This window comes from Arachis hypogaea, chromosome 1, assembly GCF_003086295.3.
Source record: "Arachis hypogaea cultivar Tifrunner chromosome 1, arahy.Tifrunner.gnm2.J5K5, whole genome shotgun sequence".
NCBI classification, from domain to species: domain Eukaryota; kingdom Viridiplantae; phylum Streptophyta; class Magnoliopsida; order Fabales; family Fabaceae; genus Arachis; species Arachis hypogaea.
Window position 1 is genome coordinate 46,907,733 of NC_092036.1, and position 72,089 is coordinate 46,979,821.

The 72,089-nt window shown below is 38.4% G+C and overlaps 1 protein-coding gene and 1 non-coding gene across 2 annotated transcripts; both read left to right on the forward strand.

Moving 5' to 3' along the window:
• Positions 1–14,060: 14,060 nt before the first annotated feature.
• Positions 14,061–14,168, forward strand: LOC112712372 (small nucleolar RNA R71). Its single transcript, XR_003157771.1, has one exon. It is a non-coding gene; the product is annotated as a small nucleolar RNA R71 (small nucleolar RNA).
• Positions 14,169–21,984: 7,816 nt separating this feature from the next.
• Positions 21,985–54,681, forward strand: LOC112721627 (DEAD-box ATP-dependent RNA helicase 8-like). Its single transcript, XM_025772700.1, has 10 exons — positions 21,985–22,002; positions 22,088–22,312; positions 22,783–22,872; positions 22,959–23,032; positions 23,121–23,175; positions 24,116–24,244; positions 52,455–52,689; positions 53,317–53,398; positions 53,487–53,541; positions 54,484–54,681. Exons 1-10 carry the CDS (start codon positions 21,985–21,987, stop codon positions 54,679–54,681), a joined length of 1,161 nt encoding a protein of 386 aa, XP_025628485.1.
• Positions 54,682–72,089: the final 17,408 nt, after the last annotated feature.

The window sequence follows — 72,089 nt, forward strand, 5'->3', positions numbered from 1 at the left end:
AGAAAAGAAAAGATATGATAAGTGGTGGCACAGGGATCTGGTGGTGTTGCGCGAGTGATACGCACGCGTGCTCCACGCGTACGTGTGGGTTGTGCAGAGAGGGAGGTGACGCGTACGCGTGACGGTGTTTGTGCTACTCGCACGAGGGTAACGTGGCACTCGCACAACCCTCTGATCATTTTGGGATATGTGCCAAAAATGTCACATGACGCCTGCACGTCAAGGACGCGCACACGTGGTAGTGCTTATTGTGAAAGTGATGCACACACGTCTACGACGCGTACGCGTGATGCGATTTGTGCCACGGGCATAGTGCCAGCACCAAGCCAGCCCAACGTTCGGCCAATACACCATTTATGTCGAATTTGCAGGGTCACGCGTGTGCATCATTGACACGTACGCGTGAGGCGACACAATCTCAAATGACGCGTACGCGTGAGGGACGCGTACGCATGGGGATGCTTATGCGATTGGCATACTTTCTGCATAGTTCCCACGCAACTTTCTGTTCAGTTTTTTTATGCAGTATGTACAATGCAAAATGCAGATGATTATGCAGATATTATGAATGAACACTAAGAAAAATAGAATAAAATAAAACTAAAAATAAAACAAAACAAAATAAAACTAAACTGAGACAGAACGATCATACCATGGTGGGTTGTCTCCCACCTAGCACTTTTGGTTAAGGTCCTTAAGTTGGATATTTGGTGAGCTCCTTGTCATGGTGGCTTGTGCTTGAACTCATCCTGAAACTGCCACCAATGCTTGGATTTCCAATAATCTTCATCATTCTCAAGCGAATATGCCAAGCCTGGAGGGGGTTCTCCACAAAGCTTGAGCTCCCAAAGTTGATCCGCATGTATGCCCAGAACCCAAATCTTGTATCTACACATGTCTTGAAGTGGATCATCATGATTCCATCTGGGTGGTAAGCAATCCGAATTCTCACTAAGGTATCCAAATAGCTTCCTAGACCCACACAATTTAGTATTATTCCAACCATGATAATTCAGCTATGAGCTCCCCACGACAATGAACCTAGGACTGTGTTTCCAATCACTAACCATCTTCCTCTTATTCTTAATGCCACAAAGAGCTCTAAGTTGACCATCCGTCTCTAGTAGCCCATATTCAAGTGGGAAAGTAAGGGTTAAGGATACGAATTTTACCCACTTGAATGTTGTATTGGACGGTAATAGCTTTGGGAGAGGTGCATCCAATGATCTTGCAAGCTCCACTCCCTTGTGCTTCTCTTTGACAACTTCCACCTCTTTGCAAGCTTCTTCAATATCAAACTCTTCCTCTTGGTAGCTTTCTTCCAATTCAATCTCTTCTTTATTGCTCACCAAGGGCGTGGGAGGTTGTGCTTCTTCTCTTTGAATCTCCATCTCTTGATTAACCTCTTCCAAGTCTTCAACCATGACATGCCTTGGAGGTTGTACACCCTCCTCAACATCAATTTCAAGCATCTTGGATGGAGGCTCTATGACTTGACCTTCCCATGGAGGTTCCACATCTCCTAAGTCTTCAACTACTTCCTCTTTAACTATTACGGCTTTGTCCAGTTGTTTTAGCATAAAATCGTATTCCTCCTTGATGATTACCTTTCTATGACAACTCCCTTCAACTACTCCTTCATCTTCAAGGGTCTCTTCTATCTTCACATTTTGGGACTCCTCTTGCTCCTCTAGAAATAAGGCTGCGTGCAACCGATCCATTGCGTCCCTAAGACAATCCCTTTTCTCTTGTTCTATATCAATAGCATCATTGGGATCATGTTGCTCTTGCATTGATGGATGTGGGTGCTCTTCCATGGAAGGTGGTGATGGGATGGGTGGATCATTATGTGGTTGAGATGGAAGTGTACTGGAGCTTGAGGGTTGAATATTGGAGGTAGGGGCTTGGTCCATGCAGGATATAAGATTTTGGAGTGTAGAGGTTAGACTTATGATAGAGGCAAGTGTAGTATGAAGCTCTGTTTGCCCTTGGTGAATAACACCAAGGGTGTTGTCATCTAGTGGAGGTTGGGGTGGATAGGAGGGTTCATAATTTTGGAGAAAGGGTGCATGGTAGGAAGGTGGTTCTTCTTGATAAGGATATGGAGATGGTGTGTATTGAGTTGGTGGTTCTATGTATGATTCATATGGTTCGTATTGTGGTTGGTGTGGTAGATAAGGGTTAGGGTCAAATGAAGGTGAATGGTGAAAAGGGGCTTGTGAGTATGGTGGTCCAAAGCTATGTTGAGGAGGGGGTTCATAGGAGTATGGTGGTGGTTGTTGATAATCAAAAGAGCGCTCACCATAGCCATTATCTTGATATGCTTCTTGGAATGGCTCTTGGTCATAGTATATTGGCGGGGGCTGTTTCCAAGAGGTTTGATCAAATCCCTGTGGCTCCTTCCATCTTTGATTTTTCCAACCTTGATGCCTGTTCCTATTAGAGCTTCCATTCCCTACAACAATATTGGAACCAAACTTGAAACCAGAGGGGTGAGAATTCATAGTAGCTAATAAAAATTAAAAACAAAAACAAAAACAAATAAACAAGCAAAAGCAAATATTTACAATAATCAATAATAAGGCACACGTTTGCAATTCCCCGGCAACGGCGCCATTTTGACGAGCGGATTTCTATCGATAAAGAAATTCACAAGAATATAATCGCGTTGTAAGTATAGTTTCTAAACCAACAGAGAATCCTTTCGTACAAAAGTTTAGTTGTCACAAGTAACAAATCCCAATAAAATTTATAACCGAAGTATTCAAACCTTGGGTCGTCTTCTCAAGGAATTACAGGGAAGTATGATTTATTATTGGTTATGGAAAACAGTATTTTTGGGTTTTTTAAAGGTTGAACAGGGAAAATAAATTGCAGGAAAAATAAATTAATAACTAGAAAAACTCTTGACAAGATATGAAAACTGGACGTCCTATCCTAGTTATCCTTATCAATTATGATGAGAATTGGATTTTTACTCCCACCTTATTAACCTCTAACCATGAAGGTAAGTTAAGTGGATGAATCGATTTGATTCCTTAGATCCTAGTCAATTCCTAAGAAAAGACTAGAGTTGTTGGAATTCAAATTAATTAGCAAAGATAACAATTATCAATCAAAATGAGTTTGATAACACAAGTGTCTCCAATTAATCAATTCATCAATTAAAGCCAAGAATATAAAAAGCTAAGTAAAAATCATAAATCTGGAATACCTCAAATTATATTTAAACAAATTCAAATCTAACATGAAAGGGTTCATAAGCCAATTTGGCAACATGAGTCAAATACAAGTAAAAGCATTAGAGTATCTAAACGTAGAAGAGAAACATAAATTAAAGTAACATTGAACCTGGAATGAAGAAGAATAATCCTAAAACTAATAGAAATCCTAAATCATAAATCCTAAGAGAGAGGAGAGAGCCTCTCTCTCTAAAAACTACATCTAATCCTAAATTGTGAATTATGAATGTTGTGTTCATGAATAGATATATTCCTCCACTTTATAGCCTATAATCTGTGTTTTCTGGGTCAAAAACAGGGTCAAAAACAACCCAGAAATCGATGGTGGCGAATTCAAATACGTGCAGGTCGCTGAAATTTCTGTAGAACGATGCGTCCGCGTGATCCACGCGTGCGCATCATTTTACTGTATGGCCACTATAGTGAATTATATATCATTTCAAAACCCCAGCTGTTAGCTTTCCAACTCAACTAGAACCGCATCATTTAGACCTCTGTAGCTCAAGTTATGGTCGTTTGAGTGCAAAGAGGTCAGGCTGGACAGCTTAGCAATTTCTTCAACTTCTTGTATTCCTTCCACTTTTGCATGCTTCCTTTCCATCCTCTAGGTCATTCCTGCCCTTTAATCCCTAAAATCACTTAACACACATATCAAGACATCAAATGGTAATAATAGATGATTAAACATAGAAAATTTAAAGCCCAAAGAAGCATGTTTTCAATCATAGCACAAAATCCGGAAGGAAAAACTAAAACCATGCAAATAGTATGAATAAGTGGGTAAAGAGTTGATAAAAATCACTCAATTGAGTACAAGATAAACCATGAAATATTGGTTTATCACAAGGCTCCTTCCAGACCAAAGTTAGAAGATTTGCTCTTCCTCGAGCAAAAGGTAAGAAAGGAAGAATAAGAAAAGTGAAATAGAAGAGAAGAGGATAATAGAATTCGAATGAAAGGTGGTGAGTGAGGGAGAAGGGCACAGACACATATATATAGGGAGGGGGGAGGGGATTTTTTGAAAATAATCTTTGAAGAATGATAAAGAAGTTTTGAAAAAGATAGAAAAGATAAGTAGTTAAATTTGACAGATAAGAAAAAGATATGAACAAGATATAAAAGATGTAAAAGATAAGATAAAAAAGATTTTAAAGTTTAATAAAAGATATGAACAAAAATTACTAAAGATAAGAAAAGATTTTAAAAGAATTTTGAAAACAAGTCGAGAAAGATATGAAATTTTGAAACATATTTGAAAAGATTTAAAAATTGAAATTAAATTGAAATTGAAATATTTGAACAAGATTTGATTTAAAAATCAAAGAATATTTGAAATTGAATTTGAAAAAGATAGATTGAATAAAGAAAAGATAAGAATTTTGAAGTTACCTCTATTCTGCCTTGCTGGCATTTAAATGCCCAGAATGGCTGCATTCTGGCATTTAACGATGCTCCCTATGCTTGCTGGGCGTTGAACGCCCAAAATGGCATCTATTCTGGTGTTCAATGCCATGTTGTCCCTCCTTCTTGGGTGTTAAACGCTCAGCCAAGGCTCCCTGGCTGGCGTTTAATGCCAGGCTTATACTCCTCATTCAGCGTTAAATGCCCAGCCAGAGCTCCATGGCTGGCGTTTAACGCCAGGCTTCCTGCCTCCATGGGCGTTTGAACGCCCATTTGCCACCCTTTTCTGGCATGTAACGCCAGGGAGATCCCTTCTCCAGGGTATTCTGTTTGCTGTTCTCTATCATTCTGTCTCTGTTTAAGCACTGTTCATGATCACTAACATTAAAATTAACCTAATTAAAACATAACCAAAAACTAATTAGAAAGAAACTAATTAAAACAGAGACAATATATGAGTAATCCTTGGGTTGCCTCCCAACAAATGCTTCTTTAATGTGTTTAACTGGACTTCACTGTTCTTAACTTAGTAACAGTGTTGAGCTTCCTGGCTCTGTATCTCCTTCAAGGTAATGCTTAACCCTCTGTCCATTGAGGGTAAACCTGTTTTCTTTTCCTTGAAGTTCTATGTGCTCGTAAGATGATACACTGGTAATCACACACGGTCCTGTCCAATGGGATTTGAGTTTGCCAGGAATAGTTTGAGTCTTGAGTTGAAGAGCAGGACTTTCTGTCCTGGTTCAAAGACTCTGGAATTTATTTTCTTGTCATGCCACCTTTTTGCTTTTTCCTTATAAATCTTTGCATTTTCAAATGCAGCTAAGCGGAATTCATCCAACTCATTTAGTTGGAGCAACCATTTCTCTCTTGCTACTTTAGCATCATGGTTGAGGAATCTAGTAGCCCAATAGGCCTTGTGTTCTAGTTCCACTGGCAGATGACATGATTTCCCATATACCAGTTGATATGGTGAAGTTCCAACGGGGGTTTTGAAAGCTGTTCTGTATGCCCACAGAGCATCATTAAGATTTTTAGCCCAATCCTCTCTAGAGGTGCTTACTGTCCTCTCTAGGATTCACTTTAGTTCTCTATTTGAGACTTCAGCTTGCCCATTTGTTTGGGGATGATATGGTGTTGCTACTTTATGGTGAACTCCATAACACCTTAAGACAGAATCCAGCTGTATGTTGTAGAAATGAGTACCTCCATCAGTAACTAGTGTCCTAGGGACACCAAATCTACTGAAGATGTTCTTTTGGAGGAACTTCATCACTACTCTAGTGTTATTAGCGGGTGATGCTATTGCTTCAACCCATTTAGACACATAATTTACTGCTACAAGGATGTAAATGTCTCAGTATGAAGGCGGGAAGGGTCCCATGAAGTATATACCCCATACATCAAATAACTCAATCTCTAGGATTCCTTGCTGAGGCATGCCGTGACCATGAGGGAGATTACCAGCTCTCTGGAAACTATCACAGTTACGGACAAACTCTCTAGAATCCTTGAAGAGTGTGGACCAGTAGAAGCCACTTTGGAGAATCTTGGTGGCTGTCCGCTCACTTCCAAAATGTCTTCCATAGTCTGAGCCATGGCAATGCCATAGAATTCTCTGCGCCTCTTCTTTAGACACACATCATCAGATTATTCCATCCGAGCATCTCTTAAAGAGATATGGTTCATCCTACAAGTAATACTTTGCATTATGCATGAGTTTTCGGGCTTGCTGCCTGGTAAACTCCTTGAGAATGAACCTTATGGCCTTGTAGTTTGCAATGTATGCAAACCAAGGTGCTGTTCGGATGGCATAGAGTTGCTCATCCGGAAAGGATTCTGATATGTTAGTGGAGGGAGGAGAGGTCCCTGCTACTGGTTCAATCCTTGACAAGTGGTCAGCCAGTTGATTTTGTGTGCCTTTTTTGTCTCTAATTTCTATATCAGACTCTTACAGGAGTAATGCCCATCTTATGAGTCTGGGCTTAGAGTCCTGCTTAGTGAGAAGATACTTTAGAGCGGCATGGTCAGTATAGATAATGACCTTGGATCCTACTAGGTAGGATCTGAACTTATCAATGGCATAAACCACTACAAGTAGCTCCTTTTCTGTAGTAGTGTAGTTTTTCTGCGCATTATTTAGCACACAACTAGCATAGTAAATGACATGCAGAAGCTTGTCATGTCTCTGCCCCAGTACTGCGCCAATGGCATGGTCACTGGCATCACACATTAGTTCAAATGGTAAATCCTAGTTGGGTGTAGAGATGATAGGAGCAGTGACAAGCTTGGCTTTCAGGGTTTCAAAGGCATGCAGACATTCTTGGTCAAAGAAGAATGGGACGTCAGTGGCCAAGAGATTACACAGGGATTTTGCAATTTTCGAAAAATCTTTTATGAACCTCCTGTAGAATCCTGCATGTCCTAGGAAACTTCTGATCGCCTTGACATTAGCAGGTGGTGGCAATTTTTCAATCACTTCCACCTTGGCTTGATCTACTTCTATTCCCTTGCTTGAAATCCGATGCCCAAGAACAATGCCTTCAGTCACCATGAAATGGCATTTTTCCCAGTTTAGAACTAGGTTTGTCACTTGGCATCTTTTCAGAACAAGGGCCAAATGATCAAGGCAGAAGTCAAATGAGTCTCCAAAAATAGAGAAGTCATCAATGAACACTTCAAGGAACTTTTCTACCATATCAGAGAAGATGGATAGCATACATCTCTGAAAGGTGGCAGGTACATTGCACAGGCCAAATGGCATTTGTCTGTAGGAAAACACGCTAGATGGGCATGTGAATGTTGTCTTCTCTTGATCTTGTGGATCCACTGCTATTTGATTGTACTCGGAATATCCATCCAGGAAACAATAAAAAGTATGCCCTGCTAGTCTTTCTAGCATTTGGTCAATAAATGGTAAAGGAAAATGATCCTTCCTGGTGGCATCATTGAGTCTTCTATAGTCAATGCACACATGCCACCCTGTAACTATCCTTTTGGGGATCAGTTCATTCTTTTCATTATGAACTACTGTCATGCCTCCCTTCTTGGGGACAACTTGGACAGGGCTCACTCATGGGCTATCAAAAATAGGATAAATAATCCCAGCCTCCCAGAGCTTAGTGACTTCCTTTTGCACTACTTCCATCATAGCCGGATTCAGTCGCCATTGTGGTTGTACCACTGGTTTGGCGTTATCCCTGGTGCACGAAATTGTGATCATCAATGGCGCCATCAACATAGTACGCACAATTGTAATCTCAACTCTTTATCACAACTTCGCACAACTAACCAGCAAGTGTACTGGGTCGTCCAAGTAATAAACCTTACGCGAGTAAGGGTCGATCCCACAGAGATTGTTGGTATGAAGCAAGCTATGGTCACCTTGTAATTCTTAGTCAGGCAAACTCAAATGGTTATGGATGATGAATAAAATATAAAGATAAAGATAGAGATACTTATGTAATTCATTGGTAGGAATTTCAGATAAGCGTATGAAGATGCTTGGTCCCTTCCGTCTCTCTGCTTTCCTACTGTCTTCATCCAATCTTTCTTACTCCTTTCCATGGCAAGCTGTATGCAAGGGTTTCACCGTTGTCAGTGGCTACCTCCCATCCTCGCAGTGGAAATGTTCAACGCACCCTGTCACGGCACGGCTATCCAGCTGTCGGTTCTCGATCATGTCGGAATAGAATCCAGTGATTCTTTTGCGTCTGTCACTAACGCCCCACAATCGCGAGTTTGAAGCTCGTCACAGTCATTCAATCATTGAATCCTACTCAGAATACCACAGACAAGGTTTAGACCTTCCGGATTCTCTTGAATGCCGCCATCAATTCTAGCTTATACCACGAAGATTCCGGTTAAAGAATCCAAGAGATATCCACCCAATCTGAGGTAGAATGGAGGTGTTTGTCAGGCACACGTTCATAGGTGAGAATGATGATGAGTGTCACGGATCATCACATTCATCAAGTTGAAGAACAAGTGATATCTTGGAACAAGAACAAGCGGAATTGAATAGAAGAACACTAGTAATTGCATTAATACTCAAGGTACAGCAGAGCTCCACACCTTAATCTATAGTGTGTAGAAACTCCACCGTTGAAAATACATAAGAACAAGGTCTAGGCATGGCCATGAGGCCAGCCCCCAAACGTGATCTAAGAACTAGATGTCCAAAGATGAAAATACAATAGTAAAAGGTCCTATATATAGAGAACTAGTAGCCTAGGATTTACAGAGATGAGTAAATGACATAAAAATCCACTTCCGGGCCCACTTGGTGTGTGCTTGGGCTGAGCATTGAAGCATTTTCGTGTAGAGACTCTTCTTGGAGTTAAACGCCAGCTTTGGTGCCAGTTTGGGCGTTTAACTCCCATCCTTGTGCCAGTTCCGGCGTTTAACGCTGGGAATTCTGAGGGTGACTTTGAACGCCGGTTTGGGCCATCAAATCTTGGGCAAAGTATGGACTATCATATATTGCTGGAAATCCCAGGATATCTACTTTCCAACGCCGTTGAGAGCGCCCTAATTGGGCTTTTGTAGCTCTAGAAAATCCACTTCGAGTGTAGGGAGGTCAGAATACAACAGCATCTGCAGTCCTTTTTAGTCTCTGAATCAGATTTTTGCTCAGGTCCGTCAATTTCAGCCAGAAAATACCTGAAATCACAGAAAAACACACAAACTCATAGTAAAGTCCAGAAAAGTGAATTTTAACTAAAAACTAATAAAAATATACTAAAAACTAACTAGAACATACTAAAAACATACTAAAAACAATGCCAAAAAGCATACAAATTATCCGCTCATCACAACACCAAACTTAAATTGTTGCTTGTCCTCAAGCAACTGAAAATCAAATAAGATAAAAAGAAGAGAATATGCAATGAATTCCAAAAACATCTATGAAGATCAGTATTAATTAGATGAGCGGGGCTTTTAGCTTTTTGCCTCTGAACAGTTTTGGCATCTCACTCTATCCTTTGAAATTCAGAATGATTGGCTTCTTTAGGAACTCAGAATCCAGATAGTGTTATTGATTCTCCTAGTTAAGTATGATGATTCTTGAACACAGCTACTTATTGAGTCTTGGCTGTGGCCCAAAGCACTCTGTCTTCCAGTATTACCACCGGATACATACATGCCACAGACACATAATTGGGTGAACCTTTTCAGATTGTGACTCAGCTTTGCTAGAGTCCCCAACTAGAGGTGTTCAGGGTTCTTAAGCACACTCTTTTTGCATTGGATCACAACTTTATTTCTTTCTTTTTCTTTCTATTTTTTTTCTTTTTCTTTCTTTTTTTTTCGAAATTTTCTCTCTTTTTTTTTGTTGTATTCACTGCTTTTTCTTGCTTCAAGAATCATTTTTATGATTTTTCAGATCCTCAGTAACATGTCTCCTTTTTCATCATTCTTTCAAGAGCCAACATTCATGAACCACAAATTCAAAAGACATATGCACTGTTTAAGCATACATTCAGAAAACAAACGTATTGCCACCACATCAAAATAATTAATCTGTTATAAAATTTAGAATTCATGCAATTCTTCTCTTTTTCAATTAAGAACATTTTTTCATTCGAGAAAGGTGATGGATTCATAGGACATTCATAACTTTAAGGCATAGACACTAAGACTTTAATGATCACAAGACACAAACATAGCTAAACATAAGCATAAAATTCAAAAAACAGAAAATAAAGAACAAGGAAATTAAAGAACGGGTCCACCTTAGTGATGGCGGCTTGTTCTTCCTCTTGAAGATCCTATGGAGTGCTTGAGCTCCTCAATGTCTCTTCCTTGTCTTTGTTTCTCCTCTCTCATGATTCTTTGATCTTCTTTAATTTCATGGAGGAGGATGGAATGTTCTTGGTGCTCCACCCTTAGTTGTCCCATGTTGGAACTCAATTCTCCTAGGGAGGTGTTTAGTTGTTCCCAATAGTTTTGTGGAGGAAAGTGCATCCCTTGAGGCATCTCAGGGATTTGATGATGAGAGGGGTCTCTTGTTTGCTCCATCCTCTTCTTAGTGATGGGCTTGTCCTCATCAATGGGGATGTCTCCCTCTATGTCAACTCCAACTGAATAACAGAGGTGACAAATGAGATGAGGAAAGGCTAACCTTGCCAAGGTAGAGGACTTGTCCGCCACCTTTTAAAATTCTTGGGATATCACCTCATGAACTTCTATTTCTTCTCCAATCATGATGCTATGGATCATGATGGCCCGGTCTATAGTAACTTTGGACCGGTTGCTAGTGGGAATGATTGAGCGTTGGATGAACTCCAACCATCCTCTAGCCACGGGCTTGAGGTCATGCCTTCTCAATTGAACCGACTTTCCTCTTGAATCTCTCTTCCATTGGGCGCCCTCTTCACAAATGACTGTGAGGACTTGGTCCAACCTTTGATCAAAGTTGACCCTTTTAGTGTAAGGATGTTCATCTCCTTGCATCATGGGCAAGTTGAATGCCAACCTTACATTTTCCGAACTAAAATCCAAGTATTTCCCCCGAACCATAGTAAGCCAATTCTTTGGGTCCGGGTTCACACTTTGATCATGGTTCTTGGTGATCCATGCATTGGCATAGAACTCTTGAACCATTAAGATTCCGACTTGTTGAATGGGGTTGGTAAGAACTTCCCAACCTCTCCTTCGGATCTCATGTCGGATCTCCGGATATTCACTCTTTTTGAGTTTGAAAGGGACCTCGGGGATCACCTTCTTCAAGGCCACAACTTCATAGAAGTGGTCTTGATGCACCCTTGAGATGAATCTCTCCATCTCCCATGACTCGGAGGTGGAAGCTTTTGCCTTCCTTTTCCTCTTTCTAGAGGTTTCTCCGGCCTTAGATGCCATAAATGGTTATGGAAAAACAAAAAGCAATGCTTTTACCACACCAAACTTAAAAGGTTTGCTCGTCCTCGAGCAAAAGAAGAAAGAAGAGAGTAGAAGAAGAAGAAATAGAGGAGATGGAGATGGCTTTGTGGTTCGGCCAAAAAGGGAGAGAAAGAGTGTTTAGGTTGTGTGAAAATGAAGGAGTGAAGATGGGTTTATATAGGGTTGGGGGGAGGGTTATGGTTCGGTTATGGGAGGGTGGGTTTGGGAGGGAAAGTGTTTTGAATTTGAATGGTGAGGTAGGTGGGGTTTTATGAAGGATGGATGTGAGTGGTGAAGAGAAAGATGGGATTTGATAAGTGAAGGGTTTTTGGGGAAGAGGTGTTGAGGTGATTGGTGAATGGATGAAGAAGAAGAGAGAGAGTGGTGGGGTAGGTGGGGTTCCTGTGGGGTCGACAGATCCTGAGGTGTCAAGGAAAAGTCATCCCTACACCAAGTGGCGAGCAAAATTGCTCTTTGTGCCAATTCTGGCGTTAAACGCCGGGCTGGTGCCCACTTCTGGCATTTAACGCCAAGTTCTTGCCCTTTTCTGGCGTTTAACGCCAGTCTGGTGCCCCTTTCTGGCGTTAAACGCCCAGAATAGTGCCAGACTGGGCGTTAAAGGCCCATCTGCTAGCCTTACTGGCGTTTAAACACCAGCAAGATCTTCCTCCAGGGTGTGCTGTTTTTCTTTCTGTTTTTGCTTTTTCAATTGATTTTGTGACTTCTCATGATCATCATCCTACAGAAAACATAAAATAACAAAGAAAATAGATAAAATATAACATTGGGTTGCCTCCCAACAAGCGCTTCTTTAATGTCAGTAGCTTGACACAGGGCTCTCATGGAGCCTCACAAATGCTCAGAGCAATGTTGGAACCTCCCAACACCAAACTTAGAGTTTGAATGTGGGGGTTCAACACCAAACTTAGAAGTTGGTTGTGGCCTCCCAACACCAAACTTAGAGTTTGACTGTGGGGGCTCTGTTCGGCTCTGTTTTGAGAGAAGCTCTTCATGCTTCCTCTCCATGATGACAGAGGGATATCCTTGAGCCTTAAACACCAAGGATTCTTCATTCACTTGAATGATCAATTCTCCTCTATCAACATTAATCATAGCCTTTGCTGTGGCTAGGAAGGGTCTGCCAAGGATGATGGATTCATCCATGCACTTCCCAGTCTCTAGGACTATGAAATCAGCAGGGATGTAATGGTCTTCAACTTTTACCAGAACATCCTCTACAAGTCCATAGGCTTGTTTTCTTGAGTTGTCTGCCATCTCTAGTGAGATTTTTGCAGCTTTCACCTCAAAGATTCCTAGCTTCTCCATTACAGAGAGAGGCATGAGGTTTACACTTGACCCTAGGTCACATAGAGCCTTCTTGAAGGTCATGGTGCCTATGGTACAAGGTATTGAAGACTTCCCAGGATCCTATCTCTTTTGAGGTAATCTCTGCCTAGACAAGTTATCCAGTTCTTTGGTGAGCAAATGGGGTTCATCCTCCCAAGTCTCATTACCAAATAACTTGTCATTTAGCTTCATGATTGCTCCAAGGTATTTAGCAACTTGCTCTTCAGTGACATACTCATCCTCTTCAGAGGAAGAATACTCATTAGAGCTCATGAATGGCAGAAGTAAATCCAATGGAATCCCTGTGATCTCAGTGGGAGCCTCAGATTCCCATGGTTCCTCATTGGGGAACTCTTTGGAGGCCAGTGGACGTCCATTGAGGTCTTCCTCAGTGGCGTTCACTGCCTCTTCCTCCTCTCCTAATTCGACCATGTTGATGGCTTTGCACTCTCCTTTTGGATTTTCTTCTGTATTGCTTGGAAGAGTACTCGGAGGGAGTTCAGTAATTTTCATGCTCAGCTGACCCACTTGTGCCTCCAAATTTCTAATGGAGGACCTTGTTTCAGTCATGAAACTTTGAGTGGTTTTGATTAGATCAAAGACCATGGTTGCTAAGTCAGAGGTGTTCTGCTTAAAGTTCTCTGTCTGTTGCTGAGAAGATGATGGAAAAGGCTTGCCATTGCTAAACCTGTTTCTTCCACCATTACTATTGTTAAGACCTTGTTGAGGTCTCTGTTGATCCTTCCATGAGAGATTTGGATGATTTCTCCATGAAGGATTATAGGTGTTTCCATAGGATTCTCCCATGTAATTCACCTCTTCCATTGAAGGGTTCTCAGGATCATAAGCTTCTTCTTCAGATGAAGCTTCCTTAGTACTGCCTGGTGCATTTTGCATTCCAGACAGACTTTGAGAAATCATATTGACTTGCTGAGTCAATATTTTGTTCTGAGCCAATATGGCATTCAGAGTATCAATCTCAAGAACTCCTTTCTTCTGATTAGTCCCATTGTTCAAAGGATTCCTTTCAGAAGTGTACATGAATTGGTTATTTGCAACCATTTCAATTAGTTCTTGAGCTTCTGTAGGCGTCTTCTTCAGATGAAGAGATCCTCCAGCAGAGCTATCCAAAGACATCTTGGACAGTTTAGACAGACCATCATAGAAAATACCTATGATGCTCCATTCAGAAAGCATATCAGAGGGACACTTTCTGATTAATTGTTTGTATCTTTCCCAAGCTTCATAGAGGGATTCTCCTTCCTTCTGTCTGAAGGTTTGGACTTCCACTCTAAGCTTACTCAATTTTTGAGGTGGAAAGAACTTTGCCAAGAAGGCATTGACTAGCTTTTCCCAAGAGTTCAGGCTTTCTTTAGGTTGTGAGTCCAACCATATTCTAGCTCTGTCTCTTACAGCAAAAGGGAATAGCATAAGTCTGTAGACCTCAGGGTCAACCCCCATTAGTCTTGACAGTGTCACAGATTTGCAAGAATTTAGCTAAAAACTGATGAGGATCTTCCAATGGAAGCCCATGGAACTTGCAATTCTGTTGCATTAGAGAAACTAATTGAGGCTTAAGCTCAAAGTTGTTTGCTCCAATGGCAAGGATAGAGATGCTTCTCCCATAGAAGTCGGGAGTAGGTGCAATAAAGTCACCCAGCACCTTCCTTGCATTGTTGGCATTGTTGTTGTTTTCGGCTGCCATGTCTTCTTCTTCTTTGAAGATTTCTGTTAGGTCCTCTACAGAGAGTTGTGCCTTAGCTTCTCTTAGCTTTCGCTTTAAGGTCCTTTCAGGTTCAGGATCAGCCTCAACAAGAATGCTTTTGTCTTTGCTTCTGCTCATATGAAAGAGAAAAAAACAAGGAAATATGGAATCCTCTATGTCATAGTATAGAGATTCCTTGAGGTGTCAGAGGAAAAGAAAAATAGAAGGAAAAGGTAGAAAATTCGAACTTATCAAGAAAGATGGAGTTCGAATTGTGCATTAAGGAATAGCGTTAGTCCATAAATAGAAGGATGTGAGAAGAGGGGAAGAAATTTTCAAAAATTAAGTAAAAGATTTTGAAAACATTTTGAAAAACTTTAATTGATTTTCGAAAACCATGATTGAGAAAGAAGTAAAGTGTTTTGTTTGAAAAATATTTTGAAATTAGAAATAAAAAAGATATGATTGAAAACTATTTTGAAAAAGATGTGATTAGGAAAATATGATTTGAAAAACATTTTTAAAAAAGATTTGATTTTGAAAATTAATGACTTGGCTATCAAGAAAAGATATGATTCAAACATTAAACCTTTCTCAACAGAAAAGGCAACATACTTGAAATGTTGAATCAAATCATTAATTGATAGCAAGTATTTTTGAAAGTAGAAAGAAATTGATTTTGAAAAAGATTTGATTGAAAAGATTTGATTTGAAAAAGATTTGATTTTGAAGAATTTTGAAAACTTGAAAAAAATTTGCATTAAAAACAAAATCTTCCCTCTTGTGCCATCCTGGCGTTAAACGCCCAGAATGGTGCACATTCTGGCGTTTAACGCCCAAACTACTACCCTTTTGGGCGTTAAACGCCCAGCCAGGCACCCTGGCTGGCGTTTAAACGCCAGTTTGCCTTCCTCACTGGGCATTTTGAACGCCCAACTTTTTCTGTGTAATTCCTCTGCAGTATGTTCTGAATCTTCGATTCTCTGTATTATTGACTTGAAAAGACACAAATTAAAATTATTTTTGGATTTTTAATAATAAGGAAAAATGCAACTAAAATCAAATAACAATGCATGCAAGACACCAAACTTAGCAGTTTGTATACTACTGACACTAACAAAATGAGAATGCATATGAGACACATAAACACTCAAGTCAAGAGAATTTAAAAATCAGAGCAATGAAATCACCAAGAACAACTTGAAGATTAATGAAGACACATGCATGAATGCAAGAAGAACAGAAACATGCAATTGACACTAAACTTAAAATGAAACACTAGACTCAAACAAGAAATATTTTTAGATTTTATGATTTTATAATAATTTTTTTTGTGCTTTTTCAAAAATTAAGTGGAAAAGAAAATAAAGGTATCAAAATTCTTAATGAGAATTCCAGGAATCCTTGCAATGCTAGTCTAAGACTCTGGTCCAGGAATTAGACATGGCTTCATAGCCAGCCAAGCTTTCAAAGAAAGCTCCGGTCCAAAACACTAGACATGGCCAATGGCCAGCCAAGCCTTAGCAGATCATTGCTCCAACAGCAAGATTGATAGAAATCAACAAGCTCTTGTGATGATAAGTTGAAACCTCGGTCCAATAAAATTAGACATGACTTCACAGCAAGCCAGACTTCAACAGATCATCATGAAACTCTAGAATTCATTCTTAAGAATTCAAAAAAAAAATACCTAATCTAAGCAACAAGATGAACCGTCAGTTGTCCAAACTCAACAATCCCCGGCAACGGTGCACGAAATTGTGATCATCAATGGCGCCATCAACATGGTACGCACAATTGTAATCTCAACTCTTTATCACAACTTCGCACAACTAACCAGCAAGTGTACTGGGTCGTCCAAGTAATAAACCTTACGCGAGTAAAGGTCGATCCCACAGAGATTGTTAGTATGAAGCAAGCTATGGTCACCTTGTAATTCTTAGTCAGGCAAACTCAAATGGTTATGGATGATGAATAAAACATAAAGATAAAGATAGAGATACTTATGTAATTCATTGGTAGGAATTTCAGATAAGCGTATGAAGATGCTTGGTCCCTTCCGTCTCTCTGCTTTCCTACTGTCTTCATCCAATCTTTCTTACTCCTTTCCATGGCAAGCTGTATGCAAGAGTTTCACCGTTGTCAGTGGCTACCTCCCATCCTTTCAGTGGAAATGTTCAACGCACCCTGTCACGGCACAGCTATCCAGCTGTCGGTTCTCGATCATGTCGGAATAGAATCCAGTGATTCCTTTGCGTCTGTCACTAACGCCCCACAATCGCGAGTTTGAAGCTCGTCACAGTCATTCAATCATTGAATCCTACTCAGAATACCACAGACAAGGTTTAGACCTTCCGGATTCTCTTGAATGCCGCCATCAATTCTAGCTTATACCACGAAGATTCCGGTTAAAGAATCCAAGAGATATCCACCCAATCTGAGGTAGAACGGAGGTGGTTGTCAGGCACACGTTCATAGGTGAGAATGATGATGAGTGTCACGGATCATCACATTCATCAAGTTGAAGAACAAGTGATATCTTGGAACAAGAACAAGCGGAATTGAATAGAAGAACACTAGTAATTGCATTAATACTCAAGGTACAGCAGAGCTCCACACCTTAATCTATAGTGTGTAGAAACTCCACCGTTGAAAATACATAAGAACAAGGTCTAGGCATGGCCATGAGGCCAGCCCCCAAACGTGATCTAAGAACTAGATGTCCAAAGATGAAAATACAATAGTAAAAGGTCCTATATATAGAGAACTAGTAGCCTAGGGTTTACAGAGATGAGTAAATGACATAAAAATCCACTTCCGGGCCCACTTGGTGTGTGCTTGGGCTGAGAATTGAAGCATTTTCGTGTAGAGACTCTTCTTGGAGTTAAACGCCAGCTTTGGTGCCAGTTTGGGCGTTTAACTCCCATCCTTGTGCCAGTTCCGGCGTTTAACGCTGGGAATTCTGAGGGTGACTTTGAACGCCGGTTTGAGCCATCAAATCTTGGGCAAAGTATGGACTATCATATACTGCTGGAAAGCCCAGGATGTCTACTTTCCAACTCCGTTGAGAGCGCGCCAATTGGGCTTCTGTAGCTGCAGAAAATCCACTTCGAGTTCAGGGAGGTCAGAATCCAACAGCATCTGCAGTCCTTTTTAGTCTCTGAATCAGATTTTTGCTCAAGTCCCTCAATTTCAGCCAGAAAATACCTGAAATCACAGAAAAACACACAAACGCATAGTAAAGTCCAGAAAAGTGAATTTTAACTAAAAACTAATAAAAATATACTAAAAACTAACTAGAACATACTAAAAACATACTAAAAACAATGCCAAAAAGCGTACAAATTATCCGCTCATCAATCCCCCAGCAGAATTTTGTGCATGCATAGGGCTGGGATAATGCCCTTAAGGGCACTTATAGTCCACCCAAGGGCAGTCCTATATGTCTTAAGCACTTGAATTATTACTTCTTCTTCCTGTGGCTCTAAGCCAGAGCTTATGATCACAGGAAAAGTATCTTCATCTTTGAGAAATGCATATTTTAGGGAAGATGGTAATGGCTTGATCTTAAGCTTTGGAGGCTTCTCCTTTTCCTTAGGAGTTTCCAAAGGATCCTCCAAGTTAGGCTGTTCATCAGTAAGGATGTCATTCATCCCTTTCTTAAGATTCTCAGCTATGTTTACTTCTTCCACTAGGGAATTAATGAGGTCATCGTTCATGCATTCCTCTGGGGTGTCTGGATGCTGCATGGCTTTTACAGCATTCAGTACAAACTTTTCCTCATTAAATCTCAGGGTTACTTTCCCTTTTTCAACATCAATGAGGGTTCGTCCTGTAACTAGAAATGGTCTCCCTAGGATAAGGGATGAACTCTTGTGCCCTTCCATGTCCAACATCACAAAGTCAGTGGGAAAAACAAAGGGTCCAACTCTGACAATCATGTCTTCGATCACTCATGATGGTATCTTAATAGAACCATCAGCAAGTTGAAGGCATATGCGGGTTGGTTTGACTTTCTCAGTCAAGTAAAGCTTCTTTATTAATGAAGCAGGTATTAGGTTGATACTTGCTCCAAGGTCACATAGAGCTGTCCTTGTACAAGCATCACCTAGAGTGCATGGTATCATAAAGCTTCTAGGGTCCTTAAGCTTCTCTGGTAAGCTGTTTTGAATGATTGCACTGCACTCTTTAGTGAGGAGGACTGTTTCTATCTCTCTCTAATCCTTCTTATGACTCAGAATGTCCTTCATGAACTTAGCATAAGAAGGTATCTGTTCAAGAGCCTCTGCAAAAGGGATCTTGATCTCTAGTGTTCGAGATAATCCACAAAGTGGGCAAACTATTTATTGTTTTCCTCTTGACAGAGTTTCTGAGGAAATGGAATCTTTGTCTTATATTCATCAATCTTGGTTGATGAAGGCTGAGTGCCATGTGTGTTGGAAGGGGGGTTACTAGCTTGCCTAGGATGTTTGTTATCAGTAAGTGACTGGCCTCCCTTGCTTGGGCGTTCAACACCCATATTGCTGCCCCCTTCCTAGCATTCATCGCCAGGGACACTGCCCCCTGTTGGGCGTTCAACGCCCTTGTTGGCATCCCTAATTGGGTGTTCAACGCCAGGGATGGATACCCCTTCTAGGAGTTGAACACCAATGACATTCCTCTTTGGGAATTCAATGCCCTCAGAGATGTCTTGGACAACATTCTGACATTCTTCTGTAGGCTTTTCTTTCTTATTGTACTGAGGTTGGGTGTTTAAGGATTTCCCACTCCTCAGTTGAATGGCCTGGCATTCCTCTCTTATCATCTTAGATAACTGTTGCCTTGTCTGACTCAGCTAAACTTCTACATTTCTGTTTGAAGCTTGAGTTTCTCGTAAAGCCTTTGCAATTCCAGTAGTTGCTGGGCAAGGGAATGCAGCTGTTGAGTCAAGGGGCCAGCCTGTTCTGGAGGGTTAGGTCCAGTAGTTATTACCTTAACCTCTCCTTTCATAGAAGTCTCAGCAGATGAGTACAGATGTTGATTAGTGGCAATTGCCTCAATAAGCTCTTGAGCTTCTTCAATGGTCTTTCTCATGTGTATGGAACCACCAACAGAGTGGTCCAAAGACATTCTAGCCATGTTTTAAAGTTCATAGTAGAAGATGTCTAACTGTACCCATTCTGAAAATATTTCAGTGGGACATTTTCTTAGCATCCTCCTATACCTCTCCCAAGCATTATAAAGAGATTCATTATCTCCTTGCTTGAAGCCTTGGATGTCCAGTCTCTACTGGGTTAGCTTTCTTGGAGGGAAGTATTGGTTTAAAAACTTGTTCACTAACTGTTTTCAAGTTTTCAAGCTAGATGTGGGCTGGTTATCTAACCACCTCTTTGCTTGGTCCTTTACAGCAAAAGGAAAGAGCAATAGTTTGTAGACATCTTGGTCTATTCCCTCATTGTGTACTATGTCAGCAATATTTAAGAAATCTGCCAGGAATTCTATAGGTTCTTCCTGAGGAACCCCAGAATATTGGCAATTTTGCTGCATTAGAGTAATAAGTTGAGGGTTTAGTTCAAAGCTACTTGCTCTGATGTGAGGTATGCTAATACTTCTTCCATAGAAGTCCGCAGTGGGATTTGTATAAGATCCCAGAGTTCTTCTGAACTCTTCATTCCCATTTCGGTTCATGATGAAAAAAGGTAGAAGAAGAGAAAGAAGAATGAAGATAGAAGGAATAGAAGTAGAAAAGATAAACAAGAATTAAAATATTTTTTTAATTTATTTATTTATTAAGGTTAATGTATTAAAAAGAATTGAAAGTTTAGTCCTAGGAAAATTTTCATTTAAAAACTTAGCTTGTAAAAGATTAAATGTACTTACTTTAGTCCTTGTAATATTTATGTTTCAACATTTTAGTTTGTAAAAGATTATAGGCTTAAATAAGTTTTTGGTCCCTGTAAAATACTCGATTTTTTTGTTTTCGGTCTACTAAATTTCAAAAGTTGTCTATTTTAATCCTTCTTGTTAGTTTGCTTTAAATAGTAGTTTCTATATTATAGAAAATTTAAGAAATATAAGACTACTAATAAGGAGACAAAGGTGGGTAATAAGAGAGTCAAAACAATAGTGTATGAGAGTCTTTATCAGTATTTGGGTACGAAGAATGAGAGATTTGGATCAAATTAAGTAATTAAGGACAAGAATGGTGAGATTTTGCAATGAGAATTACTTCATGTCTTCATGAATATAAAAGTCTCTTGGTGCTTTTCAGTAAGAATTAATTCATGATGTGGTAGTTACTGCATTAGGCACTTAGCGCATGTGTATTTAGTATGTAATTGTTACGGTCCAGCCCAGCTAGGCATGGAGACCGACCCGGCCCGGTACCTACTGACCCGTTTGGGCGGGTCGTTGTGCCCGCCTGTCTGGCGACCCGGCCATGCACCCTCCTTGCCAGTGGCACAATAGCTGGGAGGAAGGAAACTTCCTGGAAGGAGGCCTCCCCCTGGGGGGCCCACTTTCCTGACACGATATATAAGGGGAGGGCCCTACCCCTCCCCCAAGGTACGTCACACATATCACTTTACCCCTATTTCTCGCCTGTGCCACAACTGACTAGAGCATTGGAGTATCTTTGCAAGTGACACCCCTTCCCCGCAAAGAGCTCGAGACGTCGGCTACTCCATACTCAGCCCTGCAACCCAGAACCAGGCCGTACCCCTCTTTATCAACCCAAAGATCCCACCGAACCGCCCGGTACCCGACCAACTGAACAGTAATAATACTGATTTCTGTATTTTACTAATTTTCTATTTGTTAATGAAGTTTATCTAAAAGTAATAATATTGATTTCAATTTCTCAATCATTCATTTCTTCTACAAGAATTGAATACACGAGTTCAAGCATTCAGGCTTCTATTTTGTTTAGATTCATTAATAAATAATTAAAGGCAATGACTTAGAATAATATGTCATGTTTTGTCGTGTTGGAGGGTTGTTGTTTTAATTTGTCCTTCTTTGTGTGTTGATTTTCATATAATGTGCTCCTTTTCCAGGATCAACAGCAGTCTTGATCTTCACTTAGGGGGGATTAAACTAAAAATAATATCAGTGCATTTATAATGAAATGCTTCTTGAAGTTTTGGTCATAGAATTTAACTAGCTTCTTTTTTTTATTTACTGATGTCATTTTTAATATCCTAATTCCTGCTCTCTATTAGGCATTTGGTTCACTATTTTCACTATACAAACTGCTTTAACTAATTTACTTAAATTGCTGAGAAATTGAGATAAACTGATCTTAATTAACCAGTACAATTATTGGACTTTACAAAATTTCAGAGCTAGATTTCCTGTTGTGGTGTGATTTAGATTTTTCATATTTACACGTTTCCAATATCCACTTGAAAGGCATAATTAATGATACCATTTATGGGTAAGCCACTTAAGGTTTTGTGGTTATAAGATTTGTAGGTAATTTCTATGTTATATGTTCCAGTGTTGGTATTGAATCTGCTTTAATTTTATTTCCCAGGATCTAACAGCAACTAATAGAAAGGAATTTGAGGATTATTTTTTGAAGCGAGAGTTGCTCATGGGAATATATAAGAAGGTTTTTAAAAGGCCTTCTCCTATCCAAGAAGAAAGCATTCCAATTGCTCTTACTGGTAGTGACATTCTTGAAAGGGCTAAAAGTGGGACAGGCAAAACAGCTGCATTTTGCATTCCTACATTGGAAAAAATTGACCAGGATAATAATGTTATTCAAGGTTTGACTTCGTCCTCTTACCTTTATCTTTCTATTAGATTCCCATGAGATCTATTGAGAGGACTATCATATTTATTGTAGTTCAAGGCCAGTTTGAATGAACTTCTCAGGGAACAAACTTGCTTCAATGGGCATAAATTTTTACTATAATATTTTTTTTCTCATGTTTTTAGGATTTTGTCCTTGTTTAAATTATATATGTGTTGATGTTGGCTTTGTTGCCATGATTCAAATTGATGGGAACTAATCATGTTATGGATGAGCTAAATACTTTTTTGCCTCAGCTTCGACTCATTTATAAAAGTGGTTGACATGCATAAACTATTTGAAAAATTGCAATCCTTTTAAATGAGAACAAACAAATTTTCAATTCTATTATCTTCGTATGTTCATTCTATTTCTTTAGTAGTAAGAGTTGGTTCCTAATCCCTTCTTTTACATTGCTTTTTGTTTGGTTTCAGGTTGATAAGCTTTTGTCCCCAGAAGTCCAACCTTCTATAGTTGTTATTAATTTTTATTTTCCCAAGAATTTAGAAACTTATCTCCACAGGGTATACTTATTTTTCCTCATTTCCTTCCTAATTTATTTGCCTTGACACTGACTTCCTGTTCTAATGGATCATATACGGATATACAGGTCGGTCGCTCAGGGTGGTTTGGGCATCTTGGTTTAGCAGTTAACTTGATCACTTATTGCGACCACTTTAATTTGTATGTAATTTACAATCTATTAAGTTAATGCATTTCAACCGTATATGCTATAGATTTATTATGCATTTTGTCTTTTATGCTGATATAGGATTGAACAAGAATTTGGAATTAAAATAAAGCAAATTCCACCATACATTGACCAGGTATGACAGGATGGAGTTTAATGTTAGCCTTTTAACTCACAGAAATTTTGCTGGGTTCAGTTTGTGTTTCCCTTAATTTCATTTTTAGATGTGTTGCTAACATTAGTAACATGCTGGGTCCTGTTTGGCAGATATTTTGCTAACATGTGTGTTTGTTGCTAACATTAGTAACATCAGTTTGGGGGGAATGAGAAGAGTTTTCTATTTCCCTTAAGGACAGAAAGAACAAGTAAATCACAAAAATGCTTTACTATGTTTAGTGTTGAAAAAATCCCAAAAAAAGTTATAAAATTTCATAGTGGATCTTGAGCTTAGATATTTAGTTAAAATTTGCAACTGCTTCACTTAAGTTTTTTTTCAATTTGAGCTAGATGGTTTGATTTCTTTTGTTGCCTTTTCTTGTTATTTGTTATTTTATTGTGCAATTTCTGATTTATAACTTGGTTATTATATTTTATTTGCTCTTTCTACAGTTGTTTGAGAAAAATTACAAGTGAGTTTTGTTGGTAGTGAAAGAATTTTTTTCTTATATCAAAGTGTTTGGAAAATAAAGGAATTATCATTAACTTCATCGTCCTCACTTGATAAGAATCCACTTGTTTTCTTATTTGTTAATTAAGTATTAATTTGGTGACTATTTGTGCTAGGCTACTATGGTTACTATCTATTTGCAACTTATTCCAAGATATTTTAGAGATTGTTATAAAATTATACAAAATAGTTGAACTCAAAATTTTATATGCATATCTTTAGAATTATCTCTCAGGAATAGTGGTGGTGAATTGCATGTGAGCAACTTGTGCATGTCACATATTTCAATACCCTTATTCCAAGCTTTATATTTTTTTTATGATTCCTTTCTTTAATATTTATCATGGCAAGATGTTTTGTAATTTGCTTACCTTCTATTTTTTCGTTATTCATATGATCATACTTGCAGATTATTCGTGAAGTGTATTGTGGAGCTTTCCATTTGGTTCCTTTATCCGATGAAGGCCTTGTACAAGCTTTGGGTGATTCAATGACATTTCTTAATTCGCTTCCTAGAAATTCATTTTTGTTTATGTTTGTAAATTTCATGTACACTGTCGTTGCATGTATAGAGATAACATGGCTAATTTGGTTTGAATTCTATTAATGTAATATTATCTTTTATTAATAAATTTTTTTAAATGACATTTACATATTTTTGTTAATATTTTTTATTATTTTTAGAGTGTATTAGAGTGCATGTAAAAGCATATACTAATTTTCCTAATTTGATAAGGATATAGCCACTCTTTTAAAACGTGGCAATAGTTTTTTTTTAATTTGATAATGATACAGCCACGCTTTTAAAGCGTGGCAATAGGTTCATTTCTAAGTATGTTTAAAAGCGTAGCCTTATTGTTTCTTATCGGCATGCTTTTAAAGTGTACCAAAACTAATTATCTGGGCACGCTTTGAAAGCGTGCCAACAAAAAAATGTGCCGATAGAGCAACCGGCACGCTGGCGGATGTGACCCTTTCAAAAGCGTACCGATAGCTCAAAAAGCGTGGCAAAAAGCTAGCGGCACGCTTTTTTGCACTTTTTGGCATGCTTTAAAAGCGTGGCAGAAAGCTTATTTTCTTGTTGTGTAGTAAAAACTAGCAAACAAACCAAAATCAAACTATTCACAATATTAACATATGAACAATAACCAATAACAAGCACACATTTCAACTCCCCGGCAACGGTGCCAAAAACTTGAAAGACGATTTTTGTGTCAGCTAGGAATTTCACACCAATAATCTCATCAAAATATAGTTCCCAACCAATAAACAATCCTCAATCAAAGTTTAATTTTTGGTTGTCATGAATGCAAACCTAATAAAAATAACCGAGAGTATTACTCCTGGGTCGTTCTCCCTAGGAATTGCAACGAGTGCTCAATTATTGGTCATGGGGGTTCAAGGGGTTTGCGGATAAAAAGGCAAGAAATTAAATGGCAAGAAAGTAAAGAAAACAATTAAAATAACAAATGCTAAAAAGAGGCATTCATGGTAAGGATTGAGAATCAAGGCTTTCTATCCTAGTCATTAATTATCATACAATAGTTAACAAGAGCTAATCCTATTTCGTCATCTCCAACATCGGAGGAAGGTATAATGTTATCTTCATATTGAGAGAAAGTCAAATAGGACTAGTTAATCCCAATCCATAAGTAGTGTTAATGGATACAAGACTAACTAATCACTCTAGATCACCAATCTAAATTGGGTATTAATGACTCAAGATTGGCCAATTTCTCTTTCCAAGCCAAGAATGCTAAAAAATGACTATAAAGTCCAACCAAGCATTTTGGCAAACACTTGGAAGGCACAAAAGGAAAGCATGGTAAAATTGCAAGGAATATAAATTCTACAACTACCCAAAGCAAGAAAATAACAATAGAAACTCAATTAGGCAACAATAAACAAAGAAACATAAAATTGCATTAAAGGAAATCAAAATCAACAAGAGTGCATCAACATAAAAGTGACATAAAAGGAAACTAACAATGTAAACTAAGAGAACAAAGATGTAGGAACAAGAAATTGCAAAGAAAACTAGATGAAAACAAGAATTAAAACGTAAATCTAAGAGAGTTTGACCTAAATCTACCCTAATTCTAGAGAGAATATGAAGATTCTCTCTCTAGAAAACTACCTAAAGCATGGTCCTAAGCTAATCTAATTGCTCCCTCATTTGTCCAATCTTGAAATCTGCATCAAATAGCCTCACAAATGAGTTTGATTTGGGCCTGGAAAGCTCAGAAATCGCCCCCTGGCGTATTCACTTTAATGAGGTCACGTGACCCGCGTCACGTGTGCACGTGGCTGACGCGTGCATGTCACTGGTAGATTCCCTCCTCACGCGTACGCGTGAATGACGCATGCGCGTGGCCTTGAATCCTCCAAATTCTCATTTCTCCATGAATTCTCCACTTTGCATGCTTTTCTTTTTATTTCTTCCATGCAATCCTTGCTTTATAAGCCTGAAATCACTCAACAAACATATCAAGGCATCAAATGGAATTAAAGTGAATTAAAACTTGAAATTTAAAGGCCTAAAAAGTATGTTTTCACTCTTAAGCACAAATTAGGAAGAATTCACAAAACCTTGCTATTTCATTGAATAAATGTGGGATAGGTTGATAAAATTCCCTAAATTCAACACAAGATAAACCACAAAATTGGGGTTTATCACATGGTCCTAAAACCTCCACTACCCCCTAACAAATGAGGTTCTTCCATGTAGAGTACGATACTAAAGCCTCCTCCCTTGGTGAAAACTCATATAGTTTCCCCAGACATCAAACTTAAGTTTGGTGCTGGGTAGTCACCACCCACCAAAGAGGAAGGTCCCAAGAGGAAGATGCACAGTAGATGGAGAAACAATACAACCCCTATCTTAACAAGCAAGGAGAATCAAGCTCATCACACTAAAAGAAAGCTTGTTAGGAGGAATTCAAATCTCAGGGCACTAATCTCTTCCTCTTCTCCCATGGAGTCATTTCTATTAACCAACTGGAAGAAGAGGAAGAAAGTCAACAATCAAGTGTCAAGCTAGTGACGGTAAAAAAGCACTTGTTGGGAGGCAACCCAACCATTAATAGAGTACTTCTGTTCTTATTTCTTCTGTTTACTTTCATTTGAGTTTATTTTAGTTTATTTTCAGAGTTTTCCCTTGTTTTTTTAATGTTTGTGATCATGTGCAGTACTTAGAATAGAGACAAAGGCATTGAAAGATGAAGAACAGAACACCATAGAGTAAGTCCCTTGCTGGCGTTGAACGCTAATTAAGGAGGCAAGAGGGGCATTCAATGCCCCAAATGGGTAAGAAAGCTGGCGCTGAACGCCACACAGGGAGTCCCTAACGGGCGTTCAATGCCCAAAGAGGAGTAGAGGCCTAGCGTTGAATGCCAGGATGGAGGCCCCCAATAGGCATCCAATGCCCTATATGGAGTATGAACCTGGCGTTGAACGCTAGCTAAGGAGTAGGAGATGGGCATTCAACGCCCATAAAGGGGCAGGGAATTCGATTTCCTAGCCTCTCAGAACCAGTGGGTCCCACAGAATCTCCACCTATCCCACCTACCTCACCTTCTATCTCTCCCTATTTCTTCTTCTTCCACTCTATTTTTCCCTTTTTGTTCCTATTTGCTCGAGGACGAGCAAAGTTCTTAAGTTTGGTGTTGCGAAAGGTTTGGTTTTTGACTTCTACCATCCCTAGTATGGCACCAAAGACTGGTGAAAATCTCAAGGAAAAGGAAGGGAAAGGCACTTGCCTCCACTTCCCTCATCTCATATGTCACTTATGTAATTCAGCTGGAATTGTCATAGAAGGAGACATCCCCATTGAGGAGGACAAACCCATCACTAAAAGAAGGATGGAGTATGTTGGAGATCCTAAACATGCACCTCAACAAGAGTATGTGGAGCTACCTCAACAAGAGATCCCTGAGATGCCTCAAGGGATGTACTTTCCTTTCCAAAACTATTGGGATCAACTTAACACCTCAATAGGGGAGCTAAGTTCAAATGTGGAACAACTGTGGGTGGAACATCAAGACCACGCCACTATCCTCCATGAAATAAGGGAAGAACAACAGAGGCAAGGAAGAGACATAGAGGAGCTTAAACGCTCCATTGGATTCACTAGAAGGAGTAGTAGCTGCCGTCACTAAGGTGGTCCCATTCCCCTAATCACGTTGCTTAAGTTATTATTTTTTTCTGTTTTCCATTAGGTGTTATATCTTATTGTTTGTTTCTAGTGCATGATCTTCTTTATTTATGTCTTAAAACTATGAATTATTCCATGCATCTCTCACCATACTTAAAAGAAAAATTTTATTTGGAAAAGAAAAGGGAGATACTTAAATTTTGAGTTATATCATAAGAATAGTTCAATTATCTTGATGTGGTGGCATTACTTTTACTTTCTGAATGTATGAATAAACAGTGCATATTGATGTTAGAGTTAAGAATGTTGGATCGTGAAAGAATGATGAAAAAGGAGAAGTATTATTGGTAATCTGAAAAATCCAAAAAGATTGATTCTTGAAGCAAGAAAAAGCAGTAAAAAGCAAAAAAAGAAAGGGTCAAGTGAAAAGCTTGAGACTAAAAGTTAGGAGGGCCTAAAAGAAACAAAATCTTGGCCTAAACAGTTCAAATGAGCCACTTCCCTAACTATATGCTTGTGGTGTGAAGGTGTCAAGTGAAAAGCTTGAGACTGAGCAGTTAAAGTTGTGATCCAAAGCAAGATGAGTGTGCTTAAGAACTCTGGATACCATTGGCTGGGGATTCTAGCAAAGCTGAATCAGAATCTGAAAGGGTTCTGATGGGTGAAAGTTAGATTTCACACAAACTCACCGGCAAGTGTACTGGGTCGCATCAAGTAGTAATAACTCACAAGAGTGAGGTCGATCCCCCGAGGATTGATGGATCAAGCAACTTTAGTTAGGTGATAAATCTTATTAAGCTAATAGTGGTGAATTGAGTAAAATTGATTAACAGAATTTAAAGTGCAAGAAATCTAAAGTGTAGAATGTAAATTGCATCAAATGTAGAGGGATTGGGTGCAGGGAAATTAAAGAAAGTAGTAAATCAATGCAAGAATAAGTGACAGAAAGAAAGACTCATCAGGGATTGGAGATATCATAATCCACAATGAATCAACTAGGTCTCAACTCCTTTCTCAATCATATGGGTAGATCTATGGCAGATTAAAATTGATTGGATCTCAATTCCTTGGCAATCCAACCTCTCTAATCATAATCAATCTTGCCAATTCCTTGATCTAATTGTCATGAGAAGAGGTTAAGTACATGTCTCTCATCCATAAGCCACACAATCTCTCAAGATCTCAATTCCTCCCGAATGGTGTTGATCAAGAGAGTTGTGAGAGATAGAGCTTCAGTTCTAATTTCCATGATTCCCCTTCCGAGGCTCACATGGAAGTTCAATGGATCCAAACCCCTTCTGGAGTGAATGGATCAAATCAAAACAGAAGTTGTCTCTTAGCTACCCAGGCGGATTGAGAAGAAGAAGAATTGCATTAATCCTTAGAATTACAATAGAGCTCCTCCCCCTAATGAATTGGGGTTTAGTGGATCATAGCGCAAGGAAAAATTGCAGAAAATCTAAATTGCATGAAAGTAAATTAATTGCAGTGAGAAAAGGAATGTAAAATGGCAACATAAAAGAAGTGTAGAAAATGGTAATTGCATCAAAGTAAATGAAGCTCAATACAAATTAAAACTGCAGAAAGGAAAAGTAAAAACTAAGAATTCCTACACTACATTCCTTGGAGTCTCTAATCCTCTAGGTACTATCCAAGACCTCTCTACAAATTAATTTCTCTTCTATTTATACGCTTTCCAATTCAGTCATCAAGTACTTGGAGTGGGCTTTTTGGCCTCTGATGAAGTGGGTCAGAAAAAGGCAGTTAGTTGGTACAGTGAGGGCATGCTTCAGAAGAACATAGTGTTCTCAAAGAGAGCGAAGCATTCATTCACCCACGCGTACACGTTCCGTGCGCTTGCGCGTCCCTTACATTCTGGCTCATCGATGCGTACGAGTCATACACGCGTACGCGTCCCTTGCAGTGTTAACTAAATGAACGTAGCGTTCATGCAACGAATGCTACCCATGCGTACACGTCACAGACGCGTATGCGTGGATTGTAAGAAGGCTACTTCCACGCTGATGCTCCATGCATGCATCTGCATAATCCATCACTATTGTCCTATCAACGCGTACGCGTGATGCACTCGTACGCGTCCCTTGCAAATTTTCTGATCCAAATTTGAAAGTATCGCAGGCGCTCATTCACAGTGAACGATGCATTCTTGGCTTGTGAACGCTGATCCCTCACCCACGCATGTGCGCCATTCATGCGTATGCGTGGATCTCCAAAAGTTTTTCCCCATGCGTAAGCGTCTTGTACGCATGTGCATCACTTGTGAACGTAGCGTTCATCTGTACCATGCACTCCTTTGTTTTTCTTTCTTCATCTTTTCACCTGTCATCAATCAAACATGCCATCAAAGTCTCAAAATCATAAGGATCATAATAATCAACTAAATCGTGCATAAATCTCATGATTTTGTATAAAATCAACAATGTTTGATTGAGTCAAGATAAACATGAAATTCTACTCCAATCACTTACTTATTGTGCAAGAAATGCATGAAAACTAATTAAAAATGAATGAAAAAGGCTTGTGAAACTAGCCTAAGATGACTTGTCATCAGGTTCACCAAATTAAGTGTTTGTGGCGTTTATGTATCCGATGGTAATACTGGAAAACAAAGTGCTTAGGATCACAGCCAAGAGTCAAAAGAAGCTGTGTTTAAGAATCAAGAAGAACTAAACTAGAGAATCAATAGTATCATCTGAATTCTGAGTTCCTAAAGATGCCAATTATTCTAAGCTTCAAAGGAAAGTGAGATGCCAAAACTATTCAGAAGAAAAAAGCTACTAGTCCCGCTCATCTAATTGAAACTGAGCTTCATTGAGAACTATGAGATTTATTGTATCCTTCTATTCTTTTTAAGCCTACTTTATTTCTGGTTGCTTGGGGACAAGCAACAGTTTAAGTTTGGTGTTCTGATGAGCGGATATTTTATACGCTTTTTGGCATAATTTTCATATAGTTTTTGTTATGTTTTGTTTAAGTTTCATTATGTTTTCATAGGTTTTAGTGAAAAATTTGCATTTTGGGATTCTACATTAAGTTATTGCGTTTTATGATGATTTTAGGTAAATTCTAGTTGAAATTGAGGAGCTTTGGAAAAGTCTGATTTAGAGACAGAGAAATGGCTGTAGATGTTGTTGGATTCTGACCTCCATACCCCCGATGGAGCATTTCTGGAGCTAAAGAAGTCCAAATGGTGCGCTCTCAACTGCATTGGAAAGCTAACATCCAGGGCTTTCCAGCAATATATAATAGTTCATACTTTTCTCTGGAAATGAAGGTCCAAAACTTGTGTTCAATGCCAGTTCTTCACCCTCTTCCTGGCGTTGGACGCCCAAAAGGGAGCAGCTGGCGTCCAACGCCCAAAAAGGAGTCCAAAGATGGCGTTCAACGCCCAAGAAAGGTACTAGCACATGGAGTCCCCTAGCTCTATCCAAACACTCACCAAGTGGGCCCCAGAAGTGAATTTTCGCACTAAAAGACTATTCTACCCTATTTTTGTAGTCCTTAGTTATTAGATTAGTATATACAGACAAGAGTTCACCCTTGTTAGGAGCTCTTGGCCACTCTACACATTTTATATTACTTTTCTGTAAGCTTTGAGCAACTAAACCTCCTAGGTTACGGTTAGGAGCTCTGCTGATTTTTATGGATTAATAATATCACTATTCTATTTCAGTCTTTGCCTAATTCTATTCTAAGATGTATCTTCATTCTTCATCCTAATGAATTGGAAGTGTAACTTGACCGTCATCTCTATTTCACATGGGTTCGTACGAGTCCTTGACGGGATAGTACTGAATCACAAGCTTGATTATACACTTAGATGGCTAATCCACGACTTCGTTGGCTACTTGGAGACATTAGTGCAGTCGAGGTACGGAGCGATTAGAGCCTTTGTGGTATAGGCTAGAACTAGGACGCAGCATCTCTGATCTAGAAGATCCGACCTTGTCTGTGGCACTTTGAGTAGGATCACCAAGGGAATGGATTGCAGGAGCTTCACCCCTGTTCAGATTGGATGACCGCTGACCCAGTGTTTGATTTGAAGTAGAGGAGATTAATGACCGCTGACCCGGTGTTAATCATTTATAGCCTGCCATGGAATGAATCATCAGAAGTTGGAGTAGATGGTGAGAAAAGTTGATCCAGGAGAAAGAAGCATCTCCGAAGCCTCAGTCGTTCTCATAACATTGATTTCACACATCTCTAGTAACGCTTTATTTATTTATCTATTTTATGTGTTTTCTTGTGACAACTATATTTTCTATCCGCCTGGCTAAGATCTGCAAGGTAACCATTGCTTGCGCAAACCAACAATCTTAGTGGGATCGACCCTCACTCACCTGAGGTATTTCTTGGACGACCCAGAGCACTTGTCGGTCTATTTGTGAGAAACTTGCGGAGTCAGTTTCGCACACCATGTGGCAGCTAGAATTAGAGGAGAGTGGGGTGTGTGTATGTTAAAATTAGGGTTAGGAGTAGTGTAAGTTAGGATTTGTTTTGGAAATTTTGGGGTTTGGTAGCGTAAGAATTTTATCGAAAATAAAATATTAGAGTAAGACTTTAAAACTAAATTAAATACAAAGTAATTACCTTTGAAATATCATTTAATCATTAACTTGTAAATTATTTTCAAATAAATACTAATTCAATGAAAGTTGGAGATAATTAAATTAAATCTCATTTATTTATAAAATAAGGTTCAAGTTCTAAATATTCAAATTGAAGCATATAAATTTTTTATTGGTTTTTAATTACTAAAACTTTAAATTATAAATAAGAAAATACCATATTATTATAAAATTATAAATTCTAATTGATTTAAAACTCAAAACCTCATGCTTAGCTTTAAATGACCTTTTTCTTTGATAATTTTCTGAAAATATAAATCATAAATAAATATCAATAAATCTCAGTTAGCTCACAATTTAATTTCTGAAATCCGAGATCTTACACCGTGGCCTCGACGGTTCTCATTCCTGCGGTAGTCGTTCAATCCTTAGTTATATTGACGCACATAGCCACATGTCCTGAAATTCTGACCTCTCGACGCATAACTCTTTCTTTGGCTTTACTTGCAGAACTCTCGGTGGTCACCTTTTGCTAAAGCGTCCTTTCTTGAACACTCCTTTGTAATTCTGCTCTTGTTTACTAACTCAGAGAAGATTCAGACCTCCATAAGCCCCACAACACTCATAATGTCACCCAAGAGACCACCTTTGTACATAATACACTTCCATTCTTCATAATTTTCTGGAGCACCTTGGCAAACTTTCAAGAACCGACATAGCTCCTCAAACTTTTGGTGTACTCTGCCACAGTCATAGAACCCTACTTCAGCTGTATCAGTTCTAACTCCTTAGCCTCCCTAACCGAGTTCGAAAAATACTTCTTGTAGAACTCCACTCAGAAGGCATCCTAAGTGATCACTGCATCACATTGCTGTAGCAAACGACGAGCTCCTTACCACTAAAATTGAGCTTCTCCCTCAAACTTGCATATGGAAAACTCCACATATTGATTTTCAGGTACATGTTGAGCGTGTAATGCTCTCTCCATAGCCTGTAACCAGTTATCTGCCTCCGTAAGGTTAGTCGTATCCCTGAAAATTGGTGGATTCACCTTCAGAAAAATAGCCAGCATCATCGGCCCTCTATTAGGTCCAGCCAGAAGAATGAGATGGCCATTAGGATAACTGAGGTTGTTAAGTTCCTTTCATTCTATATTTTCTCCTGTTCTTATTATGATTAGGTTCCTGTTTTCCGCTTATTTTGTTACTATATGATCAGTTGTTATTTCAATCCCTAGGTTTTAATTTACTGTCTATTATGTTATTTGATTTCTTTTTTTTATGTTGAAAAAGAGTGTCTCATGTATTGCTCACTGAGCTTGAAAATCAAAAGAAAAGAAAAAAAAGTGATGTAATGCATGAAAAGAGTGAGTTTATATTTAAGATTAATCTTATCTACTTAAATATGGTAGTATTATTTGTAATTCTGAATGGATGACAAGAACAGTGCATAGTTGAAATTGAATTAAGGGATGTTGATGTATGAGGAACAGGGATTTAGAGAATTATTATGATTTCTCTGAAATAAACAAAAATTTAATCCTTGAAGCAAAAGAGACAGCAAAATAAACATAAAAGCAAGGTCCAAGGCTCTGAGCATCAATGACTAGAGAGTCTGAAATAATCAAAAGCTCAAATAGTTGTTTTCCTAGTCATATGCTTGTGGTATTCTTGTTTCAAGTAACCTTTGAGACAGAATATTTAGAGTTGTGACCAATTGCATTCAGCAGAGTATGCCAAAGGCTTTGAGAACCACTGTCTGGGAGTAGCTGAAAGAAAAATCAAAATTTAGAAAGCGTTCTCCAGTCAAGTGCTTGTTGTGTTTCTATGTCAAGTAAAGCTTGAGACAAAATATTTAAAGTCACGGCTAGGCTCAAGGTGCAAAGCACCAAAGAAAAGAGAATTAAAGTAAATTTTGTTGTATTCAAGGATTAAACTAGAGTATAAAGATAAGAGAAATCATAATACGATCCAGATTCTAATTTTGAATGACACTGACATTCCTCTTATTCAAAGGAGAGTGAGATGCCAAAACTGTTCAAAGTTACAATGAATAAACCCCATTTTAAGAATAGACTTGAGAATGACTAAACTCTCACTTCTCATGCAAATTCACATCTTAATCATGCACTTATTTTGGTTGCTTGAGGACAAGCAACAATTCAAGTTTAGTGTTGTGATGCGTGAGCATCTTCTCTATCTTTTCCTAGTAAATTTGCATTCAAATTGTTGAGTTTAATCAAGAATTAATACATTTAGCCATTATGGATGCTACTTTGAGCTGTGTGCAATTCTGTTTATTTCATATGGTATTTTGGACGGATTTTGCAGAGCTTAAGCGAAGGCCAGAGAACGGAGAAATCGAAGAATTGTTGCTGACCACTGGTGCACGAAAATTACACTCACACTATGTAATTCCGCACAACTAACCAGCAAGTGCACTGGGTCGTCCAAGTAATACATTACGTGAGTAATGGTCGAATCCCACAGAGATTGTTGGCTTGAAGCAAGCTATGGTTATCTTATTATTCTTAGTCAGGATACCAATAGGGTTCTTTAGTTTCAATTGTAAAAAGTGAAAGGGCATAAAATAAATACTCGTTACGCAATAATGGAGAATGTGTTGGAGTTTTGGAGATGCTTTATCTTCTGAATCCCTGTAACATAATGCTTTTTCACTTTCAAACATGCAAGGCTCTTTCCATGGCAAGCTGTATGTATGGTGTCACCGTTGTCAATGGCTACTTCCCATCCTCTCAGTGAAAATGGTCCAAATGCTCTGTCACAGCACGGCTAATCATCTGTCGGTTCTCGATCATGTCAGAAGAGGATCCATTGATCCTTTTGCGTCTATCTCTAACCACAACACTCGCGAGTTTGAAGCTCGTCACAGTCATCCAATCCCTGAATCCTACTTGGAATACCACAGACAAGGTTTAGACTTTCCAGATTCTCAAGGATGCTGCCAATGGATTCTAGCTTATACCACGAAGTCTATGATTAAAGAATCCAAGAGATATTCATTCAATCAAGGGTAGAACAGAGGTGGTTGTCAGGCACGCGTTCATAGGTTGAGAATGGTGATGAGTGTCACAGATCATCACCTTCTTCATATTGAAGTGCGAATGAACATCTTAGATAGGAACAAGCGTGTTTGAACAGAAAACAGAAATAATTGCATTAATTCATCGAGACGCTACAAAGCTCCTCACCCCTAACAATAGAGTTCAGAGACTCATGCCGTCAAAGAGTACAATGTTCAGATCTAAAAATGTCATGAGATACAAAATAAGTCTCTAAAAGTTGTTTAAATACTAAACTAGTAACCTAGGTTTACAGAAAATGAGTAAACTAAGATAGATAGTGCAGAAATCCACTTCTGGGGCCCACTTGGTGTGTGCTGGGGCTGAGACTTAAGCTTCTCACGTGCCTGGGCTGTTTCTGGAGTTAAACGTCAGGTTGTAACCTGTTTCTGGCGTTTAACTCCAACTTGCAACTTGTTTCTGGCGTTCAACGCCAGAATGCAACATGGAACTGGCGTTAAACACCAGTTTACGTCGTTTATCTTCGCGCAAAGTATGGACAATTATATATTGCTGGAAAGCCCTGGATGTCGACTTTCCAAACCAATTAAGAGCGCGCCAATGGGACTTCTGTAGCTCCAAAAAATCCATTCCGAGTGCAGGGAGGTCAGAATCCTACAACATCAGCAGTCCTTTTTCAGCCTGAATCAGATTTTTGCTCAGCTCCCTCAATTTCAGCCAGAAAATACCTGAAATCACAGAAAAACACACAAACTCATAGTAAATTCCAAAAATATGAAATTTGCCTAAAAACTAATAAAAATCTACTAAAAATTAACTAAAATATACTAAAAACTATATGAAATTACCCCCAAAAAGCGTATAAAATGTCCACTCATCACAACACCAAACTTAAACTGTTGCTTGTCCTCAAGCAACTAGATAAATAAAATAGGATAAAAAGAAATCATGAAGCAATAGTATCTCAGAGTTTTAAGTGAAGCTCATATTCTAATTAGTTAAGCGGGACTAGTAGCTTTTTGCTTCTGAACAGTTTTGGCATCTCACTTTATCCTTTGAAATTCAGAATGATTGGCATCCATAGGAACTCAGAATTCATATAGTATTATTGATTCTCCTAGTTTAGTATGTTGATTCTTGAACACAGCTACTTTATGAGTCTTGGCTGTGGCCCTAAGCACTTTGTTTTCCAGTATTACCACCGGATACATAAATGCCACAGACACATAACTGGGTGAACCTTTTCAGATTGTGACTTAGCTTTGCTCAAGTCCCCAATTAGAGGTGTCCATAGTTCTTAAGAACACTCTTTTACTTTGGATCACGACTTTAACCACTCAGTCTCAAGCTTTTCACTTGGACCTGCATGCCACAAGCACATGGTTAAGGACAGCTTGATCTAGCCGCTTAGGCCTGGATTTACTTCCTTGGGCCCTCCTATCCATCGATGCTCAAAGCCTTAGATCCTTTTCACCCTTGCTTTTTGATTTAAAGGGCTATTGGCTTTTTCTACCTCTTTTGTTTTTTTTCACTGCGTTTTCTTGCTTCAAGAATCAATTTCATGATTTTTCAGATCAGCAATAATATTTCTCTTGTTCATCATTCTTTTATGAGCCAACAATTTTAACATTCATAAAATTCAATATAAAAAATATGCACTGTTCAGGCATTCATTCAGAAGACAAAAAGTATTGCCACCACATATAAATAATTAGAATTTTCCTTATTAAGAACTCGAAAAATATTGCCTCTTTATTCTAAAAATCTACTATTTTATTCATGTTTGATGATGATGAGAAAAATAAATTATAGTTTAATTAGAGATAAAATCAAAATAGATATACTAATTACTATTACTCATATATAATTTCTAAAGTAAATTCCTATAAGAACAACTATCACAGAGTTAAAGCTAAGATTAGGACTCAACAACCTTTATTTTGGGAGGTGGATGCTCCTTTAATCTGTGGGGTGCTTGGCCTTTCAAGAGATAGCTTCTGACACTTCAGTTGCCTCAGTTCACGCCCTTGCTCCTCTTATTCCTTAAGCAGTTTGCAAAGCATGCTATTTTGATTTTGCTGTTCTTCTTTTAATTGCTCCATAGCTTCTTGCAACTTGGTGACAGATGCTTCAAGGCGCTCCCAGTATTCAATTTGAGGGATTTTCGGGAGGAACTCCTGTACTCTCCTCTTGATGGGGTCGTCCTGCACCTGTTGTCTCTCCATTGACTTTTTGGTGATTGGTCTCTCAACTGAGATATACTCAGTTACTCCCATCTTCACCCCAACATCTTTACATAGCATAGAGATTAAGCTTGGATAAGCCAATTTGGCATATTTGGAGTTCTTGTTTGCAATTGTGTAAAGTTCACAAGAAATCAGCTGATGAACTTCCACTTCTTTTCCCAACATAATGCAATGGATCATTACTGCTCTTTTGATGGTGACTTCAGAGCGGTTGCTAGTGGGCAGTATAGAACGCCCAATGAAGTCCAGCCAGCCTCTGGCGACTGGTTTAAGATCTTCTCTCTTAAGTTGATTTGGGACACCCTTTGTGCTGGTTGTCCACTTTGTTCCAGGGAGGCATATGTCCTTTAGAATTTTGTCCAAGCCCTTATTTATTCTTGTCATTCTCCTATTAAAGGAATCTGGATCATCTTTCAGCTGAGGTAGCTTAAAGATCTCCCTGATTTTGTCAGGGTGAAGGTGAATAATCTTTCCTCTGACTAGAGTTTGATAGTCATAGAAGGCGGCTCCAGCTAATCTCTGCCTGTCTGTTTGCCATAGATTAGAGTAGAATTCCAGAACCATGTTCCTTCCCACCTTTGTTTTAGGATTAGCTAGGATTTCCCAGCTCCTATTTCGAATTCGCTCTTGGATCTCCGGATATTCATCTTCTTTCAGATCGAATTTGACTTACAGGATCACTGACCTTAGACCCATTATTTTGTAGTAATGGTCTGAATGTTCTTTGGTTAAGAACTTCCCTTGATTCCAAAGTGGTTTTGGAATATTCTCTTTCTTGCCTCTTGGAGTGGTTTATTTTCCCGTAGGAGCCATGATCTTAGTGGGTATGGCTTAGTGATCACAGATAAACACACCAAACTTAGATGTTTGCTTATCCTCAAGCAAAAGAATGGAAAGAAGAGGGATAGAAGGAGAGCCAATTTCGAATGGTGGAAGAGAGGGGTAGTCCAAATGTGGATTTAAAGGGAGGGGGTGGGTTTTCGAAAATTTTGAAAAAGATAAGATAAAAGATATGATTTGTGAAAAATAAGTATGATAGGAAAAAGATTTAACTTAAAATTGAAAAGTTATGAAAGATATTTGAAAAAGATAAATTTGAATTTTTATTTAAAAAAAGATTTGAGATGAATTTGAAAAGATAATTGAATTTTGAAAAAGAAAAAAATTTTGAAAAGAAGTTGGAGGGGATTTGAAAAGAATTTGTGTTTATGAATTAAGATACATTTGATATCTTTGAAAAATTAGGATTAAAATTTTTGGAATTGAAAGATGAGAGTTTGTAACATGTTTATGCAAGAAATCATGAATTGAAATATGAAAAATGGAAAACATTTGAGTTGAAAACGAATTCACCTCCTCCCCACAATCTGGCGTTAAACGCCCAGAAGATGCTTCTTTTTGGCGTTTAACGCCCAGATGGCTATCTCTACTTGCGTTAAACGCCCAGTAGATGCTTCTTTTGGGCGTTTAACGCCCAAAATAGCTCTTACTAGCTTTTTCGCACCAGTGAGCTTCTTTTTGGCTGTTTTCTCCTCTAAATCCTTCTGTAACTCTGTGAACTAATGTAATTGCCATTTTACCTTGAAGAAAATTAATATGAACCTATAAAAATCAATTAATTGAAAAATAAGCTTTGTTAATGGCTGGGTTGCCTCCCAGCAAGCGCTTTTTTATTGTCTTTAGCTGGACTATTACTGAGCTTTAATCAAGTCTCAGTTTTGAGTATTCTTGCTCAAAAATTCTTTTAAGATAATGTTTGACTCTTTGTCCATTAACAATGAACTTTTTGTTGGAGTCATTATCCTGAAGCTCTACGTATCCATATGGTGACACACTTGTAATCACATATGGACCTCTCCACCGGGATTTCAATTTCCTGGGGAATAACCTGAGCCTAGAATTAAATAGCAGAACTTTCTGCCCTGGCTCAAACACTCTGGATGACGGCTGATGAGCGGATATTTTATACACTTTTTGGGGGTAATTTCATGTAGATTTTAGCATGTTTTAATTAGTTTTTAGTATAATATTATTAGTTTTTAGGAAAAAATCATATTTCTGGACTTTACTATGAGTTTGTGTGTTTTTTTGTGATTTCAGGTATTTTTTGACTGAAATTGAAGGAGCTGAGCAAAAATCTGAGTTAGGCTGAAAAAGGACTGCTGATGCTGTTGGATCCTGACCTCCCTGCACTCGGAATGGATTTTTTGGAGCTACAGGAGTCCAATTGACGCGATCTCAATTGGGTTGGAAATTAGACATCCAGTGCTTTCCAGCAATATATAATAGTCCATACTTTGCGCGAAGATAGATGACATAAACTGGCGTTCAACGCCAGTTTCATGCTGCTGTCTGGCGTCCAGCGCCAGAAACAGGTTACAAGTTGGAGTTCAGCGCCCAAAACACGTCACAACCTGGCGTTCAACTCCAAAAACAGCCCAAGCACGTGAGAAGCTTTAGTCTCAGCCCCAGCACACACCAAGTGGGCCCCAGAAGTGGATTTCTGCACCAATTATCTTAGTTTACTCATATTCTGTAAACCTAGGTTACTAGTTTACTATTTAAACAACCTTTAGAGATTTACTTTGCACCTCATGATATTTTCATATCTGAATTTTATACACTTTGACGGCATGAGTCTCTAAACTCCATTGTTGGGGGTGAGAAGCTCTGCAGCGTCTCGATGAATTAATGCAATTGTTTCTATTTCTCCATTCAAACGTGTGTGTTCCTATCTAAGATGTTCATTCGCGCTTAATTATGAAGAAGGTGATGATCCGTGACACTCATCACCTTCCTCAATCCATGAACGTGTGCCTGATAACCACCTCTGTTCTACATCAGATTGAATGAGCTTCTCTTAGATTCTTTAATCAGAATCTTCGTGGTATAAGCTAGATTGATGGCGGCATTCATGAGAATCCAGAAATTCTAAACCTTGTCCGTGGTATTCCGAGTAGGATTCCGGGATTGAATGACTGTGATGAGCTTCAAACTTTTGAAGGCTGGGCGTTAGTGACAAACGCAAAAGAATCATTGGATTCTATTCCAACCTGATTGAGGACCGACAGATGATTAGCCGTGCTGTGATAGAGCATTTGGACCATTTTCACTGAGAGGATGGGAAGTAGCCATTGACAACGGTGACACCCCACATACAGCTTGCCATGGAGGGAACTTTGCACTTTTCCATGGATGGAATATCACATTACAGGAATAAATCAGACAAAGCATCTCCAAAACTCCAACATATTCTCCATTACTGCATAACAAGTATTTATTTTATGCCCTTTTCCCTTTCTTCACTGAACTTGAAAAACACTGTTGTTGGCATCCTGACTAAGAATAATAAGATGAACATAGCTTGCTTCAAACCAACAATCTCCGTGGGATTCGACCCTTACTCACGTAAGGTATTACTTGGACGACCCAGTGCACTTGCTGGATAGTTGTGCGGATTGCAAAAAGTGTTATTGCAATTTCGTGCACCAAGGTTTTGGCGCCGTTGCCGGGGAATGTTCGAGTTTGAACAACTAAAGGTTTATTTTGTTGCTTATATTAGGAAGAATTTATCCTCTTTTTTTCACTAGAATTGCATCTTTTATTATCCCTTTTTAAAAATTTTTCAAAAATATTATTTTTCTTTATCAATTTTTAATTTTTTTTTCGTGAGTTTAGTGTCCTGTTCAAAGTTTGGTGTTAATTGCATATTTTATATTTTTCTTTAAATTTTCAAAATTGTGTTCTTTGTTCTTCATTGATCTTCAAGTTGTTCTTGTTAATTTTTCTTGTTTGATCTTGAGTTTTTCTTGTTTTGTGTCTTTCTTCTTTTTCTTGTGCTTTTTCAAAACATTAACTTTCAAAAATTATACTTTTATCCATAAAAATAATACATCTTTAAAATACGTTACAATTTTAGCTCAGTTAGTTATAGCGTTGGCTTATGTTCTTGGCAATTGGGCATCTTCTTTTCAAAATCTTTTTTAAAAAATAAATTTTTCTTAATTTAATCTTGTGCCAAACTTTAAGTTTGGTGTTTTCTTGTTGATCTTCTTTAATTTTCGAAAATTTATCTTGGTTTTCAAAAAAAAATTTTAAGTTTGGTGTTCTTTCTTTTGTTCTTGGTGTTCTTGTGAATCTTCAAGGTGTTCTTGAGTCTTTCTTGTATTTTGATCTTAAAATTTTTAAGTTTGGTGTTCCTTGGTGTTCTCCCTCCAAAATTTTCGAAAATAAGGAGCATTAGATCTAAAAATTCTAAGTCTTGTGTCTTTTGTGTGTTTTTCTCTTTCATCATAAAATTCAAAATTAAAAAAAATATATATATATCTTTTCTAACTAATTTTGAACTACATTTTCGAAAATTTTATATAAAAATTCAGATTTCAATTTCAAAATATTTTCAATTTTCTTTTATTTATTTCGTTTTTATTTTATTTTATAAAATAAATTTTTATAAAATAAATAATATCAACATCCATACCATCTCCTTTATTCCATCATGGAACTAAGTGGAAATGAACAGTCCAAGAGGACTCTGGGGTCATATGCTAACCCCACTACTGCTTTATATAGGAGTAGTATCTATATACCCTCCATTGGAGTTAGTAGCTTTGAGTTGAATCCTCAGCTCATTATCATGGTGCAGCAAAGCTGCCAGTATTCCGGTCTTCCACATGAAGAACCTACAGAGTTTCTGGCACAATTTTTACAAATTGCTGACACAGTGCATGATAAGGAAGTAGATCAGGATGACTACAGATTACTACTGTTTCCATTTGCTGTAAAAGATCAAGCTAAAAGGTGGTTAAATAACCAACCTAAGAACATCATAAAGACATGGAAACAGCTGTCAGAAAAATTCCTGAATCACTATTTTCCTCCAAAACGGATGACACAACTAAGGCTAAGCATCCAAGGCTTCAAACAAGGAGATAATGAATCCCTTTATGATGCCTGGGAAAGATACAGAGAGATGCTAAGAAAATGCCCCTCTGAAATGTTTTCAGAGTGGGTGCAATTAGACATCTTCTACTATGGGCTTACAGAAAAAGCTCAGATTTCTCTAGATCACTCAGCTGGTGGATCTATACATATGAGGAAAACAATTGAAGAAGCTCAATAGCTTATTGATACAGTTGCCAGAAATCAGCATCTGTACCTAAGCAGTGAATCTTCCATGAAAGAAGAAGCTAAAACAGTAACTGCTGAACTCAGTCCTATAGATCAGGCTAATGAATTCAATCAACAATTAGACTTTCTAACTCAGCAGCTAGCCGAATTCAAGGAAATACTACAGGAAACAAGAATGGCTAACAGGAATATGGAAGTACAGTTAAAGCAAACAGAAAAGCAACTGTCAAAACAAATAACAGAAGAATGCCAAGCAGTTCAATTAAAAAGTGGGAAAACATTAAATACCTCACTTCAAAGCAGCAGGAAGCCAAGAAATGAACAATTGGCTACTCAAAATCCCTCTGAGGATAATCAGAGCCCAGAGAGGAATAACGCTGGCGCTGAACGCCCAGACCATGCTCATTCCTGGCGTTCAACGCCAGAAACAAGCATGAATCCGGCGTTGAACGCCCAAGGGAAGCATAGTTCTGGCATTCAGACGCCAGTAACAGATAGGGAGTTGGCGTCTAACGCCACTCCAGCTTCCACCCCTGGCATTCAAACGCCAGTGGGAGATCAGCCACATAAAAGTGCTGATAACAACCCTTCTAAAAAGGCTTCCCAACCCACTTCTACAGGTAATAAACCTGCAGCAACTAAGGTTGAGGAATACAAAGCCAAAATGCCTTATCCTCAAAAACTCCGCCAAGCGGAACAGAATAAGCAATTTGCCCACTTTGCAGACTATCTCAGGACTCTTGAAATAAAGATTCCGTTTGCAAAAGCACTTGAGCAAATACCCTCTTATGCTAAGGTCATGAAAGAGATCTTAAGTCATAAGAAGGATTGGAGGGAGACCGAAAAAGTTTACTTCACTGAAGAATGCAGTGCAGTCATTCTGAAAAGCTTACCTGAGAAGCTTAAGGATCCCAGGAGCTTCATGATACCATGCACATTAGAGGGTAATTGCACTAAGCAAGCTCTGTGTGACCTTGGGGCAAGTATCAACCTAATACCTGCATCTATTATCACAAAGCTTGGCTTGACTGAAGAAGTCAAACCAACCCGGATATGTCTTCAACTTGTTGATGGCTCCATTAAATACCCATCAGGCGTGATTGAAGACATGATTGTCAAGGTTGGGCCATTTGCCTTTCCTACTGACTTTGTGGTGCTGGAAATGGAGGAGCACAAGAGTGCAACTCTCATTCTAGGAAGACCTTTCCTAGCAACTGGCCGAACCCTCATTGACGTTCAAAAAGGGGAAGTAACCCTGAGAGTCAATGAGGAGGAGTTCAAGTTGAATGTTGTCAAAGCTATGCAACATCCAGACACCCCAAATGACTGCATGAGTGTTGATATCATTGACTCTCTGGTGAGAGAGGTCAATATGGCTGAGAGTCTCGAATCAGAGTTAGAGGACATCTTTAAAGATGTTCAGCCTGATTCGAAGGAATCAGAGAGAATAATAGAACCTCTGAAAATCCCTCAGGAAGAGGAGAAACCTCCCAAACCCGAGCTCAAACCATTATCACCATCTCTGAAATATACATTTCTGGGAGAAGGTGATACCTTTTCTGTGATCATAAGCTCCACCCTAGAGCCACAGGAAGAGGAAGCACTAATTCAAATGCTAAGGACACACAAGACAGCTCTTGGGTGGTCCATCAGTGATCTTAAGGGCATTAGCCCAGCCAGATGCATGCACAAGATCCTATTGGAGGGTGACGCCAAGCCAGTGGTTCAACCACAAAGGCGGCTGAATCCAGCCATGAAGGAAGTGGTGCAGAAGAAGGTCACTAAATTACTAGAGGCTGAGATTATTTATCCTATTTCTGACAGCCCCTGGGTGAGCCCTGTCCAAGTCATCCCTAAGAAAGGAGGCATGACAGTGGTTCACAATGAAAAAAATGAACTGGTTCCTACAAGAACAGTTACAGGGTGGCGTATGTGTATTGATTATAGAAGGCTCAATACAGCCACCAGAAATGATCATTTTCCTTTACCATTCATAGACCAGATGCTAGAAAGACTAGCAGGTCATGAATACTACTGCTTCCTGGATGGATATTCAGGTTATAATCAAATTGCAGTAGATCCCCAGGATTAAGAGAAAACGGCATTCACATGTCCATCTGGAGTATTTGCATACAGAAGGATGCCATTTGGCTTGTGCAATGCACCTGCAACCTTTCAGAGGTGCATGCTCTCAATTTTCTCTGATATGGTGGAAAATTTTTTGATAGTCTTCATGGATGACTTTTCAGTATTTGGAGACTCATTTAGCTCCTGCCTTGACCATTTAGCACTTGTTCTGAAGAGATGCCAAGAGACTAACCTGGTTTTAAACTGGGAAAAATGTCACTTTATGGTGACTGAAGGAATTGTCCTTGGGCACAAAATTTCGAACAAGGGAATAGAGGTGGATCAAGCTAAGGTAGAGGTAATTGAAAAATTACCACCACCTGCCAATGTTAAGGCAATCAGAAGCTTTCTGGGGCATGCAGGATTCTATAGGAGGTTTATCAAGGATTTTTCAAAAATTGCCAAACCTCTGAGTAACCTGCTAGCTGCTGACACGCCATTTGTCTTTGATAAGGAGTGTCTGCAGGCATTTGAGACTCTGAAAGCTAAATTGGTCACAGCACCAATCATCTCTGCACCAAACTGGACATTGCCATTTGGACTAATGTGTGATGCCAGTGACCATGCCATTGGTGCAGTGTTGGGACAAAGGCATGACAAGCTTCTGCACGTCATTTACTATGCCAGCCATGTTCTAAATGACGCATAGAAGAACTACACAACCACAGAAAAAGAGCTACTTGCAGTGGTTTACGCCATTGACAAATTCAGATCCTATTTAGTAGGATCAAAAGTGATTGTGTACACTGATCATGCTGCTCTTAAATATCTGCTCACAAAGCAGGATTCAAAACCCAGACTTATAAGATGGGTGTTGCTTCTGCAAGAGGTTGATAAAAAAATAAGAGACAGAAAAGGGACAGAGAATCAGGTAGCAGATCACCTGTCCCGAATAGAACCAGTAGAAGGGGCGTCCCTCCCTCTTACTGAGATCTCTGAAAACTTTCTGGATGAGCAACTCTTTGTCATCCAGGAAGTGCCATGGTTTGCAGACATTGCAAACTACAAGGCAGTGAGATTCATACCCAAAGAATACAGTAGGCAGCAATCAAAGAAGCTGATCACGGATGCAAAGTATTATCTTTGGGATGAGCCGTATCTCTTTAAGATGTGCAGACGGAGTAATCCGTAGATGTGTGCCTAAAGAAGAAGCGCAGAAGATCCTATGGCACTGCCATGGATCCCAGTATGGAGGACATTTTGGAAGTGAGCGAACAGCCACAAGAGTCCTCCAATGTGGCTTCTACTGGCCTATTCTCTATAAAGATTCCCGAGCGTTTGTGCTTAATTGTGATAGTTGCCAAAGATCTGGCAATCTGCCTCACAGTTATGCCATGCCTCAACAAGGGATCTTGGAGATTGAGTTGTTTGATGTATGGGGCATTGACTTCATGGGACCTTTCCCACCATCATACTCAAACACTTATATTCTGGTGGCAGTGAATTATGTATCCAAATGGGTGGAAGCTATTGCAACACCTACTAATGACACTAAAACAGTGTTAAAATTCCTCCAGAAACACATCTTCAGTAGATTTGGTACCCATAGAGTATTAATCAGTGATGGGGGCACTCATTTCTGCAATAAACAGCTTTACTCTGCTTTGGTTCGTTATGGAGTTAGCCATAGGGTAGCCACTCCATATCATCCACAGACAAATGGGCAAGCTGAAGTCTCTAACAGAGAACTTAAAAGAATCCTGGAACGGACTGTAATTAACCGTAGAAGGGATTGGTCAAGAAGCTTAGATGATGCTCTGTGGGCATACAGAACAGCATTCAAGACCCCTATAGGGACCTCTCCATACCAGCTTGTGTATGGAAAGGCATGTCACTTGCCAGTGGAACTGGAACATAAGACCTACTGGGCAACCAGATTCCTGAACCTTGATGCCAAGTTAGCTGGAGAAAAACGATTGCTTCAATTAAATGATCTAGAGGAATTTAGACTCAATGCTTTCGAGAATGCAAAAATTTATAAAGAGAAAGCAAAAAGATGGCATGATAAGAAATTGTCATCCAGAGTCTTTGAGCCAGGGCAGAAAGTTCTGCTATTTAATTCTAGGCTCAAATTATTCTCCGGAAAATTAAAATCCCGGTGGAGAGGTCCATATGTAATTACAAGTGTATCACCATATGGATACGTAGAGCTTCAGGATAATGACTCTAACAAAAAGTTCATTGTTAATGGACAGAGAGTTAAACATTATCTTGAAAGCAATTTTGAGCAAGAATGCTCAAAACTGAGACTTAATTAAAGCTCAGTAATAGTCCAGCTAACGACATTAAAGAAGCGCTTGCTAGGAGGCAACCCAGCCAATCACAAAATTTAATTTTATTCGTTTTGATTAATTAATTGATTTTTACAGGTATATGTCAAAATATCTTCAAGGTAAAATAGCAATTAATTGGATTCACAGAGTTACAAGGGAATTTGGAAGCTCACTGGCGTGAAAAAGCCAGTAAGAAACATTTTGGGCGTTGAACGCCCAAAAGAAGCACCCACTGGGCGTTCAACGCCAGTAAGGGTAGCCATCTGGGCGTTAAACGCCAGAAAGGAGCATCTTCTAGGCGTTGAACGCCAGAAAGAAGCACCTTCTGGGCGTTTAACGCCAGAACTACAGCATCCTAGGTGTTTAGAAAAACGCCCAGTGACAAAGGACTTCCTGGCGTTCAACGCCAGAAAGAAGCAACAGCTGGGCGTTGAACGCCCAGGAGAAGCAGCAATTGGGCGTTAAACGCCCAAAACAAGCAGCATTTGGGCGTTTAACGCCAGAATGGTGGGGAGGAGGTAAAATTCGTTTTTCTTCACAAATTTTCTAATTTTTATGTTTCAATTCATGATTTCTTGCATAACACATGTTTCAAAATATCATCCTTCAATTCCAAAAATTTTAATCCTAATTTCTAAAAACCCTAATTTCTAAAATCCCTTTTTTAAAAAAAAATATCAAATGTATCTTAATTCATAAACACAAATCTTTTTCCAATCCAAATCTTTTTCAAATCTTTTTCAACTCAGCATATCTTTTGGATTTCGAAATTGCCTCTCCCTCTATTCCTCTCCTATCCTTTCTTTTGCTTGAGGACAAGCAAACCTCTAAGTTTGGTGTGATTTGCCATGATCACTAAGCTAAAACTCATTAAGATCATGGCACCTAAGGGAACAGGAAGAGCAAGGATGTGAACTGAAGGAACTGAAGCGTCAGAAATTAATTCTTGAAGGACCAAGCATCCCACAGACTAGAGGAACATCCACTTCCCAAAATACAGGTTGTTAAGTTCTAATTCTAGCTTTAACTCTGTGATAGTATTATTATAGGATTTTACCTTAGAAGTTATATAGGAGTAGTAGTAATTAGCATATCTATTTTGATTTTATTTTCAATTAAGTTATAATTTATTTTTCTCATCATCATCAAACATCAATAAAATAGTAGATATTTAGAATAAAGAGGCAATAATTTTTTCGAGTTCTTAATAAGAAAAATTCTAATTATTTATATGTGGTGGCAATACTTTTTGTCTTCTGAATGAATGCTTGAACAGTGCATATTTTTGATCTTGTTGTTTACGAATGTTAAAATTGTTGGCTTTTGAAAGAATGATGAAAAAGAGAAATGTTATTGATGATCTGAAAAATCATGAATTTGATTCTTGAAGCAAGAAAAAGCAGTGAAAAAAAAAACTTTTACAAGAAATCATTGGATCAAGAAAAAGAAAAAGCCAATAGCCCTTAAAACCAAAAGGCAAGGGTGAAAAGGATCCAAGGCTTTGAGCATCAGTGGATAGGAGGGCCCAAGGAAGTAATTCCAGGCCTAAGCGGCTAAATCAAGCTGTCCCTAACCATGTGCTTGTGGCATGCAGGTCCAAGTGAAAAGCTTGAGACTGAGTGGTTAAAGTCGTGATCCAAAGCAAAAAGAGTGTGCTTAAGAGCTCTGGACACCTCTAACTGGGGACTTTAGCAAAGCTGAGTCACAATCTGAAAAGGTTCACCCAGTCATGGGTCTGTGGCATTTATGTATCCGGTGGTAATACTGGAAAACAAAGTGCTTAGGGCCACGGCCAAGACTCATAAAGTAACTGTGTTCAAGAATCAACATACTACACTAGGAGAATCAATAATACTATCTGAATTCTGAGTTCCTATGGATGCCAATCATTCTGAATTTTAAAGGATAAAGGGAGATGCCAAAACTGTTCAGAAACAAAAAGCTACTAGCCCCGCTCATCTAAATTAGAATCTGAGCTTCACTTAAAACTCGGAGATTTTATTACTCCTTAAATTCTTTTTATCCTATTTTTGTTCATCTAGTTGCTTGGGGACAAGCAACAGTTTAAGTTTGGTGTTGTAATGAGCGGATATTTTATACGCTTTTTAGGGGTAATTTCATGTAGATTTTAGCATGTTTTAATTAGTTTTTAGTATAATATTATTAGTTTTTAGGCAAAAATCATATTTCTGGACTTTACTATGAGTTTGTGTGTTTTTCTGTAATTTCAGGTATTTTCTGGCTGAAATTGAAGGAGCTGAGCAAAAATCTGAGTTAGGCTGAAAAAGGACTGCTGATGCTATTGGATCCTGACCTCTCTACACTTGGAATGGACTTTTTGGAGCTACGGAAGTCCAATTGACGCGCTCTCAATTGGGTTGGAAAGTAGACATCCAGGGCTTTCCAGCAATATGTAATAGTCAATACTTTGCGCGAAGATAGACGACATAAACTGGCATTCAACGCCAGTTTGATGCTGCTGTCTGGCGTCCAGCGCCATAAACAGGTTACAAGTTGGAGTTCAGCGCCCAAAACACGTCACAACCTGGCGTTCAACTCCAGAAACAGCCCAAGCACGTGAGAAGCTTTAGTCTCAGCCCCAGCACACACCAAGTGGGTCCCAGAAGTGGATTTTTGCACCAATTATCTTAGTTTACTCATATTCTGTAAACCTAGGTTACTAGTTTACTATTTAAACAACGTTTAGAGATTTACTTTGCACCTCATGACATTTTCAGATCTGAATTTTATACACTTTGACGGCATGAGTCTCTAAAATCCATTGTTGGGGGTGAGAAGCTCTGCAGCGTCTCGATGAATTAATGCAATTGTTTCTATTTCTCCATTCAAACGTGTGTGTTCCTATCTAAGATGTTCATTCGCGCTTAATTATGAAGAAGGTGATGATCCGTGACACTCATCACCTTCCTCAATCCATGAACGTGTGCCTGACAACCACCTCTGTTCTACATTAGATTGAATGAGCTTCTCTTAGATTCTTTAATCAGAATCTTCGTGGTATAAGCTAGATTGATGGCGGCATTCATGAGAATCCGGAAAGTCTAAACCTTGTCCGTGGTATTCCGAGTAGGATTCCGGGATTGAATGTCTGTGATGAGCTTCAAACTCCTGAAGGCTGGGCGTTAGTGACAGATGCAAACGAATCATTGGATTCTATTCCAACCTTATTGAGGACCGACAGATGATTAGCCGTGCTGTGACAGAGCATTTGGACCATTTTCACTGAGAGGATGGGAAGTAGCCATTGACAACGGTGACACCCCACATACAGCTTGCCATGGAGGGAACTTTGCACTTTTCCATGGATGGAATATTACATTATAGGAATAAATCAGACAAAGCATCTCCAAAACTCCAACATATTATCCATTACTGCATAACAAGTATTTATTTTATGCCCTTTTCCCTTTCTTCACTGAACTTGAAAAACACTGTTGTTGGCATCCTGACTAAGAATAATAAGATAAACATAGCTTGCTTCAAACCAACAATCTCCGTGGGATTCGACCCTTACTCACGTAAGGTATTACTTGGACGACCCAGTGCACTTGCTGGTTAGTTGTGCGGATTGCAAAAAGTGTTATTGCAATTTCGTGCACCAACAGCTTCTTGTCATGCCATCTTTTTGCTTTCTCTTTGTAAATTTTTGCATTTTCAAAATCATTGAATCTGAATTCCTCTAGCTTATTTAACTAGAGCAATCATTTTTCTCCAGCTAACTTGGCATCAAGGTTTAGGAATCTGGTTGCCCAGTAGGCCTTATGTTCCAGTTCCACTGGCAAGTGATAGGCTTTTCCATACACAAGCTGGTATGGAGAGGTCCCTATAGGAGTCTTGAATGCTGTTTTGTATGCCCACAGAGCATCATCCAAGCTTCTTGCCCAATCCCTTCTACGGTTAATCACAGTTCGTTCCAAGATTCTTTTAAGTTTTCTATTAGAGACTTCAGCTTGTCCATTTGTTTGTGGATGATATGGAGTGGCCACCCTGTGGCTAACTCCATATCAAACCAAAGTAGAGTAAAGCGGTTTATTACAGAAATGAGTGCCCCCATCACTGATTAGTACTCTAGGGATACCAAATCTGCTGAAGATGTGTTTCTGGAGGAATTTTAGCACTGTCTTAGTATCATTAGTGGGTGTTGCAATAGCTTCCACCCATTTGGATATATAATCCACTGCCACCAGAATATAAGTGTTTGAGTATGATGGTGGGAAAGGCCCCATGAAGTCAATACCCCATACATCAAACAACTCAATCTCCAAGATCCCTTGTTGAGGCATGGCATAACTGTGAGGCAGATTACCAGATCTTTGGTAATTGTCACAATTAAGTACAAATACTCTGGAGTCTTTATAGAGTAGGCCAGTAGAAGCCACATTGGAGGACTTTTGTGGTTGTTCGCTCACTACCAAAATGTCCTCCATACTGTCCAGAAATATTTCCACTAGAGAAAATAGAGAGCATGCACCTTTGAAAGGTTGCAGGTGCATTACACAGGCCAAATGGCATCCTTCTATATGCAAATACTCCGGATGGACATGTGAATGCTGTTTTCTCTTGATCTTGGGGATCTACTACAATTTGATTATAACCTGAATATCCATCCAAGAAGCAGTAGTATTCATGACCTGCTAGTCTTTCTAGCATCTGGTCCATGAATGGTAAAGGAAAATGATCCTTTCTGGTGGCTGTATTGAGTCTTCTATAATCAATACACATACGCCACCCTGTAACTATTCTTGTAGGAACCAGTTCATTTTTTTCATTATGAACCACTGTCATGCCACTCTCTTCTCTTTTTTTATTTACTGATGTCATTTTTAATATCCTAATTCCTGCTCTCTATTAGGCATTTGGTTCACTATTTTCACTATACAAACTGCTTTAACTAATTTACTTAAATTGCTGAGAAATTGAGATAAACTGATCTTAATTAACCAGTACAATTATTGGCCTTTACAAAATTTTAGAGCTAGATTTCCTGTTGTGGTGTGATTTAGATTTTTCATATTTACACGTTTCCAATATCCACTTAAAAGGCAGAATTAATGATACCGTTTATGGGTAAGCCACTTAAGGTTTTGTGGTTATAAGATTTGCAGGTGATTTCTATGTTAAATGTTCCAGTGTTGGTATTGAATCTGCTTTAATTTTATTTCCCAGGATCTAACAGCAACTAAAAGAAAGGAATTTGAGGATTATTTTTTGATGCGAGAGTTGCTCATGGGAATATATGAGAAGGTTTTTGAAAGGCCTTCTCCTATCCAAGAAGAAAGCATTCCAATTGCTCTTACTGGTAGTGACATTCTTGAAATGGCTAAAAGTGGGACAGGCAAAACAGCTGCATTTTGCATTCCTGCATTGGAAAAAATTGACCAGGATAATAATGTTATTCAAGGTTTGACTTCGTCCTCTTACCTTTATCTTTCTATTAGATTCCCATGAGATCTATTGAGAGGACTATCATATTTATTGTAGTTCAAGGCCAGTTTGAATGAACTTCTCAGGGAACAAGCTTGCTTCAATGGGCATAAATTTTTACTATAATATTTTTTTCTCATGTTTTTAGGATTTTGTCCTTGTTTAGATTATATATGTGTTGATGTTGGCTTTGTTGCCATGATTCAAACTGATGGAAACTAATCATGTTATGGATGAGCTAAACACTTTTTTGCCTCAACTTCTACTCATTTATAAAAGTGGTTGACATGCATAAACTATTTGAAAAATTGCAATCCTTTTAAATAAGAACAAACAAATTTTCAATTCTATTCTCTTCGTATGTTCATTCTATTTCTTTAGTAGTAAGAGTTGATTCCTAATCCCTTCTTTTACATTACTTTTTGTTTGGTTTCAGGCTGATAAGCTTTTGTCCCCAGAAGTCCAACCTTCTATAGTTGTTATTAATTTTAATTTTCCCAAGAATTCAGAAACTTATCTCCACAGGGTATACTTATTTTTCCTCATTTCCTTCCTAATTTATTTGCCTTGACACTGACTTCCTGTTCTAATGGATCATATACAGATATACAGGTCGGTCGCTCAGGGTGGTTTGGGCATTTTGGTTTAGCAGTTAACTTGATCACCTATTGGGACCACTTTAATTTGTATGTAATTTACAATCTATTAAGTTAATGCATTTAAACCGTATATGCTATAGATTTATTATGCATTTTGTCTTTTATGCTGATATAGGATTGAACAAGAATTAGGAATTGAAATAAAGCAAATTCCACCATATATTGACCAGGTATGACAGGATGGAGTTTAATGTTATCCTTTTAACTCGCAGAAATTTTGCTGGGTTCAATTTGTGTTTCCCTTAATTTCATTTTTAGATGTGTTGATAACATTAGTAACATGCTAGGTCTTGTTTGGCAGATATTTTGCTAACATGTGTGTTTGTTGCTAACATTAGTAACATCAGTTTGGGGGGAATGAGAAGAGTTTTCTATTTCCCTCAGGGACAGAGAGAACAGGTAAATCACAAAAGTGCTTTACTATGTTTGGTGTTGAAAAAATCCCAAAAAAAAGTTATAAAATTTCATAGTGGATCTTGAGCTTAGATATTTGGTTAAAATTTGCAACTGCTTCACTTAAGTTTTTTTTCAATTTGAGCTAGATGGTTTGATTTCTTTTGTTGCCTTTTCTTGTTATTTGTTATTTTATTGTGCAATTTATGATTTATAACTTGGTTATTATATTTTATTTGCTCTTTCTACAGTTGTTTGAGGAAAATTACAAGTGAGTTTTGTTGGTAGTGAAAGAATTTTTTTCTTATATCAAAGTGTTTGAAAAATAAAAGGAATTATCATTAACTTCATCATCCTCACTTGATAAGAATCCACTTGTTTTCTTATTTGTTAATTAAGTATTAATTTGGTGACTATTTGTGCAAGGCTACTATGGTTACTATCTATTTGCAACTTATTCCAAGATATTTCAGAGATTGTTATAAAATTATACAAAATGGTTGAACTCAGAATTTTATATGCATATCTTTAGAATTATCTCTCAAGAATAGTGGTGGCGAATTGCATGTGAGCAACTTGTGCATGTCACATATTTCAATACCCTTATTCCAAGCTTGATATATTATTTATGATTCCTTTCCTTAATATTTATCATGGAAAGATGTTTTGTAATTTGCTTACCTTCTATTTTTTCGTTATTCATATGATCATACATGCAGATTATTCGTGAAGTGTATTGTGGAGCTTTCCATTTGGTTCCTTTATCCGATGAAGGCCTTGTACAAGCTTTGGGTGATTCAATGACATTTCTTAATTCGCTTCCTAGAAATTCATTTTTGTTTATGTTTGTAAATTTCATGTACACTGTCGTTGCATGTATAGAGATGACATGGCTAATTTGGTTTGAATTCTACTAATGTAATATTATCTTTTATTAATAAATCTTTTTAAATGACATTTACATATTTTTGTTAATATTTTTTATTATTTTTGGAGTGTATTAGAGTGCATGTAAAAGCATATACTAATTTTCCTAATTTGATAAGGATATAGCCACGCTTTTAAAACGTGGCAATAGTTTTTTTTAATTTGATAATGATATAGCCACGCTTTTAAAGCGTGGCAATAGGTTCATTTCTAAGTACTTTTAAAAGCGTAGCCTTATTGTTTCCTATCGGCACACTTTTAAAGTGTACCAAAACTAATTATCTGGGCACGCTTTGAAAGCGTGCCAACAAAAAATGTGCCGATAGAGCAACCGGCACGCTGGCGGATGTGACCCTTTCAAAAGCGTGCCGATAGCTCAAAAAGCGTGGCAAAAAGCTATCAGCATGCTTTTTTGCACTTTTTGGCATGCTTTAAAAGCGTGGCAGAAAGCTTATTTTCTTGTTGTGTAGTAAAAACTAGCAAACAAACCAAAATCAAACTATTCACAATATTAACATATGAAAAATAACCAATAACAAGCACACATTTCAACTCCCCGACAACGGCGCCAAAAACTTGAAAGACGATTTTTGTGTCAGTTAGGAATTTCACACCAATAATCTTGTCAAAATATAGTTCCCAATAAAAATAACCGAGAGTATTACTCTTGGGTCGTTCTCCCCAGGAATTGCAATCGAATGCTCAATTATTGGTCATGAGGGTTCAAGGGGTTTGTGGATAAAAAGGCAAGAAATTAAATGGCAAGAAAGTAAAGAAAACAATTAAAATAACAAATGCTAAAAAGAGGCATTCATGGTAAGGATTGAGAATCAAGGCTTTCTATCCTAGTCATTAATTATCATACAATAGTTAACAAGAGCTAATCCTATTTCGTCATCCCCAACATCAGAAGAAGGTATAATGTTATCTTCATATTGAGAGAAAGTCAAATAGGACTAGTTAATCCCAATCCATAAGTAATGTTAATGGATACAAGACTAACTAATCACTCTAGATCACCAATCTAAATTGGGTATTAATGACTCAAGATTGGCCAATTTCTCTTTCCAATCCAAGAATGCTCAAAAACTACTATAAAGTCCAACCAAGCATTTTGTCAAACACTTGGAAGGCACAAAAGGAAAGCATGGTAAAATTGCAAGGAATATAAATTCTACAACTACCCAAAGCAAGAAAATAACAATAGAAACTCAATTAGGCAACAATAAACAAAGAAACATCAAATTGCATTAAAGGAAATCAAAATCAACAAGAGTGCATCAACATAAAAGTGACATAAAAGGAAATTAACAATGTAAACAAAGAGAACAAAGATGTAGGAATAAAAAATTGCAAAGAAAACTAGATGAAAACAAGAATTAAAACATAAATCTAAGAGAGTTTGACCTAAGTCTACCCTAATTCTAGAGAGAAGATGGAGATTCTCTCTCTAGAAAACTACTTAAAGCATGGTCCTAAGCTAATCTAATTGCTCCCTCATTTGTCCAATCTTGAAATCTTCATCAAATAGCCTCATAAATGAGTTTGATTTGGGCCTGGAAAGCTCAGAAATTGCCCCCTAGCGTATTCACTTTAATGAGGTCACGTGACCTGCGTCACGCGTGCACGTGGCTGACGCGTGCATGTCACTGGTAGATTCCCTCCTCACGCGTACGCGTAAATGACGCGTGCGCGTGGCCTTGAATCCTCCAAATACTCATTTCTCCATGAATTCTCCACTTTGCATGCTTTTCTTTTTATTTCTTCCATGCAATCCTTGCCTTATAAGCCAGAAATCACTCAACAAACATATCAAGGCATCAAATGGAATTAAAGTGAATTAAAACTTGCAAATTAAAGGCCTAAAAAAGTATGTTTTCACTCTTAAGCACAAATTAGGAAGAATTCACAAAACCTTGCTATTTCATTGAATAAATGTGGGATAAGTTGATAAAATCTCCTAATTTCAACCCAAGATAAACCATAAAATTGGGTTTATCACAAGGTCCTAAAACCTCCGCTACCCCCTAACAAATGAGGTTCTTCCATGTAGAGTACGATACTAAAGCCTCCTCCCTTGGTGAAAACTCATACAGTTTCCCCAAACATCAAACTTAAGTTTGGTGCTGGGTAGTCACCACCCACCAAGGAGGAAGGTTCCAAGAGGAAGATGCATAGGAGATGGATAAACAATACAACCCCTACCTTAACAAGCAAGGAGAATCAAGCTCATCACACTAAAAGAAAGCTTGTTAGGAGGAATTCAAATCTCAGGGCACTAATCTCCTCTTCTTCTCCTATGGAGTCATTTCTATTAACCAACTGGAAGAAGAGGAAGAAAGTCAACAATCAAGTGTCAAGCTAGTGACGGTAAAGAAGCGCTTGTTGGGAGGCAACCCAACCATTAGTAGAGTACTTATGTTCTTATTTCTTCTATTTACTTTCATTTGAGTTTATTTTAGTTTATTTTTAGAGTTTTCCCTTGTTTTTTTAATGTTTGTGATCATGTGCAGTACTTAGAACAGAGACAAAGGCATTGAAAGATGAAGAACAGAACACCCTAAAGTAAGTCCCTTGCTGGCGTTGAACGCCAACTAAGGAGGCAAGAGGGGCATTCAATGCCCCAAATGGGCAAGAAAGCTGGCGCTGAACGCCACACAGGGAGTCCCTAATGGGCGTTCAATGCCCAAAGAGGAGCAGAGGCCTAGCGTTGAATGCCAGGATGGTGGCCCCCAATAGGCGTCCAATGCCATATATGGAGTATGAACCTGGCGTTGAATGCTAGCTAAGGAGTAGGAGCTGGGAGTTCTACGCCCATAAGGGGACAGGGAATTCGATTTCCTAGCCTCTTAGAACCAGTGGGTCCCACAGAATCTCCACCTATCCCACCTACCTCACCCTCTATCTTTCCCTCTTTCTTCTTCTTCCACTCTATTTTTTCCTTTTCGTTCTTATTTTGCTCGAGGACGAGCAAAGTTCTTAAGTTTGGTGTTGCAAAAGCTTTGCTTTTTGACTTCTACCATCTTTAGTATGGCACCAAAGACTGGTGAAAATCTCAAGGAAAAGGAAGGAAAAGGCACTTGCCTCCACTTCCCTCACCTCATATGTCACTTATGTAATTCAGCTAGAATTGTCATAGAAGGAGACATCCCTATTGAGGAAGACAAGCCCATCACTAAAAGAAGGATGGAGTATGTTGGAGAGCCTAAACATGCACCTCAATAAGAGTATGTGGAGCTACCTCAACAAGAGATCCCTGAGATGCCTCAAGGGATGTACTTTCCTTTCCAAAACTATTGGGATCAACTTAACACCTCAATAGGGGAGCTAAGTTCAAATGTGGAGCAACTGAGGGTGGAACATCAAGACCACGCCACTATCCTCCATGAAATAAGGGAAGAACAACAGAGGCAAGGAAGAGACATATAGTAGCTTAAACGCTCCATTGGATTCACTAGAAGGAGTAGTAGCCGACGTCACTAAGGTGGTCCCGTTCTCCTAATCACGTTGCCTAAGTTATTATTTTTGTTCTGTTTTCCATTAGGTGTTATATCTTATTGTTTGTTTCTAGTGCATGATCTTCTTTATTTATGTCTTAAAACTATGAATTATTCCATGCATCTCTCACCATACTTAAAAGAAAAATTTTATTTGCAAAAGAAAAGGGAGATACTTAAATTTTGAGTTATATCATAAGAATAGTTCAATTATCTTGATGTGGTGGAATTACTTTTACTTTCTGAATGTATGAATAAACAGTGCATATTGATGTTAGAGTTAAGAATGTTGGATCATGAAAGAATGATGAAAAAGAAGAAGTATTATTGGTAATCTGAAAAATCCAAAAAGATTGATTCTTGAAGCAAGAAAAAGCAGTAAAAAGCAAAAAAAGAAAGGGTCAAGTGAAAAGCTTGAGACTAAAAGTTAGGAGGGCCTAAAAGAAACAAAATCTTGGCCTAAACAGTTCAAATGAGCCACTTCCCTAACTATATGCTTGTGGTGTGAAGGTGTCAAGTGAAAAGCTTGAGACTGAGTAGTTAAAGTTGTGATCCAAAGCAAGATGAGTGTGCTTAAGAACTCTGGATACCATTGGCTGGGGATTCTAGCAAAGCTGAATCAGAATCTAAAAGGGTTCTGATGGGTGAAAATTAGATTTCACACAAACTCACCGGCAAGTGTATTGGGTCGCATCAACTAGTAATAACTCACAAGAGTGAGGTCGATCCCACGAGGATTGATGGATCAAGCAACTTTATTTAGGTGATGAATCTCGTTAAGCTAACAGTGGTGAATTGAGTGAAATTGATTAACAGAATTTAAAGTGAAAGAAATCTAAAGTGTAGAATGTAAATTGCATCAAATGTAGAGGGATTGGGTGCAGGAAAATTAAAGAAAGCAGTAAATCAATGTAAGAATAAGTGACAGAAAGAAAGACTCATCAGGGATTGGAGATATCATAATCCATAATGAATCAACTGGGTCTCAACTCCTTTCTCAATCATATAGGTAGATCTATGGCAGATTGAAATTGATTGGATCTCAATTCCTTGGCAATCCAACCTCTCTAATCACAATCAATCTTGCCAATTCCTTGATCTAATTGTCATGAGAAGAGGTTAAGTACATGTCTCTCATCCATAAGCCACACAATCTCTCAAGATCTCAATTCCTCCCGAATGGTGTTGATCAAGAAAGTTGTGAGAGATAGAGCTTCAGTTCTAATTTCCATGATTCCCCTTCCGAGGCTCACATGGAAGTTCAATGGATCCAAACCCCTTCTAGAGTGAATGGATCAAATCAAAACAGAAGTTATCTCTTAGCTACCTAGGCAGATTAAGAAGAAGAAGAATTACATTAATCAATTAGAATTATAATAGAGCTCCTCCCCCTAATGAATTGGGGTTTAGTGGATCATAGCTCAAGGAACAATTGCAGAAGATCTAAATTGCATGAAAGTAAATTAATTGCAGTGAGAATAGGAATGTAAAATGGCAACAGAAAAGAAGTGTAGAAAATGGTAATTGCATCAAAGTAAATGAAGCTCAATACAAATTAAAACTGCAGAAAGGAAAAGTAAAAACTAAGAATTCTTACACTATATTCCCTAGAGTCTCTAATCCTCTAGGTACTATCCAAGACCTCTCTACAAATTAATTTCTCTTCTATTTATACACTTTCCAATTCAGTCATCAAGTACTTGGAGTGGGCTTTTTGGCCTTTGATGAAGTGGGTCAGAAAAAAGCAGTTAGTTGGTACGGTGAGGGCATGCTTCAGAATAACATAGCGTTCTCAAAGAGAGCAAAGCATTCATTCACCCACGCGTACGCGTTCCGTGCGCTTGCGCGTCCCTTGCATTTTGGCTCATCGATGCGTACGAGTCATACACGCATACGCGTCCCTTGCAGCGTTTACTAAATGAACGTAGTATTCATACAACGAACGCTACCCATGCGTACACGTCACATACGCGTATGCGTGGATTGCAAGAAAGCCACTTCCACGCTGATGCTCCATGCACGCGTCTACGCAATCCATCACTATTGTCGTATCAACGCGTACGTGTGATGCACCCGTATGCGTCCCTTGCAAATTTTCTGATCCAAATTTGAAAGTATCGTAGGCGCTCATTCACAGTGAACGATGCGTTCTTGGCTTGTGAACGCTGATCCCTCACCCACGCATGTGCGCCATGCATGCGTACATGTGGATCTCCAAAAGTTCTTCCCCACGCGTAAGCGTCTTGTACGCATGTGCATCACTTGTGAACGTAGCGTTCATGAAATGAACGCAGCATTCATCTGCACCTTGCACTCCTTTGTTTTTCTTTCTTCATCTTTTCGCCTGTCATCAATCAAACATGCCATCAAAGTCTCAAAATCATAAGGATCATAATAATCAACTAAATCGTGCATAAATCTCATGATTTTGTATAAAATCAACAATGTTTGATTGAGTCAAGATAAACATGAAATTCTATTCCAATCACTTACTTATTGTGCAAGAAATGCATGAAAACTAATTAAAAATGAATGAAAAAGGCTTGTAAAACTAGCCTAAGATGATCTGTCATCAGGTTTACCCAATTAAGTGTCTGTGGTATTTATGTATCCGATGGTAATACTGAAAAACAAAGCGCTTAGGATCACGGCCAAGAGTCAAAAGAAGCTATGTTTAAGAATCAAGAAGAACTAATCTAGAGAATCAATAGTATCATCCAAATTCTGAGTTCCTAAAGATGCCAATTATTCTGAGCTTCAAAGGAGAGTGAGATGCCAAAACTATTCAGAAGAAAAAAGCTACTAGTCCCGCTCATCTAATTGAAACTGAGCTTCATTGAGAACTATGAGATTTATTGTATCCTTCTCTTCTTTTTAAGCCTACTTTGTTTTTGGTTGCTTGGGGACAAGCAACAGTTTAAGTTTGGTATTCTGATGAGCAGATATTTTATACGCTTTTTAGCATAATTTTCATATAGTTTTTGTTATGTTTTGTTTAAGTTTCATTATGTTTTCATAGGTTTTGGTGCAAAATTTACATTTTTGGATTCTACTTTAAGTTATTGCGTTTTATGATGATTTTAGGTAAATTCTAGTTGAAATTAAGGAGCTTTGGAAAAGTCTGATTCAGAGACAGAGAAAGGGCTGTAGATGCTATTGGATTCTAACCTCCATACCCTCGATGGAGCATTTCTGGAGCTAAATAAGTCCAAATGGTGCACTCTTAACTGCATTGGAAAGCTAACATCCAGGGCTTTCCAACAATATATAATGGTTCATACTTTTCTCTGGAAATGAAGGTCCAAAACTTGTGTTTAATGCCAGTTCTTCACCATCTTCCTAGCGTTGGACGCCCAAAAGGGAGCAGCTGGCGTCCAACGCCCAAAAAGGAGTCCAAAGCTAGCGTTCAACGCCCAAGAAAGGTACTAGCACATGGAGTCCCCTAGCTCTATCCAAACACTCACCAAGTGGGCCCCAGAAGTGAATTTTCGCACTAAAAGACTATTCTACCCTATTTTTGTAGTCCTTAGTTATTAGGTTAGTATATACAGACAAGAGTTCACCCTTGTTAGGAGCTCTTGGCCACTCTACACATTTTATATTACTTTTTTGTATGCTATGAGCAACTAAACCTCCTAGGTTACGGTTAGGAGCTCTGCTGATTTTTATGGATTAATAATATCACTATTCTATTTCAATCTTTGCTTGATTCTATTCTAAGACGTATCTTCATTCTTCATCCTAATGAATTGGAAGTGTAACTTGACCATCATCTCTATTTCACATGGGTTCGTACGAGTCCTTGACGGGATAGTACTGAACCACAAGCTTGATTATACACTTAGATGGCTAATCCATGACTTCGTTGGCTACTTGGAGACATCAGTGCAGCCGAGGTACGGGGCGATTAGAGCCTTTGTGGTATAGGATAGAACCAGGATGCAGTATCTCTGATCTAGAAGATCCGACCTTGTCTGTGGCGCTTTGAGTAGGATCACCAAGGGAATGGATTGCAGGAGCTTCACCCCCGTTTAGATTGGATGACCGCTGACTCGGTGTTTGATTTGAAGTAGAGGAGATTAATGACCCCTGACCCGGCGTTAATCATTTATAGCCTGCCATGGAATAAATCATCAGAAGTTGGAGTAGATGGTGAGAAAAGTTGATCCAGGAGAAAGAAGCATCTCCGAAGCCTCAGCCGTTCTCACAACATTGATTTCACACCTATCTAGTAACGCTTTATTTATTTATCTATTTTATGTGTTTTCTTGTGACAACTATATTTTCTATCCACCTGGCTAAGATTTGCAAGGTAACCATTGCTTGCGCAAACCAACAATCTTAGTGGGATCGACCCTCACTCACCTGAGGTATTTCTTGGATGACCCGGAGCACTTGCCGGTCTATTTGTGAGAAACTTGTGGAGTCAGTTTTGCACACCATGTGGCAGCTAGAATTAGAGGAGAGTGGGGTATGTGTATGTTAAAATTAGGGTTAGGAGTCGTGTAAGTTAGGATTTGTTTTGGAAATTTTGGGGTTTGGTAGAGTAAGAATTTTAATGAAAATAAAATATTAGAGTAAGAATTTAAAACTAAATTAAATACAAAGTAATTACCTTTGAAATATCATTTAATCATTAACTTGTAAATTATTTTCAAATAAATACTAATTCAATGAACGTTGGAGATAATTAAATTAAATCTCATTTATTTATAAAATAAGGTTCAAGTTCTAAATATTCAAATTGAAGCATATAAAATTTGTATTGTTTTTTAATTACTAAAACTTTAAATTATAAATAAGAAAATACCATATTATTATAAAATTATGAATGCTAATTGATTTAAAACTCAAAACCTCATGCTTAGCTTTAAATGACCTTTTTCTTTGATAATTTTCTGAAAATAAAAATCATAAATAAATATCAATAAATCTTAGTTAGCTCACAATTTAATTTCTGAAATCCGAGATCTTACACCGTGGCCTCGACGGTTCTCATTCCTGCGGTAGTCGTTCCATCCTTAGTTATATTGACGCACATAGCCACGTGTCTTGAAATTCTGACCTCTCGACGCATAACTCTTTCTTTGGCTTCACTTGCAGAACTCTCGGCGGTCACCTTTTGCCAAAGCATCCTTTCTTGAACACTCCTTTGTAATTCTGCTCTTGTTTACTAACTCAGAGAAGATTCAGACCTCCATAAGCCCCACAACACTCATAATGTCACCCCAGAGACCACCTTTGTACATAATACACTTTCATTCTTCATAATTTTCTGGAGCACCTTGGCAAACATTCAAGAACCGACATAGCTCCTCAAACTTTTGGTGTACTTTGCCACAATCATAGAACCCTACTTCAGCTATATCAGTTCTAACTTATTAGCCTCCCTAACCGAGTTCGAAAAATACTTCTTGTAGAACTCCACTCAAAAGGCATCCTAAGTGATCACTGCATCACATTGCTGTAGCAAACGACGAGCTCCTTACCACTAAAATTGAGCTTCTCCCTCAAACTTGCATATGGAAAACTCCACATATTGATTTTCAGGTACATGTTGAGCTTTTAATGCTCTCTCCATAGCCTATAACCAGTTATCTGCCTCCGTAAGGTTAGTCGTATCCCTGAAAGTTGGTCGATTCACCTTCAGAAAAATAGCCAGCATCATCGGCCCTCTGTTAGGTCCAGCCAAAAGAATGAGATGGCCATTAGGATAACTGAAGTGGTTAAGTTCCTTTCATTCTATATTTTCTCTGGTTCTTATTATGATTAGGTTCCTGTTTTCTGCTTATTTTGTTACTACATGATCAGTTGTTATTTCAATCCCTAGGTTTTAATTTACTGTCTATTATGTTATTTGATTTCTTTTTATTTTATGTTGAAAAAGAGTGTCTCATGTATTGCTCACTGAGCTCGAAAATCAAAAGAAAAGAAAAAAAAGTGATGTAATGCATGAAAAGAGTGAGTTTATATTTAAGATTAATCTTATCTACTTAAATATGGTAGTATTATTTGTAATTCTGAATGGATGACATGAACAGTGCATAGTTGAAATTGAATTAAGGGATGTTAATGTATGAGGAACAGGGATTTAGAGAATTATTATGATTTCTCTGAAATAAACAAAAATTTAATCCTTGAAGCAAAAGAGACAGCAAAATAAACATAAAAGCAAGGTCCAAGGCTCTGAGCATCAATGACTAGGGAGTCTGAAATAATCAAAAGCTCAAATAGTTGTTTTCCTAGTCATATGCTTGTGGTATTCTTGTTTCAAGTAGCCTTTGAGATAGAATATTTAGAGTCGTGACCAATTGCATTCAGCAGAGTATGCCAAAGGCTTTGAGAACCACTGTCTGGGAGTAGCTGAAAGAAAAATCAAAATTTAGAAAGAGTTCTCCAGTCAAGTGCTTGTTGTGTTTCTATGTCAAGTAAAGCTTGAGACAAAATATTTAAAGTCACGGCTAGGCTCAAGGTGCAAAGCACCAAAGAAAAGAGAATTAAAGTAAATTTTGCTGTATTCAAGGATTAAACTAGAGTATAAAGATCAGAGAATTCATAATACGATCCGGATTCTAATTTTGAATGACACTGACATTCCTCTTATTCAAAGGAGAGTGAAATGCCAAAACTGTTCAAAGTTACAATGAATAAACCCCATTTTAAGAATAGACTTGAGAATAACTAAACTCTCACTTCTCATGCAAATTCACATCTTAATCATGCACTTATTTTGGTTGCTTGAGGACAAGCAACAATTCAAGTTTGGTGTTGTGATGCGTGAGCATCTTCTCTATCCTTTCCTAATAAATTTGCATTCAAACTGTTGAGTTTAATCAAGAATTAATACATTTTAGCCACTATGGATGCTACTTTGAGCTGTGTGGAATTCTGTTTATTTCATATGGTATTTTGGACGGATTTTGCGGAGCTTAAGCGAAGGCCAGAGAACGGAGAAATCGAAGAATTATTGTTGACCACTGGTGCACGAAAATTACACTCACACTATGTAATTCCGCACAACTAACTAGAAAGTGCACTGGGTCGTCCAAGTAATACCTTACGTGAGTAAGGGTCGAATCCCACAGAGATTGTTGGCTTGAAGCAAGCTATGGTTATCTTATTATTCTTAGTCAGGATACCAATAGGGTTCTTTAGTTTCAATTGTAAAAAGTGAAAGGGCATAAAATAAATACTTGTTACGCAATAATAGAGAATATGTTGGAGTTTTGGAGATGCTTTATCTTCTGAATCCCTGTAACATAATGCTTTCTTACTTTCAAACATGCAAGGCTCCTTCCATGGCAAGCTGTATGTAGGGCGTCACCATTGTCAATGGCTACTTCCCATCGATCATGTCGGAATAGGATCCATTGATCCTTTTGTGTCTGTCACTACGCCCAACACTCGCGAGTTTGAAGCTCGTCACAGTCATCCAATCCCTGAATCCTACTTGGAATACAACAGACAAGGTATAGACTTTCCGGATTCTCAAGGATGCTACCAATGGATTCTAGCTTATACCACAAAGACTCTGAATAAAGAATCCAAGAGATATTCATTCAATTGAAGGTAGAAAGGAGGTGGTTGTCTCTCACACATTCATAGGTTGAGAATGCTGATGAGTGTCACGGATCATCACCTTGTTCATATTGAAGTGCGAATGAACATCTTAGATAGGAACAAGCGTGTTTGAACAGAAAACAGAAATAATTGCATTAATTCATCGAGACGCTGTAGAGCTCCTCACCCCCAACAATGGATTTTAGAGACTCATGCCATCAAAGAGTACAAAGTTCAGATCTAAAAATGTCATGAGATATAAAATAAGTCTCTAAAAGTTGTTTAAATACTAAACCAGTAACCTAGGTTTACAGAAAATGAGTAAACTAAGATAGATAGTGTAGAAATCCACTTCTGGGGCCCACTTGGTATGTGCTGGGGCTAAGACTTAAGCTTCTCATGTGCCTGGGCTGTTTCTGGAGTTAAACGTCAGGTTGTAACCTGTTTCTGGCGTTTAACTCCAACTTGCAACCTATTTCTAGCGTTCAACGCCAGAATGCAACATGGAACTGGCGTTAAACGCCAGTTTACATCATTTATCTTCATGCAAAGTATAGATTATTATATATTGCTGGAAATCCCTGGATGTCTACTTTCCAAACCAAGTGAGAGCGCGCCAATTGGACTTCTATAGCTCCAAAAAATCAATTCCGAGTGCAGGGAGGTCAGAATCCTACAGCATCAGCAGTCTTTTTTCAACCTGAATCAGATTTTTGCTTAGCTCCCTCAATTTCAGCCAGAAAACTTATAGTAAAGTCCAAAAATATGAATTTTGCCTAAAAACTAATAAAAATCTACTAAAAACTAACTAAAACATACTAAAAACTATATGAAATTATCCCCAAAAAGCGTATAAAATATTCGCTCATCACAACACCAAAATTAAACTGTTGCTTGTCCTCAAGCAACTAGATAAATAAAATAGGATAAAAAGAAATCAAGAAGCAATAGTATCTTAGAGTTTTAAGTGAAGCTCATATTCTAATTAGTTGAGCGAGACTAGTAGCGTTTTGCTTCTGAACAGTTTTGGCATCTCACTTTATCCTTTGAAATTCAGAATGATTGGCATCCATAGGAACTCATAATTCAGATAGTATTATTGATTCTCCTAGTTTAATATGTTGATTCTTGAACACAGCTACTTTATGAGTGTTGGCCGTGGCCCTAAGCACTTTGTTTTCCAGTATTACCACTGGATACATAAATGCCACAGACACATAACTGGGTGAACCTTTTTATATTGTGACTTAGCTTTGCTCAAGTCCCCAATTAGAGGTGTCCAGAGTTCCTAAGCAAACTCTTTTACTTTGGATCACGACTTTAACCACTCAGTCTCAAGCTTTTCACTTGGACCTGCATGCCACAAGCACATGGTTAGGGACAGCTTGATCTAGCTGCTTAAGCCTGGATTTACTTCCTTGGGCCCTCCTATCCATTGATGCTCAAAGCCTTGGATACTTTTCACCCTTGCTTTTTGGTTTAAAGGGCTATTGGCTTTTTCTACCTCTTTTGCTTTTTTTTTCACTGCTTTTTCTTGCTTCAAGAATCAATTTCATGATTTTTCAGATCAGCAATAATATTTCTCTTGTTCATCATTCTTTTAGGAGCCAACAATTTTAACATTCATAAAATTCAATATAAAAGATATGCACTGTTTAGGAATTCATTCAGAAGACAAAAAGTATTGCCACCACATATAAATAATTAGAATTTTCCTTATTAAGAACTCGAAAAATATTGTCTCTTTATTCTAAAAATCTACTATTTTATTCATGTTTGATGATGATGAGAAAAATAAATTATAGTTTAATTAGAGATAAAATCAAAATAGATATACTAATTACTATTAATCATATATAATTTCTAAGGTAAATTCCTATAAGAACAACTATCACAGAGTTAAAGCTAAGATTAGGACTCAACAACCTTTATTTTGGGAGGTGGATGCTCCTTTAACCTGTGGGGTGCTTGGCCCTTCAAGAGATAGCTTCTGACGCTTCAGTTGCCTCAGTTCACGCCCTTGCTCCTCTTGTTCCTTAAGCAGTTTGCAAAGCATGCTATTTTGATTTTGCTGTTCTTCTTTTAATTGCTCCATAGCTTTTTGCAACTTGGTGACAGATGCTTCAAGGCGCTCCCAGTATTCAATTTGAGGGATTTTCGGGAGGAACTCCTGTGCTCTCCTCTTGATGGGGTCGTCCTGCACCTGTTGTCCCTCCATTAACTTTTTGGTGATTGGTCTCTCAACTGAGATATACTCAGTTACTCCCATCTTCACCCCAACATCTTTACATAGCATAGAGATTAAGCTTGGATAAGCCAATTTGGCATCTTTGGAGTTCTTGTTTGCAATTGTGTAAAGTTCACAAGAAATCAGCTGATGAACTTCCACTTCTTTTCCCAACATATTGCAATGGATCATTACTACTCTTTTGATGGTGACTTCAGAGCGGTTGCTAGTGGGCAGTATAGAACGCCCAATGAAGTCCAGCCAGCCTCTGGCGACTGGTTTGAGACCTTCTCTCTTAAGTTCATTTAGGATACCCTTTGTGCTGGTTGTCCACATGGTTACAGGGAGGCATATGTCCTCTAGAATTTTGTCCAAGCTCTTATTTATTCTCATCATTCTCCTATTAAAGGAATCTGGATCATCTTTCAGCTGAGGTAGCTTAAAGATCTCCCTGATTTTGTCAGGCTGAAGGTGAACAATCTTTCCTCTTACCAGAGTTCGATAGTCATAGAAGACAGCTCCAGTTAATCTCTGCATGTCTGTTTGCCATAGATTAGAGTAGAATTCCTGAACCATGTTCCTTCCCACCTTTGTTTTAGGATTAGCTAGGATTTTCCAGCTCCTGTTTCGAATTTGCTCTTGGATCTCCATATATTCATCTTCTTTCAGATCGAATTTGACTTCCGGGATCACTGACCTTAGACCCATTATTTCGTAGTAATGGTCTGAATGTTCTTTGGTTAAGAACTTCCCTTGATTCCAAAGTGGTTTTGGAATATTCTCTTTCTTGCCTCTTGGAGTGGTTTGTTTTCCCTTAGGAGGCATGATCTTAGTGGGTATGGCTTAGTGATCATAGATAAACACATCAAACTTAGAGGTTTGCTTGTCCTCAAGCAAAAGAAAGGAAAGGAGAGGGATAGAAGGAGAGCCAATTTCGAATGGTGGAAGAGAGGGGTAGGCCAAATGTGGATTTAAAGGGAGGGGTGGGTTTTCAAAAATTTTGAAAAAGATAAGATAGAAGATATAATTTGTGAAAAATAAGTATGATAGGAAAAAGATTTAATTTAAAATTGAAAAGTTATGAAAGATATTTGAAAAAGATAAATCTGAATTTTTATTTAAAAAAAGATTTGAGATGAATTTGAAAAGATAATTAGATTTCAAAAAAGAAAAAAAATTTGAAAAGAAGTTGGACGGGATTTGAAAAGAATTTGTGTTTATGAATTAAGATACATTTGATATCTTTGAAAAATTAGGATTAAAATTTTTGGAATTGAAAGATAAGAGTTTGTAACATGTTTATGCAAGAAATCATGAATTGAAACATGAAAAATGGAAAAAATTTGAGTTGAAAACGAATTCACCTCCTCCCCACAATCCTGGCGTTAAACGCCCAAACAGTGCATGTTTTGGGCGTTTAACGCCCATTTGTAGCTTCTCCTGGGCGTTTAACGCCCAGCTGTTGCTTCTGGCTGGCGTTAAATGCTAGGAACTCCTTTGTCACTGGGCGTTTTTCTGAACGCCCAGGATGCTGTAAATCTGGCGTTAAACACCAAGAAGATGCTTCTTTTTGGCATTTAACGACCAGATGGCTATCTTTACTTGCGTTAAACGCCTAGTAGATGCCTCTTTTGGGCGTTTAACGCCCAAAACAGCTCTTACTAGCTTTTTCGCACCAGTGAGCTTCTTTTTTGCTGTGTTCTCCTCTGAATCCTTCTGTAACTCTGTGAACTCATGCAATTGCCATTTTACCTTGAAGAAAATTAATATGAACCTATAAAAATCAATTAATTGAAAAATAAGCTTTGTTAATGGCTGGGTTGCCTTCCAGCAAGCGCTTCTTTATTGTCTTTAGCTGGACTATTACTGAGCTTTAATCAAGTCTCAGTTTTGAGCATTCTTGCTCAAAATTTCTTTCAAGATAATGTTTGACTCTCTGTCCATTAACCATGAACTTTTTGTTAGAGTCATTATCTTAAAGCTCTACGTATCCATATGGTGACACACTTGTAATCACATATGGACCTGTCCACCGGGATTTTAATTTCCCAGGGAATAATCTGAGCCTAGAATTAAATAGCAGAACTTTCTACCCTAGCTCAAAGACTCTGGATGACAACTTCATGTCATGCCATCGTTTTGCTTTCTCTTTGTAAATTTTTGCATTTTCAAAATCATTGAGTCTGAATTCCTCTAACTCATTTAACTGGAGCAATCATTTTTCTCCAGCTAACTTGGCATCAAGGTTTAGGAATTTAGTTGCCCAGTAGGCCTTATGTTCCAGTTCCACTGGCAAGTGACAGACTTTTCCATACACAAGCTAGTATGGAGAGGTCCCTATAGGAGTCTTGAATGCTGTTCTGTATGCCCACAGAGCATCATCCAAGCTTCTTGCCCAATCCCTTCTACGGTTAATCACAGTCCGTTCCAGGATTCATTTAAGTTCTCTATTAGATACTTCAGCTTGTCCATTTGTCTGTGGATGATATGGAGTGGCCACCCTGTGGCTAACTCCATATCAAACCAAAGCAGAGTAAAGCTATTTATTATAGAAATGAGTGCCCCCATCACTGATTAGCACTCTAGGGATACCAAATCTGCTGAAGATGTGTTTATGGAGGAATTTCAGTTTTGTCTTAGTATCATTAGTGGGTGTTGCAATAGCTTCCACCCTTTTGGATGCATAATCCACTGCCACCAGAATATAAGTGTTTGAGTATGATGGTGGGAAAGGCCCCATGAAGTCAATACCCCATACATCAAACAACTCAATCTCCAAGATCCCTTGTTGAGGCATGGCATAACTGTGAGGCAGATTGCCAGATCTTTGGCAACTGTCACAATTAAGTACAAAAACTCGGGAGTCTTTATAGAGAGTAGGCCAGTAGAAGCCACATTGAAGGACTCTTGTGGCTGTTCGCTCACTTCCAAAATGTCCTCCATACTGTGATCCGTGGCAGTGCCAGAGGATCTTCGGTGCTTTTTCTTTAGGCACACATCTACGGATTACTCCGTCTGCACATCTCTTGAAGAGATATGGTTCATCCCAAAGATAGTACTTTGCATCCGTGATCAATCTCTTTGATTGCCGCCTACTGTACTCTTTGGGTATGAATCTCACTACCTTGTAGTTTGCAATGTCTGCAAACCATGGCACTTCCTGGATGGCAAAGAGTTGCTCATTCGGAAAGTTTTCAGAGATCTCAGTAAGAGGGAGGGACGCCCCTTCTACTGGTTCTATTCGGAATAGGTGATCTGCTACTTGGTTCTCTGTCTTTTTTCTGTCTCTTATTTCTATATCAAACTCTTGTAGAAGCAACACCCATCTGATGAGTCTGGCTTTTGAATCCTGCTTTGTGAGTAGATACTTAAGAGCATCATAGTCAATGTACACAATCACTTTTGATCCTACTAAATAAGATCTGAACTTGTCAATAGCGTAAACCACTGCAAGTAACTCTTTTTCTGTGGTTGTATAGTTCTTCTATGCGTCATTTAAAACACGACTGGCATAGTAAATGATGTGCAGAAGCTTGTCATGCCTCTGTCCAAACACTGCACCAATGGCATGGTCATTGGCATCATACATCAGTTCAAATGGTAATGTCCGGTCTGGTGCAGAGATGACTGGTGCTGTGACCAGCTTAGCTTTCAGAGTCTCAAATGCCTGCAGACACTCTTTATCAAAGATAAATGGCGTGTCAGCAGCTAGTAGATTACTCAGAGGTTTGGCAATTTTTGAAAAATCTTTTATAAACCTCCTATAGAATCCTGCATGCCCCAGAAAGCTTCTGATTGCCTTAACATTGGCAGGTGGTGGTAATTTTTCAATTACCTCTACCTTAGCTTGATCCACCTCTATTCTCTTGTTCAAAATTTTGTGCCCAAGGACAATTCCTTCAGTCACCATAAAGTGACATTTTTCCCAGTTTAAAACCAGGTTAGTCTCTTGGCACCTCTTTAGAACAAGTGCTAGATGGTCAAGACAAGAGCTGAATGAGTCTCCAAACACTGAAAAGTCATCCATGAAGACTTTTAGAAAATTTTCCACCATATTAGAGAAAATAGAGAGCATGCACCTTTGAAAGGTTGCAGGTGCATTGCACAGGCCAAA

What these genes read in the sequence shown, in the direction of transcription:
- LOC112721627 (XM_025772700.1), top strand. An exon ending in AAATTGACCAGGATAATAAT is followed by an intron (nt 22,313 to 22,782) that starts GTTATTCAAGGT and finishes GTTTGGTTTCAG; the next exon opens with GTTGATAAGCTTTTGTCCCC. An exon ending in TATTGGGACCACTTTAATTT is followed by an intron (nt 53,399 to 53,486) that starts GTATGTAATTTA and finishes ATGCTGATATAG; the next exon opens with GATTGAACAAGAATTAGGAA.